This window comes from Bombyx mori, chromosome 5 (assembly GCF_030269925.1).
Source record: "Bombyx mori chromosome 5, ASM3026992v2".
Classification (NCBI taxonomy): domain Eukaryota; kingdom Metazoa; phylum Arthropoda; class Insecta; order Lepidoptera; family Bombycidae; genus Bombyx; species Bombyx mori.
In genome coordinates, this window is record NC_085111.1 from 9,135,970 (window position 1) to 9,196,917 (window position 60,948).

General features: G+C 38.6%; 4 protein-coding genes, 1 long non-coding RNA gene and 3 other non-coding genes across 14 annotated transcripts; 3 read left to right on the plus strand and 5 right to left on the minus strand.

Moving 5' to 3' along the window:
• Positions 1 to 11,500: 11,500 nt before the first annotated feature.
• On the minus strand, positions 11,501 to 11,572 carry TRNAW-CCA (transfer RNA tryptophan (anticodon CCA)). The gene has a single exon. It is a non-coding gene; the product is annotated as a tRNA-Trp (tRNA).
• Positions 11,573 to 14,727: 3,155 nt separating this feature from the next.
• On the minus strand, positions 14,728 to 16,164 carry LOC134198987 (uncharacterized). Its single transcript, XR_009973297.1, has 2 exons — positions 15,941 to 16,164; positions 14,728 to 15,818 (listed from the first exon to the last, which is right to left on the minus strand). It is a non-coding gene; the product is annotated as an uncharacterized LOC134198987 (long non-coding RNA).
• Positions 16,165 to 16,758: 594 nt separating this feature from the next.
• On the plus strand, positions 16,759 to 22,699 carry LOC110386600 (uncharacterized). 3 transcript variants are annotated; one of them, XM_062668676.1, is made up of 5 exons: positions 16,759 to 17,070; positions 17,880 to 19,290; positions 20,405 to 20,511; positions 20,594 to 20,687; positions 20,767 to 22,699. In XM_062668676.1, the coding sequence occupies exons 2-5, from the start codon at positions 18,888 to 18,890 to the stop codon at positions 20,961 to 20,963; spliced, it is 801 nt and encodes a 266-aa protein (XP_062524660.1). In that variant the 5' UTR covers positions 16,759 to 17,070; positions 17,880 to 18,887; the 3' UTR covers positions 20,964 to 22,699. The 3 variants fall into 3 exon arrangements, with proteins under 3 accessions (XP_062524660.1, XP_037867193.1, XP_037867194.2); XM_038011265.2 differs by lacking the exon at positions 17,880 to 19,290 and adding an exon at positions 17,668 to 17,825 and having other exon boundaries at positions 16,775 to 17,070; XM_038011266.2 differs by lacking the exon at positions 16,759 to 17,070 and having other exon boundaries at positions 17,832 to 19,290.
• TRNAR-CCU (transfer RNA arginine (anticodon CCU)) lies at positions 21,871 to 21,943 on the plus strand. Its single transcript has one exon. It is a non-coding gene; the product is annotated as a tRNA-Arg (tRNA).
• LOC101741587 (uncharacterized) lies at positions 22,350 to 32,710 on the minus strand. Of its 4 annotated transcripts, XM_038011258.2 has the most exons (12): positions 32,212 to 32,710; positions 30,438 to 30,612; positions 29,450 to 29,740; positions 29,049 to 29,329; positions 27,543 to 27,728; positions 27,150 to 27,440; positions 26,124 to 26,241; positions 25,464 to 25,603; positions 24,253 to 24,542; positions 23,451 to 23,663; positions 22,905 to 23,094; positions 22,350 to 22,511 (listed from the first exon to the last, which is right to left on the minus strand). In XM_038011258.2, the coding sequence occupies exons 1-12, from the start codon at positions 32,249 to 32,251 to the stop codon at positions 22,366 to 22,368; spliced, it is 2,361 nt and encodes a 786-aa protein (XP_037867186.1). In that variant the 5' UTR covers positions 32,252 to 32,710; the 3' UTR covers positions 22,350 to 22,365. The 4 variants fall into 4 exon arrangements, with proteins under 4 accessions (XP_037867186.1, XP_062524656.1, XP_062524657.1 ...); XM_062668672.1 differs by having other exon boundaries at positions 27,150 to 27,728; positions 32,212 to 32,366; XM_062668673.1 differs by having other exon boundaries at positions 27,150 to 27,728; positions 30,438 to 30,587; positions 32,143 to 32,325.
• Positions 22,773 to 22,846, plus strand: TRNAT-AGU (transfer RNA threonine (anticodon AGU)). Its single transcript has one exon. It is a non-coding gene; the product is annotated as a tRNA-Thr (tRNA).
• Positions 32,711 to 34,164: 1,454 nt separating the features above from the next.
• Positions 34,165 to 37,641, minus strand: LOC101741445 (phosphatidylinositol glycan anchor biosynthesis class U protein). Of its 2 annotated transcripts, none has more exons than XM_038011093.2 (3): positions 36,717 to 37,641; positions 35,883 to 36,154; positions 34,165 to 35,634 (listed from the first exon to the last, which is right to left on the minus strand). In XM_038011093.2, the coding sequence occupies exons 1-3, from the start codon at positions 37,478 to 37,480 to the stop codon at positions 35,381 to 35,383; spliced, it is 1,290 nt and encodes a 429-aa protein (XP_037867021.1). In that variant the 5' UTR covers positions 37,481 to 37,641; the 3' UTR covers positions 34,165 to 35,380. The 2 variants fall into 2 exon arrangements, with proteins under 2 accessions (XP_037867021.1, XP_062524659.1); XM_062668675.1 differs by having other exon boundaries at positions 37,281 to 37,640.
• Positions 37,642 to 38,341: 700 nt separating this feature from the next.
• Positions 38,342 to 54,926, minus strand: an-0147 (juvenile hormone binding protein an-0147). The gene is given in 6 exon segments (NM_001043482.1): positions 38,342 to 39,184; positions 40,252 to 40,401; positions 41,192 to 41,331; positions 43,350 to 43,420; positions 52,631 to 52,800; positions 54,745 to 54,926. Coding segments are annotated over 6 exon segments (750 nt in total). The 5' UTR covers positions 54,806 to 54,926; the 3' UTR covers positions 38,342 to 39,026.
• Between the last annotated feature and the right edge of the window lie 6,022 nt (positions 54,927 to 60,948).

Below are 60,948 nucleotides of genomic sequence, written 5' to 3' on the forward strand. Positions count from 1 at the left end.
ACCGAGTTCCTCGGCGGATCTCCTCAGCGGGTCACGATGCCGATATAGTAGTAATCGCTGTCGCGAAGCAGCTGTCTTGATATACTAGGTCACTTGATATACTAGCAGCTCCCCGATTACTCTCTTTAGACAACCCATACCCTGGGCCAGGAAGGTCAAGTACCTCAGCGTTACCCTGGATGCATCGATGACATTCCGCCCACATATAAAATCAGTCCGTGACCGTGCCGCGTTTATTCTCGGTAGACTCTACCCTATGATCTGTAAGCGGAGTAAAATGTCCCTTCGGAACAAGGTGACACTTTACAAAACTTGCATAAGGCCCGTCATGACTTACGCGAGTGCGGTGTTCGCTCACGCGGCCCGCACACACATAGACACCCTCCAATCTCTACAATCCCGCTTCTGCAGGTTAGCCGTCGGAGCTCCGTGGTTCGTGAGGAACGTTGACCTACACGACGACCTGGGCCTCGAATCTATCCAGAAATACATGAAGTCAGCGTCGGAACGGTACTTCGATAAGGCTATGCGTCATGACAATCGCCTTATCGTTGCCGCCGCTGACTACTCCCCGAATCCTGATCACGCAGGAGCCAGTCACCGTCGACGCCCTAGACACGTCCTTACGGATCCATCAGATCCAATAACTTTTGCATTAGACGCCTTCAGCTCTAATACTAGGAGCAGGCTAAGGGACCTCGGTAACCGTACTCGTCGAACTCGACAAAGAGTTCGCCGTGCAACCTAACCCATGAATCAGCTCGCTGAGTTTCTCGCCGGATCTTCTCAGCGGGTCGCGATTCCGATCCGGTAGTAGATTCATTCGCGAAGCAGCTACTCTTGAGCTGTTAGGTCTCCTTCGGAGGCGCTCGGGTAGCTGTTAGCAAATCCCACCCCTCCTGGCTGAGCCTTTGCTCGCCCACCTGTCCTGGTGAAACTGGAAAGGCCTCCGGGCCACCAGTAATCCTTCAATCATAAAAAAAAAAAAAAAAATACTAGCAGCTGTTAGCAAATCTCACGCCTCCTGGCTGAGGCTGTGCTCGCACACCTGTCTTGGTGAATGTCATACCAAAAAAAAGGGCGTTGTGCGTTATTTAATCTATATCTATCTATATATATATAAATGAATTGCTGTTCGTTAGTCTCGCTAAAACTCTAGAACGGCTGGACCGATTTGGCTAATTTTGGTCTTGAATTATTCGTGGAAGACCAGAGAAGGTTTAAAAGGTGAAAAAATATGAAAATGCTTGGAATTATATAAAAACAAACAATTTTGTTTTTCCTTAGATGTGTCCCCTTGATGTGTATTTATCAATTGAGACACTACGAAGTCTGTCGGGTCAGCTAGTACATTAATAAAATATGGTTTTAAAATTTTGAATCTTGTTAACAATTATTTCCATTGGCCTTAATATAATAAATGAGCAATATTAGTACCCGACTGCTGTAATTCAACACTAATTTAATCGCATCGTACGATGACTTCACTGATGTTCTTCATTTGATCTGTTAGTGAACTTCCAACAGCCCATAAGCTGGTTCAGGATTCTAGCCAATTTGTTCGCAATTTCATTGCTTACAAAATCACTGGTATTGCGGCCCAGTCTGGTTAAAGTAGTCGTGCTCACACGATTTAAAGATGGTTTGAACTGATGGCAGGGCTTTAAGACCCGCTTGACTGCTATAAATCGTTTGGTAATAGAATGCTGGATAGGATGCGTAGCCTAATAAAGTGTACATCTCAGACTGGAAGGCACTGGCAAATCGGCCTAGATAGAAAACTATCGTAGGTTGGGGTGTTTTTTTATAAATTCCTGTTCGTGTAGAAAATACTATGTAGCACCGTCGCCTTAACATACTTCTTCACTTAAATGTGAAGAAGTTCTCGGCTTAAAGAGGACTTCCATGACAGCCAAAAAGAAGCTCTGGTCTACAGACATTCATATTCTGGAGCGAATGGAGAATTTCAAAAAATGCTTTTGAATCCATGCCCCTTTGGATAATGTTTCACAGAAATTTGTTATTGATCATCGAATAGATGAGCCACTTTAATATCACACAAATATTCAACAAATTTTGAAGTAAAAGTGTAACGTTAAATAACGTATGTAATGTATGTGTGTATATTAATATGGTCAAACTGTGTACACGTTGGCACGACGCTACTAACAACAGAAATAATGCAAAATGGTCAAGTCGCTGATTTCACTCAAAAAGATGATAGAGATATCATCTAATATAATCATAATGAATGGATTTCAAGCTTAAATTAGTACAAAATTTTAAACAAACCCATTTTTATAACTTTCCTTATTACAATTTTACACATAAATTTACACAAGCAATTAAATTTAAAACATATTGGATTCCATATTTAGAATGTTATAAGTAGGTACCTTTACTACTTTTAATATGTGTATATGAATTTAAATAAATAGTTCTAATATCCTTTGTGTGTTGATAATATTGTACAAAAATAAATATAATAACTTCCGTAGCGTGTAGGCACAAAGTACTGTGGTTTGAAACTAGCAGATTTCCTGGTTTCATTATTGTAAATGAATCATTTTGCGAAAAAAAAATATTGTTCTGAGAACAGCATATTTTCAAATATTCGTATTATACGTACTGATTTTACAATTATATTTGCTATGGCTACATACCTATTATTATATTTGGTAAATAGCCTATTAAAGTCTTTGAAAATCTTCACAGGGGGAAACTGCATTGAATAAACTAACTTATCTACTTTTAATCGAAATAATTTCATCGACAGGCATCCGATACGTACCTACTGAGTCTCAATTAAATATTAACATAATATTTAATATCTATATTATATTAACATATAGCATATAGCATAATATTTAATTGAAGATCTTCCAAATTATAATATAATATCAGTCACTACTTAAGAATCATAAAGAATGTAAGCCTTATAATTAAAAGTGGCCATGGTGCCGCAATTAAGTGGAAACTAAGGATGTCTACTTGAGTTCAAACAGTACACATTGCCGCATTATGTTGTCAGTACTTAAGATAATAGCTGTAACTCTTCTAAAGTATATAATGAACTCTACGTTAAATTTGTTTCGTACGTTTTTTATTGCATTAGATCGCTGAACGAGCAATTCGAATTTGTTTCGATTAAGAAGCTGTAGGAAGATTCCATCATTGATTGATGAACAGTAATTATTCCAATCTAGATAGTTGCGTGCATGTTTTTGGATTATCAACCGACGCGAAAGTACAATTTCCTTTATAATCACAGATCCTATAAGTTTCTACATCTGAACCATTTACAATTCCAATGTGTTTTATGTTGATTAAATATTCATCCACACTTAAAGGTCAAACAGGTTAATAATAACACATACATCTGCTGGTGAATACCAGTGAACCATGTTCAGTAAATTTTGCTAATAGGTTTTCTTGGAAATGTATGTATTAGATTTTGTTGGTACTCGTTGGAGGTCAGTGACGTCAACACATTAGAAAGTCGTCGATTACTGTGCACGTAGAAGGAGCTAGCGCGGACTCGCGCGGAGGTGTGGCGCTGGCGAGACCGCGAGCTACGGTGCTTTGCACGTGCGTGCATCGCAACACGCAACCGGTCTGCGGAATGTTACGTTCGTGTGCGTGCGCAAGCCCCCTCCAACACACACAAAGCACTAACACAACGTCGACGTCGGATTGCATCAGCAACTCATTGTTTTTTTCGTACCTACCTAAATATAATTTTGTTCTTTCGTCAATCGATGCCAATACAAATAAAAGTTTGCCAAATGTATACAATGTAAATATTATTATTTTACATTCCAGGCTTGTTTGTCGAGCGTATAAACACTAAATCATTATTAAATTTTCAGTTTGCAAACCAAGAATGGATGACATTGAAATTTAAGATACGCAGATGCACAGTTGGTGACGGTATTCACTTGTGGACTTCGGTCTGTCTCATTAAAATTTATTATGTTTGAACTAGTAATGTCATGGGTGTATTCAATTACATAAGACAAAAAATACAATGAACAACGATTAGGTACCGACTATGACGCACACGTCGCTGGCACGTCCCGATTGGCTGGCATAACCAAGCCCCTTGACGTCATTTCAGTTATATCAATTCTTCAATTAAAAGCAATTCAATTCAATTAATATGACCATTTTATAAGGAAAACCCGATCTAAGAAACAGTGTTCCTCAATTATCAGGAATTTAGTTTGATTTAGTCTTAGGTTATTTCCATTAAAATTGTTTGTTCGTGTTACTTTTAAAAATGTACGCCTTTAATTGAGGAGGATATTCATATTCTTTTTTGATATTTGGTGGGTGGACGAACTCACAGCCCACCTGGTGTTAAGTGGTTACTGGAGCCCATAGACATCTACAACGTAAATGCCGCCACCCACCTTGCGATATGGGTTCTAAAGTCTCAGTATAGTTACAACGGCTGCCCCACCCTTCAAACCGAAACGCATTACTGCTTTACGGCAGAAATAAGCAGGGTGGTACCTACCAATGCGGGCTCACAAGAGGCCCTACCACCAGTAATTACGCAAATTATAATTTTGCGGGTTTGATTTTTATTACACGATGTTATTCATTCACCGTGGAAGTCAATCGTGAACATTTGTTAACGTACATATTTCATTAGGAAAAAAGTACCCGCCTGGGATTCGAACACTGATACATCGATCAACACGAATGCACCGGACATCTTATCCTTTACGGTCTGTCTTGTTTGTAATTAATACGTAATATTTTTATTTGTTTTCCGCGTAGTGTAGGCTAGTAGTTTATTTTCATCTTGCTTTGATCCTTTCCTTTTAAACCTTCTATTTAAATATAAATAATAAAAGCCTTACAGTACGTGCTATGACTATCTGTATACATGTGAATGTACGTTAAAAGCAAAGCGGTTATGTCGTCGCTATCGGCTTGCGCGATAGCCGACAAACGATAGCTTTATTATGAGAATTTGATAAAATAACACCATTTCCACGCGTTATCTGTCGTCGGTAATTAGGAAAATGCTAGATTTTGCTGGCGATTAAGCTGTTCACTTAAACAACGTAAATGCCTCTTCCTTTTTATGAAATGGAGTCACAATGGGTTGGTGTTATACCATCTGTCTCACCCTTCAAACAGGAACACATTACTATAAAATGTAGTACGTAATATACGCGGCAGAATGCGGCCACACATGACATTACTATGGCCCCCGTTCGCCACCTAAGATCATCACAGAAAATAGTGGAAATAAAATTGATTGGGACAAGCTCGATAAGTCGATAAGATATGCATGAAAAACATATGATTAAAATTTTCAAAATGGTTTCTATTTGATAATAAAAGTTGAAAGAAAATGCATTGTAACGATGATAGACTTAATATTTGATTTAGACTTACGGAGACAGTAAGTAGGTACATCGCTGTTTGCTTTTTTACGTCATTACCCAAAAGCGATGTCACAAACTCTGTATTTGGTATGTAGATTTCTTAGATTTGTGAATATGTGGCTAATTATGCTATCTAAACAGTTGCCAAGTACATATAATACTAAGAAATATTAATTTTAGGAATGTTTTCACAGCGAATATTACGACATCGTGTCTATGCAATCTTAAGAGTTAGGCTAATAAAAAAATGAGGTTTCGCGTTATTGTTCAAATGCCAGTAATGTCAGTGTCAGTGTATTTGAAAATTCTGAAGAGCTCTTTCGTTTTTAAGCTGTTTTTGAAAATACTATTTTTTTATAATAAGAGTATTTAATTTTTGTGAACAATATTTATACAATTTTATGTATTTCGTTTAAACGATAGTATTTTAATAAATACAGTAGTAACAATTCGTTTACCAGCCTGTATTCAGGCATTATGGATCTTTTAGTAGGCAAAAATTGATATGTTAAAGTAAGGAAAAATTGATGATTTTCCTGATTAGTTAATTGGACCAAATATTGTAGCTTGGTTAGTTATAAAATAATTAAGCTGGGCTTAATAAGTCTTTCTTCTTTAAGCTTTCAAAGGCGAGTAGGTGCTGCGTTAAGTTTATTAGCTCGTTTTATTAAAATTATTAAATGTCTGTCACATTTGGATTGTATGGCAACAGTCACGTACACCAGCTTCTACAAAAAATCTTCAAATGTCTTTGAGCACACGTCATCACTTCTTCGAAATTCATGCGTACATAATAAAGTTCAATAAAACACGTTTTATTGCGGAAATTATTGTCATTCAAAGTCAGATGTATGTTTGTGGTCTTTCTTTGGGCCTATAAATCTGGTTTAGATTATGTAAATTTTAGTCTAAATAAATATGTATCCTGCCTGAACTGTTTCAAATATATTTACGATTGGTTTTATTTCAAAAAAAGTATTATGAAGTCATAGTAATACATTATAGTTAAAATATAAATATAACGTTTCTTATTTCTTTCCTTTTTTATACTTATATTATTCTAAAATAAAACGGTTCGTACCTCAACCTTATTTTTTCCCTACAATATAATAATCTTCTGAAAACAAACGATGTTCATTCAAGAAAAATATACCACAAGGTCAGATGCTATCGAAGTACAAGTCTTGCATGCACGATTAGTGGAAGTCCAAAAACTTCCAAGTAGTCTCAATGGAAAAAATTGTATTGCAAAGGTGGATGATAGCATCGCTGAAAATATGCAATGACAAACAATTACCAGCACCAAACTGAAAATCTAGCTAATGAGTGTTAAATAAAAGAACGTGTATGATTATTGAAAAACTATTTTTTTTGCTCATGTTACAATCACTTCATGACCTCGAGGCTGAACACAAATGAACCTTCAGCAACCCGCACATGCATGGCGGTAGGCGTGTACCTGTACGGATATGTAAATGAATGTTGTTATGCAGGAGCACACATATGTAAGTAACGTTGTGCGTCTGTGTGAATGTACAAGAATGCGATTCATTTGTGTAGGCGCCAGCAAACACGTACACCAGTCACCTGACCGTCTCGACCATCAACCCTTTGGCATCAAAACGTCAGCTGTCATTAAAGTCATTATGTAAAATAATCTTTGTTCCTTTTAGGTAAGTCTCAAAATATGACTTGATCACAGCTTTATAAACGTAATTTTATTGACATCGTACGTAATGAAATTTTCAGATCAGAATTAAAAGGTTTTAAAAAAAGATGACTTGAAGGAATTTGTATTCAGTTCTGATAGTTATTAGGCTGTGTTTGGAATGGTACAGCAGATTGGCAAACTACATCAGTTTGCAGCGATGTGCCTTGATCTCGAAACGCTTGCCGTTTTGTGACGCAGAAGCCTCTCTGCCTATTTTTATTTTCAATCACTGCCCGGCGTACCTACTCCGATTATAAGGGTTCAAATACTAATTTTCACATTAAAATGCGTAGATACCTAATGCGCTTTCACGAACGCTTTCCACGGTTAAGAAATAGGAACATCGTGTAATGAAAGATAAACAGCAAGATTTATCAATTTGCATAATTGTGAGTTTGATTTAACGTTTCAAGATGGCAAACATATTCAGTAGGTAATCATTTATTACCTAACAGGTAACCAATGGATCGTCCAGCGACTTAAAGTTTAAATAAAACAATTGAAATTTTCAAACGAATATTGCTTCGTGCTACCTTGGACTTTATACAAATTCGACCTATAATTGATAAAGTATAATTGTATTTTTTGAGAGTTATTGAAGATTTTTTCTCTTCCATAAATATACACCATGCACTGTACCGACCTGGATTAACTATGCCAAATATCTATCCTCTGCACGTATATCTAATGAGCTAAAAAGTGTGCCAATATTTTTTCTATGTTTAAATATACCTATATTTTTCAATGTTGTTTGCCGAAAAAATAATATTTTTATCGTCTTTGATATTGATATAACGTACATAATAAATTACAGGAAACCTCATTGATGGTAATAAATTAGTTGAATGACGCCATTGAAGTTGTGATCTCTGTCTATTGTTTACATTAATCACGTAGAACGGTACCGCGGTGGGCCGTGAGCTTGTTCACCAGTCTAAGTAATGAAAAATCTATGTTTTTACTTTCCAGCTCAAGCAAGGAAAAACAATGATACGCTAAGCCGTTTCAGAGCCTTCGATTCACCTTGATGGCTCCATCGATGGGCGTCCTTGGAATGAGCTGCGCTGTCTGGTTGTAGTTTTGACCCCGGTAATGACCTCGGAGGAGATCGGACGCTTGGGTGAAGTGTGCAGGGGAGTCGTTTAGTAGGTAGGGCTCTGAAAACATTCTTTGGCCCGTGGTCTCGCAGTCGCGGACTAGTCCCACATACACCGCGCGCCCCCCCGGCCTGAAAAAAAAAGGTAGGCAACGGCTTGGCTTTTCCCCTGGCATTACTGACGTCCATGAGCGACGGTAACCACTCACCACCAGGTGGGTCGTATGTTCGTCTGCCTATAAGAGAAATAAAAAAACACTTCTCTCGTATAAACAAACTTTTTCGAGGTCAAGGCTATCGACTGCGCGTTTTAGCAGCGCATTGCACGAGCATCGTTCTGTTTGGTGCATATTCATTTTAATTTAGTAATTAATAATATTATTTCTCCACAAAAATTGTACGAAGATACAATCTATAGAATAATGATAAAAGGTATTAGATATTAAAACGAAGTCACGAATCATTTACGCATTTTAAAAATTGTATACCTAATTATCCTTAATTACGGTCAATGGAAACCTAAAATAATCAATTATCAGTTCAATCAGAACTATTGTTGTCCGGTAGTTTGAGTCGTTCTCTAAATTTTGACCGCGCCGTTAATCTAGAAAATCTCTGACTTACTGTACCAAGGAGTTCAGGCTGGATGTCTAGTCAGCGTCATACTTTCCGCATTGAAGGGGTGGCATAAGACTACCAAACAATAAACATTTTGATATCAAACTTGAAGCTGGGTGGCGAAATTCAGGTTTAAATATCTAGAAAATACGAAAATCACTCATCTCGTACACCAGTGATGAACCCTCAAATTATCTGCTTACCTAAAGCAATAAAAAGGCCCCATCATCCTTATCCTTTTTCCCCTACATAATGGCTGGTAGCCTCGAGGAGCTTTTTTAGCTACGCACGGTTTTGTAAAGTGACCTCACGAGGTTCACCATGGGAGAACTTGCTAACATTAGCTGTTGCAAGAACAGTGTTAAGCTGAATCTACCATCGGGTCGGAATGAAACGGTAATGCTTTATTTTCAGTTGATTTTTTAATGAGGATAAGTTAATTTAATAAAAGGCACCAATCAGAACCGTAACTAGTAGGTATAGTCTATAAATTTCATTACTTTTCTGTTCTTCCTAAGGAGAGACTTTCTGTTCTTCATAAGGAGAGACTTTCTGTTCTTCCTATTCTCACTAAGTTAGATAAATCGCAGAGTTTGGGTTATAATGGAGGACAGCTCGATTGAAAATTGTCTTTAAATTAAAATGGTTTGGTTTATTTTGAAATGACCTCACTGATGCTTCGGCTCTGGACAATACTTATTAAACAAAGATTGATCATTTTCAAATTGAAAACATGACGAGGCGAGTCTGGTCTTGAAAATATTTGCGGTCAACTCACGCTATTACTTTAGGTCTCCGTGACGTTCTACACTAACTATATTGTACAATAACTGACGCGTAATTATCCTCCTCGAACGATGCCTGTGTAAAATCCCATAGAACATTCCCAATTTCGTCTGTACTATGTGATGAGTCTGCCCTTCATGAATAATGCACTTATTCTTATGAATTATACATTTCACTTTCTGACATAATGTGGTAACTTCTTTCCTCTCCCATAAAGTTACGCGGGCCACTTCTTTCGCCACCCTTTGTGGGTGTTATTTGACAGCGCCAGTCAACCTAATATGAACAGAATTCGAATGACGTTTTTATTTTAACGCTATTCGTTGTCTATGAAATGATTTTTTTTTTATAGCTTAGATGGGTGGATGAGCTCACAGCTCACCTGTTGTAAAGTGGTTACTGGAGCCCATAGACATGTACGGCGTAAATGCATTACTTCAAGCCGAAACGCATTACTGTTTCACGGCAGAAATAGGCAGGGTGGTGGTACCTACTTGTGCGGACTTACAAGAGGTCCTACCACCAGTAATTAAATTAAAACGTGCAAATAACACTTACTTAATATTGCCGCTTTGCAAATTAATGAAATACATTTAAATGACAAAACCGAAAGGACATACAGGTGGGCATCTATAGAGGAGCCATCTAAATTAATGATCACGGAATGTCCAATTTTTTAAACAAATCTCGAACAAATACAAACCGTGATAAAAAGTTAAGTGCGTCAATATTTAAATCACGTCTTCATTTCCGCCAAACCGCTAATATGTAATAATTTAAAAGCGGTTTCACTTGGCAGTTCTTCGTTGTGATAATAATGTAAGAATGCATTCAAGGACAATGCTGTGTACATTACAAGTTAGCTTTTTAATGTGTAAATTATCTAACATTGACGAGAAATTCGTAATCACTAAATCTACATTTAATGGCTAGAAGTATAAACCGCTTTGGCAACACTGTAAAGTAACTAATATTGTAATGATATACTTAAAAACAGAAAGAAAATTTTATGTATGAGAACTGTTCAGAGCAAATTAAGACACACTACTTCTAACTGCAGTGAACGATAATTAATACTAGTGATATTTGATAGCACAAAGGAAAATATTAATAAAATCGCAAATGAAATGTGCTCACAATTTTATATGTTAGATCCAAATGAACATAGCCCTAAAGATTAGCCAGGTGAAGTAGCCAGTACAGCACTAGAATAGTTCTCGAAAAACCTGTTCTTTGACAATAGGCTTCCGAACATCATTTCTGCCACTCACCAGGCTTTGGTATTAACTGCCCTCGTCAATTAATAATAAGCGCCTTCACATATTATGTTTTTTAGGCTCGGTTTTGCTTCTGGCATTGCTAATTTCGACGAGCGACGTTGACCACTTAAGATAGGGTGGCTTCGACCCTCTAGGCCGTAAACATGTTTGCCACTGATGGAAATAAACAAATAAATAAATAAAATATAGTAATTACCTAAGATGAGCAATTGTTTATTAAGTCGATTTTTATTATGATACGTTACAGAAACAAAAAACCTATCGCTGATATCATCCAGACCAATTTATTTCAGACAAGCTTTATCAATCGCGATAGTCACCACAGATATCTGATAAACATTTATTATTGGCAAAGATAAGAAAGGAGTTAGCTAAAAAACTCAGAAAGTACTTTTTTTCAAATTTGGAAACTTTTCGTTAACATTAATTGTGAGATTATAAAACAAGATACGTATGCCAAAAAACAATTAATTTATTTTAGACGTCAAAAATAGATTCCATTTCACAAGGTAGAAAATCTGTATATACTCGTATATGGAAGAAATATTTCCTTTCTTATAATTTGTTTAAATTTTGGCAAATAAATATTTTTCCAAAAACAAACATTTGACCCCGACGTGATTTGAACACGCAACCTTCTGATCTGGAGTCAGACGCGCTACCGTTGCGCCACGGAGTCACCGACGTAATTGTTATAAATTTGGTTTGCTCGTTTTATGCTGAAACAAAAAGTTACAGTAATAATATAACTATCTTATATCTGTAATAATGTAATGGTGTTGTGATCAAATATTTAAGAATGATTTGAACTTTCAATTTTTTTCTTCTGATATATATAATTGTGTTCCTTCTTATAGGTAACTAACTAGTTATATTATGAAATAGCACAATGAATAGAGCAAACATTATTAGGAAAAAAAATATAGTTAAATATTTATTTCCTTTTTTTTTGGAACTTCTATTTATTCTCTATAGTAACGAATTCAAATAGTAACGGAGCTGGAGAAATAATAATAATTATGAATGATTTATTAAGCCGATATATATACCTATTTCATTTTTACATTGAATAAATCACAATAATGTGATTGAAGTGCGTAAAGAAAAAAAAATGAATTCACTGCATTTTAAACTAAAATTAATACTCAATTAATGAAATCCTCGGCTATTAATTACTTCTTTACACTGGCGAAACATTGGCACTATTAATTTTTTACATTTCGGAAGAGAGATATTAATTCCGTTCTTCTAAGAAAACGTTGTACAGCTCTCTTAAATTGTCCAAGATAAAGGTTTTTTTTGATTTCGCACCAAACATGCTCAAAGCATTGGATTAGGTCTGATCTGTCAGGCCAATCTAAGACAGAAACCGATGAAGATCTGAGAAAATCCATAACGGCACGTGCATTATGCTTTAGATCACTTTCGTGCTGCAATGTCCGAATAATCGGAAGGAGGTCCTCAGCATAAGATAACATTGTTTTTTCCAGTATATGTTTATGTTGGAATCCATCCATGTTTCGTTCTATCAGCTTAACATGTCCAATACCATGTCCAGGGAAGCATCCCAAATGTCCATATTTTCCCTACCATACTACTATTTTGTACTTAGCATCGAATGCTTTATTCGGAAGGTGTCGTACATATCGTTTTCCATCAGATCGTAGCCTTTTTTGTTATTTTTACCGCTTATTTTTGTGTTGCCAATATAAAATAAAATGAAATTCCATTGTTTATCTGTCCAGTTTTCAGACCTTGCAAATCCTTGGCACCACCATTTCAACATCCTTCCCTGCCATCCATCCTTCCAAGACCTTCCCTGCTATCCTTCCGAGCAAATTTTCTTCTACGAAAAGCCCTCGAATAGTCCGCGCCGAGATAGTTGAAAGGTGATCTTTATTAAAATATTTTTTTCTCAGCTCATTGGAAGAATTTTCTGTTTTGACAAACACGATATTTCGATTATCTCGACAAGATGACTTTCTCTATTTAAGTACAAGCACAACACTTGAAGTAGTTTGATACGTAGCAAAACGCTTTACAGCGTGGAGAACCATCGTTATTCAGCATTGCAGATGGTCGCCTATATTTTTATATGACCAATTCTTCTCGCGAAGTTCAATTATTACTTCCGTTGTAGATTTGTCACATCTTTTAATTTTGTCGAATTGGTTTCATACGAAGACCATTAAGGTTTATACAGCACTTACTGGCGCTTAATTTATACGAATAACCTACAACTACTACCTACTTTAATTTGTGAAAGCCAGTAAGTAATAAATACTAGATTTAGATTTAATGTATAAAGTTTTTCTATATATTTTTAGCCAATCATGTGTATCAACGAATGTAAACGTTTTGCGAAATCGACAGAAATGCAAATAAATACATTCAAAAAATTATAGTTGATCGTTTGAAAATCTACCCTTTAAATAAATGTTCTGTATACGCTGTCCACATTGTCGCGTCCGTTTAGCAGACTTCCCATTCATATAGGTATATTAAGTGTATTGTTACGCGCTGGGGTTCGGGATAAATCAAATTCTACCGAATTACAACAAGTTAACACTGTATTCAACACTTAAAACACTTCACAACACTTTGAAATTCTAAATTCGCTTCTTCCGCTTCGCTTCAGGTGATCCGTTCGCTGTTTCGCTTCTAGTAGTTCCGATTACTAACTGACTGCGTTTTTTTTCCTACCTAAGCTGATGGTCTAGAGAGGCCATATCAGCGTAACCTTAACTAGTAGGTAAGCTCACGGGGCTTAAACCTGACGACGTTGCTGACACGAACCCTAGCAAGAGCCATGCTTCGCAGAATCTACCACCGGATCGCAAACGTGACCCACTGAGAAGATCCGGCGAGAAACTCAGTAGGCTGTGTCGTTGGGTTAATTTAGTGGGTCTCGTCGAACCCTACGTCGCTAGCGACGGGTTCGACGGGTTCGACGTCGACTGCTTTCTATTCTGTCTGCACGGTCGGGACTGTAGTCACCGGCGGCCACGATGAGAGGGTTCTCGTGTCGTGCCGCTTTCTCGAAATGCCGCATTGATGCAGACTGTAAATACTTACTAATCTAGGTCCTGGGGGTAAGTTGACCAAGTGAACGACATTGATTTTCACAAGCATTAAAAATAGCTTTGTATAATACCTTTGTTATAAATATGAATTTTTTTTATTTCAGATAAAAAAAAAACATGGAGGATTTTTTTATGAATCCTACGTCAATGATACTCGTTAACTTCCGGAGACATTTTTCAAACTATTTTCTTTTATTGAAAACTGAACTAATTACTTGTATAACATACCATACAATTGCTGTATGTAATACTTATCAAATAGTAAAACGCGACAAGGAGAAATATGTACCACAAATGGAATAACCTTAGAAAATAAATTATGTAAATTAAGAGAAATATCAAATAAATAAATAAATAATTATTCGAAACATGTTAAACATGTGAACTGTCGATAAATAAGAACGTCACTGAGTATCGATATCGATAAGCATGTTTTTTCAAAACATCAAACTTGACTGGCAGAAATTAGAAGGTTGAAGCAGAATAAAACATTTAAAAAAAAGATTACACTAGCGCTAAAACGGATTCATTGGAACTAAGTGCGCGCAACTTACATGAAGTTACATGTCTGCGCGCGACTGGTGGGATGTATAATGTTGCCAGCTTGACTAATATTTATTCCTTCGTTTAATGAAGTGATGTCTTATTTTACAAACCAAAAGTAATTGAGATTTATTAGCAAAATACTGTTGATGTACTAGGTTATTTCGATTAGGATATAATATAAAAAAGGATATTCAAATGCAATAAGAACCTTGTGAGTCGTTTATTTAATAGCCTGCAATATTTTTAAAGTTGACATTTGAATGCTCATGCAGTAACTACCCGATGATATGCAGGCGAAATAAAATGTCCCTTAGAAATAAGGTGACACTCTACAAAACTTGCATACGTCCCGTCATGACAGTGTTCGCTCACGCGGCCCGCACTCGCTTAAAATTCTTCCAAGTTATTCAATCCCGTTTTTTGCAGGATAGCCGTCGGAGCCCCGTGGTTCGTCAGGAACGTCGACCTCCATGACGACCTGGACTTAGAGTCCACCACTCGATATGCAGTCAGCGTCGATGCGCCACTTCGATAAAGCGGCACGACACGAAAACCCTCTCATCGTGGCCGCCGGTAACTACATTCCCGATCGTGCGGACAGAATGGAAAGCAGTCGACGTCGCCCAAAACACGTCATCTTGGATCCTCCCGATCCACTAACGGTGCTTCTAGGTACTTCAAGCACCGGTCACCGTTTTCGTCGAACCTGTCGCTTGCGACGAAGGGCTCGACGAGTAAGTTAACTCTCAGACACAGCCCACTGAGTTTCTCGCCGGATCTTCTCATTGGGTCGCGTTTCCGATCCGGTGGTAGATTCTGCGAAGCACGGCTCTTGCTAGGGTTCGTGTTAGCATCGTCGTCAGGTTTGAGCCCCGTGAGCTCACCTACTAGTTACGGTTACGCTGGAATAGCCGCTCCAGGCAACCAGCTTAGGTAGGAAAAAAACATGCAGTAAGTCAATGCCTTTGATTCGGATATTTTCATCAGAAGTCACACTAGACTTGACACTTGTTAAAACTGTAGCTCATAGTCTTTAGGATGCTTCTTAAAGATGTTCTGCCATATTTAAGATCAATATCAGCTTTTAATTCCAACCAAAATTTGTTCATTGTAGGGATTACCCTCCTCACGATATAAAACAAATGTATTTTACGTCTTTTAATGCATTTATCAAAATCATCTAATTCACCAATCTTTGTCTTCCTGTTTCTTGTTTTTCTGGCGTCACAATTCTTGAAGATGAAGCTGCTACATTAGTTTCTCGAGTGATTTCGGTAATGGTCCATTCGAAAATGCCTAAAACAAAATAATACATCACATTATATTAATAAGGAATGAAGAGAACTACAACTGAATAATTAACCAAGAAATCGAGAATAATGCGGGAATTATAATGAATTGGTAGCCCCAAAAATTACCCTACAAGGTGACATAGGCACGTTATTGTCTCGTTCTTCTTCACAAGCACATTTAAGCTGCAAAACAATATCCCTGCCAGCACTTTTAATCACTTTCGGTATAATGCCAGCTGTTATTTACTTAGAAAATTAATAAAAACACGGAGCACAAAAATAGCGACACACGATTAGTTCCGATTTTGGCCGCGCGCAGACTTATCTTGCTCGCACTATATATGAAAAAGAGCTGTCGCATCTATTACGTAGAAAATAATATATTAAACTCTGATGCCGCTCAGCGGACTTCCCACAGTATGGGCTGTTACAGTTTTTTACTACAGTTCTCGTTCTATGGTATATTATAAATCGACTAAGAATGAATAGGTTCTCCCATGGAGTTAATAAGTACCTGGTTCTCCTTATTACATAAAATTTGTTTGGTCTGTGGTACAAACCTTTTTCAAGTTCGTTGAGACTTTTTGGCGGGAACGCGAGGAGTGAAGTTGTGTGATCTGTTTTATTTTGTTTATTTAGTGTTTCTTCAGGCTTAAATGTGTAATAACGGTGGTTTATTCACTGTTTAATATCCGCGAAAGTGCACAAATGTGGGAAAATGAAACAAAGCCCTGGACGTAACTTCTCGGGATCCTCCAAAAAGTCCACTGAAAAAATCTTAGTAAATGACTACCATTTTACTGATATTATTTTTCATCCAATATCATCTCTTTTCATTTAGTTTCATCCCAGTTGATTAATGTCTCAAATTAATCATCTTCATTTCATTTAATTTCACTCCATATTATCATTTTTCATAAAAATAAGAATAAAAACTAAAATAAGACATGACTTAAAGGTTTTAGTTACCAGGTCATAAACTCCCTTAAAAAAATTAAGTTCGTTGATTTAATTTTAATTTTAACGGTGAGGTGACAATTTTAAAACTTAGTGATTAGGTATAATGTACTATGTTCGGTCACTGAAGTACGAAACCTAAGGTCTATGTGTACGGTACGGTACTGATTACTTGCTCAGTGATTATATTAAGTGTATATAGGCTATGATTATAAACAAAGTTTTCCCGCGAACTTAGTGGGTCGTGCAACAACTAATTGTTTAATATGGTTGGTTCATCTGCTGAAAACTATGCAACAGTAAGTATTAATTACTTTAATTTACATGGGTGTATTCTTTAAATTTAAGGTCAAAAACAACCATCGAAGCTACGACCAAGTCATTTTTCGAAGTTTAAGTGTATTTTGTTTTGTGATATTTGATTCTGATCATTGTATAGAGAACATAAATTTAATAAGTACAAACTACGTGTATTTTAGTCGCAAATGTAAAAAATTCGACCTCTAATATACGAAAACAATTTAAAGTCCAAGTGGACTTTACACAGACCCTGAAGGGACATATGACAAAATGGCGCCGGTAGATATGGATTATTATGGATATAAGACTTGAATTTCATATGATTTTTTTTTATTGCTTTCTTTTTTTGTTTTAGTTATTTGATTTTTTTATATACATATTTTATACCAGTCATAGGATTCTTTGCATAAGCCAATCATCTTCTTTGTCATTTTTTTCTTATCGATTAGATTTTTTAAATGTTTCGTTGTAACTTCTTTTAATTTTAATTGGATTGATTGATTTTAGCACTTTTAATGTTCACAATTTTTAAGCCTTGCATGTGCTTATTTTGCACGCTCAGTTTGTTTATGTTGGCTTTATTTTGCGCGCAATAGTACTGAAAACAACCCTGAAGCCAGTTGGCTTGAGCTTGCTAGAGGTGGTCGTAAGTCCGTTCACGTGGCAGTATGGCAGCCCGCGGCGGTGCAAGAGATGTGCAGACACGTGGTGGACGACGTCGTCGTGTCCCTGACAGGCCTTCGATTTCCGAGCCGTAATAACTTTTTCTACATTTTACATATTTTACATTTAAATATTTTAATTTTAGATATACATATATACAGTGGTGGTCGTATAATTAGAAACACCACCAACGGTCCTTACATTATGTAAGATACTTCACCGCAAACGTTTTTATTTTGAAATTAAACAATTAATCATCTATAGAAAAACAATATAAATCCCAGTGCACAAGTGCAGTTTCGATATTACATTACGGACAAACAGTTAAATCAGTTTTAAGGTATGAACAATAATGGTCAACTAATTAGAAACAACAAAACAGTATAAAAACATTTTTTTAAGTGTTAGTAATTAGTATTGCTATTTACGAAATAGCTACTATCCACAGCCTACCAATAGCTATTATTAATATTTAGTGACGTATCCCTTATTTTCAATAACAGCACTGCAACGACGTGGCATTGATTCAATCAATTTCAAATTTCATGCTTCAACAAATGTTTCATATATTTCGTTTTAACTAGTGTTATGTTTGTTTGAGACTTTCTTAATTCTTTTTAACAATATAGGTAGCAGAGATTTTCTATCGGGTTTAAATCCGGACTATTTGCTGGCCAGTCTAAAACGGATATACGCTGTTCGCTAAGGAAATATTGGACATTATTGGCCGTGTGCTTTGGGCCACTGTTTTGGGGGTGGGATTTGCTAAAAACTGCCCGAGCGCCTCCGAAGGAGACCTAACAACTCAAGAGCAATTGCGCGAATGAATCTACCACCGGATTGGAGTCGTGACCCGCTGAGAAGATCCGGCGAGAAACTCAGCGAGCTGCTGCATGGGTTAGGTTGTACGTCGACCTCTTTGTCGAGTTCGACGAGTACGGTTACCGGGGTCCCTAAGCCCGCTCCTAGTGTTAGACCTGAAGGCGTCTAATGCAATGGTTTTGGATCTGATATATCCCTAAGGACGTGTCTAGGGCGTCGACAGTGACTGGCTCCTGCATGATCAGTATTCGGGGAGTAGTCAGCGGCGGCAACGATAAGGCCATTATCATGACGCATAGTCTTATCGAAGTACCGTTCCGACACTGACTTCATGTATTTCCCGATTGATTCGAGGCCCAGCTCGTCGTGTAGGTCAACGTTCCTCACGAACCACGGAGCCCCGACGGCTAACCTGCAAAAGCGGGATTGTAGGGATTGGAGGGTGTCTGTGTGTGCGGGCCGCGAGAGCGAACACCACACTCGCGTAAGTTATGACGGGCCTTATGCAAGTTTTGTAAAGTGTCACCTTGTTCCGAAGGAACATTTTACTCTGCTTACAGATCATGGGATAGAGTCTGCCGAGAATAAATGCGGCATGCTCGCGAACTGTTGTTATATGCGGGCGGAATGTCATGGATGCATCCAGGGTGACTCCCAGGTACTTGACCTTCCTGGCCCAGGGTATAAGTTGGCTGAAGAGGGTGATCGGGACAGTGTCATGCTGAAAGATCCAGGTTAGTGGCAAATGATCGTCCGAGCAGGGAATCATTGTGTGATCTAAGATATTTTTGTATTGCCATTCATCCATTGTACCTTCAATCTTCCGCACGGGTCCAACTCCACATCCAATTTATTTTTGTTTTTGAAAATAACACTTTTCCATTCTCGTATTATAACATCCAATTAACATTTTTTTTTTCGAATAATAATCGCTTCTTTCGGTTTTGCTTGGTAAGAAGCCACGTAAGAAGCGGTACCTTTCGAGAGGTTCGTCCGAACAATTTAGCTTTCATTAATCTTCGGCGTATCAGTTTGACGAGATATTTCTCGGGCCATCGGGCGAAAAAACTTCATTTTTAATCTGGTTGGAGCCTTTAATTGGGTCTTTTTTAGCAACACGAACGGTTTTTCTTGGTCGAGCCTTTCTAAAAAAAATTTCAACAGTTCCATGTGTTTTATAATGGTCAATTGCATTAAAAACTTTCTTAACAGAACAATTTGAATGCGCAGCTATTCTTCAGCTTCTTAAACACACGGCCAATAGCGTCAAATGCTTCCTTAACGAACAGCGTATATTCGTTTCTGGCCAGTAAATAGTCCGGATTTAAACCTGATAGAAAATCTCTGGTATATTGTTAAAAAGATAGTTTCAAACAAACGTAACACTGGTCAAAACGAAATATAATATGAAACATTTGTTGAAGCATGGAATTCAATCCCCTAGAAAAATGTATGAAATTGATTGAAACAATGCCACGTCGTTGCAGTGCTGTTATGGAAAATAAGGGATACGCCACTAAATATTAATTATAACTATTGGAAGGCTGTGGATAGTAGCTATTTCGTAAATAACAAATTTAATTACTTATTAATAACATATTATAAACAAATAACATATTATAAATAACAATACTAATTACTTATTACTTATTAGTAATTAGTATTGTTTTTCATACTAAAAAAATATCGTTTTTCATACTTTTTTGTTGTTGTTTCTAATTAGTTGACCATTATAGTTCATCCCTTAAAACTGATATAAATGTTTGTTTTTCTTTTTATTAATATAAAATTAATTTCTTTATTGATTTATTCCTTAAATTTTTTTTTTAATGCCAATGCGTATTTCAGACTGCTCTGTGATACGCTGGAGAATTTACTCATGGGCCATCCCTTGGAGACGTAACTCCACCCTAAAAGGGTACGAGTTCTCTCTCCTATCGTGGAAAAAACGCAAGGTATTCTGATGTTTTAAATCTTTTTTGGTTTTGTCAGTAAAACAAATATCTATAGTAAACGAATATTTGTTACGGTTTTCAGAGCAGAATCTTTTTGGTCGTCCAAAGGGATGGTCCTCCAACCAATACCATCGACTTCTCGCGGATAAGAAATCCCTTCACCCATGCTTGCATAAGTATTTATCAAACAATTTTTTATACGTTTATTTTTTTTGTTAAGTTTAAATGTTATTAAATAATTGTTTTATTTTTCAGAAGTCCGGGGCTTGCGATTATACTGTAAAAATTTGTCGACAACTGTAAGTTCATCTCTTCATCTTTTTAAGATAAAACCCATTATAGACCAGTTGAATGGCAAATTTTCGGAATTATATAATATTTTACCAGAAAATGTGGCTCTCGATGAAAGCTGTATGTGGAAAGGTTGGCTCAATATCAATCAATTTATATGAAACAAAGCAGCGACAGTTGTAGTCAAGCCGTATGAAGTCTGTGAGTCCAAGACTGGATATTTGTGGCGTTTTGAAGTGCACGCAGGCTAAGAGACCTCGACAATTCAAGACGATGATCCAATCTCTGGAACAGTATCATCTCTCGTGCTCAGACTACTGAATGGTCTTGAGCACAAAGGCTACTTACTACATGGATGGACAATTTTTACAACTCTCCAGCACTAGCGCGGGAACTGAAGGTCCAGGGATTCGACTGTGTGGGGGCGCTCCGTACAAACCGCCAATTTAGTCCATCCGAATTGGCGAATATATCCAAAAAGGACGTGACAGTCGGTCAAGTGGTGGGTTGCGCCTCGGAAGACGTGGATGTCATGGTGTGGAGGGATAAAAGCCGCGTGGCTTTTATTTCTACATACCATGGCGTCTCAATTACCAAGTGTGGCGAGACACTGAAGCCGACCATTGTGCGGGATTAAAACGTTTATATGGGCGGAGTCAACCGCAAATGTGTCCCATGTATCCCATCGAAAGAATGCGGACCCGAGTCTGATATAAAAAAATGTTTAAAAGGCTCTTGAACGCTGGTGTTCCAAACGCACACATTTTACTTGCAAATCAATTATTGACGCAATGGCAATTTCGGAAGGCGTTGATAATGAAATTTATGTTTCATCTGCATAAATTTGCACAAAATTCAAAATACAAAATGAAGGTTTAAAATGACTACACTAGCACCATCTAGTGGAGAATTGAGAATAGTTACCATCAAAACTGTTTTATCAAAAAGTATTGACAGTGTTCAGGGTTATTTTAGGCTATGAAAGAAATTGTATTTGAAAAAAATGTTTTAAATATATTTGTTATGTTTGTAAAAAATGTAATTTAATATTTCCTCGTCGCTTCTTAAGCCCCTGTGGCCTAATGGATAAGGCATCGGCCTCCTAAGCCGGGGATTGTGGGTTCGAGTCCCACCAGGGGTACTTTTTAGGAACATGTTTTTGTTTTTTTTCACCTTAATTGTTTGATTTACAATTTTGATTCGTGAAACAATCTTCCAGACAGTCAAATTTAGATCATTAATTTACATTTTTTAAATAACCAAATTTATTACATTTAATTATAACTTGTAAGTACAATTATGTATTTTTTTGCAAAACTTAGACTGGTCAAATTGATAACCAATGTCGAGTGCAGCTCCCGGAAAAAAATTAAGAGGACACATTGCTGTGGAATCCAATTCACACTTTAACTTAAAGGTACGGTGGCAACATTTAATGTTTTAATTTTCATGGGCTCTGGCAGCCACTTAATTTAATGTTTGCTCGCACACTATACAATATACCATTATATACCAATATACCATCTATACAATAAAAAAATAACTCAGACGTTATATAAAATTTTATTTTAATAAAAATCCTAAAATTATTATATAAATGAACAACATCCTGATCTCGTTCTTATTAGAAGATCCTGTAAGCGGCAAACAGCGAAGCCCAGAATGTCGGACGTAGTAACCGACTTGATGTGGAAGACGACAGTCGTTATCTGATAGAAAAAAGTCTGTTATTTATATTTATAATGTGCTTAAATCAATAATAAATGTAAAACATTATGTACATTTGTGGATAATATATGCATGCTCATCGTTTTAGTATTTGAGGAGTGAGGGTTTTTTTCGTCTTATAAGCAGCATTTCTAATAAAATGTTTTTTTTTTAAATGTATAAAAGTAAATTTTGCTGTTATACATTACATACTACATACTATTTAGATGGATATGTTTACTATTTTCAAGTCTTTGCTTCAAGGCGCCGTGGCTTAGTTGGTTAAAGCGCCTGTCTAGTAAACAGGAGATCGGGGGTTCGAATCCCCCCGGGGCCTGACTTCAGAAATGTTCTGAAGTACGTTTTTGATTATTTTTTTAAAAGTTTAGTCTTACTTGCACATAAATTAGAAGAGTTTATTGCTGTTGATATAAAATGAGCTGGAGGACAAAATTCCGGTGACGGACATGGCGTGGTAAGATTGAACGTGAACAGTTCACGTTCCGATAATGTACGACAGTCGTGAGACGCGTCAGCTCCGCGCCATGTACATATCAATAGTCGACCTTGGCCGTCGTTACGAAACTAAAACAAAAAAAAAAGAATTAGTCCTGTAAATTAAAATTCTGTTACATACTAGCTTAATGTTGCCTTTATAAAATATGCGCATAAAGAAGTGTAGATGGCGCTTTTGCATTGAAATAGTGAATCGGTGAATTCACAGATGGCGTTACAAAACTAGAATATGTTGAATTTACATTCATAGTCGATTTATTCGTACTGAAAAAGAAAGATATAAACTAGCGGTAACAATATATTATATATACGATCTTCACAAGCAACATGTGTATGTATGTTATGAAATTATTATTGTCAACGAAATTTGAAAATGTAAATATCTACTATCAGCAGATGTCGCTTTCATAAAGAATAATTTGTACCTGAACTTGAACCAGGGCTTGTTGTCTCAAATAAAAAGGATGTATTCTGTAATGTGTTTGCCGATTCGGTAAGACGAAGTCTTCATATTCAACTTGTTCAAATATGGTATCGTTAACTTGACACTGAGCCCCCATTAACCTCATCGGTATACTATTTTGCACTACGTACGTGTCCACCCCGTTGATTACGTCACTCACTGAAGTTGATGTCGTCTAAAATCATAATGTTAATATGGATTAATTATTAAATAAAATTCCAACATTTATTGTTTAATTGAATTAATTCACCGTGGACAATTTTATATCCGTCTGGAAGTTTTTTATGTATGAAGCTGGGATTTTTAATATTTCCTGCTAAATTATGAAGTTTTTTTCATTATTTTTTTTTGCTTAGTTGGGTGGACGAGCTCACAGCCCACCTGGTATTAACATCTACAACGTAAAGGCGCCACCCACCTTGAGGTATAAGTTCTAAGGTCTCAGTATTGTTACAACAGCTGCCCCACCCTTCAAGCCGAAACGCATTACTGCTTCACGCACCCGTGCGGATTCACAAGAGGTCCTACCACCAGTGAAGGACCAGCTTACATAAATAGACGGCCCGGTCTTGCAAACCCATGAGGTTTCACGACACTCCTTATGACAGCCTCAACAGTTAAAAGTAGGGATAGGCACAAAGTGATACAAAATAACGATAACACTGATAGTATCTACGACGAAAATGTATTAAGGTACATTTTGGTTTTCATTTTTCTCATTGAAATAAATATAAAATCCCGATTTAAATTGAATACTTCCTTACCGTAACGAACAGCTCAGAATAATCTAAATATTCATTGTTGATGTTCTGAAAATCAGTCACGTCCCGCGCGACGTAAGAAAAGTATACGTCAAAGAAGCTATTTCTCAGTGTACTCATGAGGCTCCGGGCTCTCTCCATCTCCGTACTGGACGGTCGATCACTCGGACTAATAACGAGCACAACAGTACTGACTCCAGCACTAGCCTGACTCTCTATTTCATTTAAAGTCCTATTGAGTGAATACCGAATGGCAGTCGATATTATGTTTGGCAGATTCAAACGATTTGGCCCTGAAAAACGATGAATGATGAAAGATTTTAACGTAAGGAATGCGAGTGGAAATAGTGTTTTGAAAATATAGTTTTTTTTTCTGTAAATTCAGATTCTCCTACTCAGACTCAGAAGGTCAGGAATAACACTTTGCTAATGTTACAATAGAACGGGCTGTCTAAAACCATAACTTAGTTGATTGATGAAAATATTTATATTATTCTCTTCATATTTTCACGAGCTCTAGACAAAACGATTTTAATGGTTCAAAATCCGGTAATAGATTCCGCGAAGCACTTCTATTGCTAGGGCTAGTGATAGCAAATTCTCTCAGGTTGAGTCTATGAGCTCACCTACACGTCCGGGTGTAACTGGAATAACCCCTTAGGCTACCAGCGAATAGGTAGGGAAGAAGAAAACGGTTCAATCACGCGTTAATTATTTCATTCATTTCACGAGTGCTTCACGAAATTCACCATAAAAGTAGTTTTAATAATATTCTATTAATTCTATAGAAATAGGTACCTGTAACTGTATTAGCATTAAATCTTAGTTTGTCGTGTTTAATCTATGATATTATTTATGTCGAATATCTTCTATATTTTTTTTATTTATTGCTTAATGGGTGGACGAGGTCACAGCCCACCTGGTGTTAAGTGGTTACTGGAGCCCATAGACATTTACGACGTAAATGCTCCACCCACCTTGAGATATCAGTTCTAAGGCCTCAAGTATAGTTACAACGGCTGCCCCGCCCTTCAAACCGAAACGCATTACTGCTTCACGGCAGTTTCGCTTTCGCATTCGCTTTATTCGTCTTATTTGACTATAATATTCATTTTTTAGTGTATTATGCTGATTATCACATCCTATTTATGGGTCAAAATATAATTGATACAGTTAAAAAATAATCAAACCATTTAAATAATTGTATTACGTACACGTATCTGTGAAATTTTGTACGTGTGAAAACAGTGCCGTTAAATTACTTGATGGCGGTGCAATCCACGCCCCTGTGTTTCCGTGCAATAATGATATCGTACTCTTCATCAGATTCATCTCTAGAGCTCCACTGACCCACCTGCAAATGTATTAAAATCGAATTATTTAAAAATAATGTTTTTAAGGTATTTTATGACCTGGTAACTAAGACCTTTAAGTCATGTCTTATTTTAATTTATATTCTTAATTTTATGAAAATGTTAATATGGAGTGAAGTGAAATGAAATGAAATAAAGATGATTAATTTGACACACTAATCAACTGGGATGACAAAGAAATGAAATGAGATGAGATGAAATGGGATTAATAAGGTTTTTTATTACTGTAAACGAGCAGACCAGCTGTTGCCTCATTTTCCGGAGACTAATGGCTTTGAAATCCTACAGTTAGTAGGTCTTGTACTACTGTGGGAAGTGTTACCAGAGTGTAAACACTAATAATTACACTCATTCTACAATAGTGTAAGTGCCAATTTTGCATGATACCTAGGTTTACGCATAAGCTACTTTTATCCCGAGAAACTTAATCATTCCATTATTTTTTTTATAAATTCAAAGAAAACGAAGCGACATGGCGCGTCTACTTAAAAAAAAACTCACGACAAAAACTGTTCTACTTCGTAACGTCCCCACGAGCTGTCAGTTGCTACGACCAAGTCCATTACAGGTATAGTACGGCCCATGCGGCACTCTCTTTGATTCTGTCGCAAGATTGACGCTAGAATGAAACGTATCCCTATTAAATATACCAGTAGAGATTCGCAAGTGAAATATTTAAAATATATAACGAGCACATTGAATTTGTGTGTGTGTGTGTGTGTGTGTGTGTGTGTGTGTGTGTGTGTGTGCGTGCGTGCGTGCGTGTGCGTGTGCGTGTGTGCGTGTGTGAAATAGTCTTTTGGCTGTCATGTAGATCACCGGTGCCCTACCTGGCGCACTGAAGTAATTATGTATTTTGTTTTTAATGTATGTTTTAGTCTTTTAGCTCTCTTAGAAGTAGATTTATTCTCAGTATCTTCAGGTTCCTCTTTCCCAGAATCTACTAAGTATTTCGCCGCATAAGTTACCGAAATCAACATAATCACTTGAGTGCGCCATGTAGATAGCCGTTGCCCTACATGGCAGTCAAAGAGTTAATTAAAAAACGATCATGGTTATCAACTCAAATGTCGCTTAAACCAAATAGACTTTCACACCTTGATATAACAACAAATGCGACACCGGTCAGTTGACAAATGTTGGTATATAGTAATGCACCATATTTTCTTTTATTTTTTATTGAACACTTCTCTATGCCAAAGAGTAGGACGGCGCAATTTGAGACTGAGCATGCTCTTTTGTTGTTTTTCCCTGATAGTCACGTGATGCAATAATTATTAACGAGAAAAATAGAGTTCAAAAACAAAATAAAACTACATTTAAATTATAAACCGAAATAAAAATTAAAAATATTTTTTTTATCTACGCGATCCTGGTCATGATATTATTAGGTTATAGTTATGAAGCCATTGTCATTGGCTTTTGATCATATATAAATTTTTCAGTGGAGAAATTACGTTAAAAAATACATAATAAATTTCTAAACAGTCGCTGACAGATTACGTATTTATAGATAATTGAACTTACACAAATAATCTGTGAATGCAGTCACAGCGGCTTCGGTGATTCGTTCCATCTCATCCTGTGGTATATACACAGTTATTTGCCTCAGAGATAACACAGAAGCAAACCTAGCAACCTCCGTCTTTAAATCAGAACTATCAAAGACATCAGTGAATAGGGACAATCTATTACAAGCCTTAACGTTAGGATCAAATGAAACACCTTCGTTGGAGTAGTACATGTCTATTACTTGAGACAATCTTAAAGATCTTCTTTGTTCTACCCATTTCGAAATGTATCTTGACAAAATCAAACCTAAAAGGAAATAAAAACTAGTCATCATCAATGTTAGACAAGAAAATTTCATTAATATGCATAAAATGTGCAAAAAAAATATGATAAGATTTGAAACTTCACCGTCGATTCCAGCTAATATTTCTGCATCAGTGATGTGCCAATCAATGATTGAAGCATTCTGAGGAAAAATGTATAGCGCACGAGGAAGTAGCGTATCGTTCCATCTATTGTTGGTGCCTATGTTCATTCTTTGCGAAGAGGCACCCACTCTAGGACCTTGGTTAACTACTACTTCAGCCAAATCACCTAGAACAACAAAATGCTTCTAAACGTATTTACATCATCAAAATAACATCGTACGTAACTAGGAATTATGTGCCAATGGATTGCAATGAAAGATACGTTTTATATGACACCGAAATTCCACGGATCCCTACAGCTCTCTGGCGGTGTTGGGTCCTTTGGGGTCAATCTTTCAGTTGACGTTCAAGTAATTTGGAGTGTTAAGCTTTAGCACAGTGAAGCAATACTCCACTTCTGAACTAATACATACTTTTGCTTCACGTGCACAATGTTCGCATCAAGTACTGCCCCTCCGTCGTTGTGGCCAAAAGGATATAACGCAGTGTACCGGAATCGGCTGTGAGATGTCCTAGAATAACACTTTGTATATTTTCCTGTGGGTGTCGTTATAGGTTACTAATGGATTCACTCGAGAATCGGCAGCATTCTATGAGTAAAATACCCGTATGTTGTAATCACTAATCAGGTGGTGGTAGGTCTTATTATAAATAATATGACTCATGTCCAAAGAAAGGTGACGGAATTCATATTGTAATGTCCATGCTCCAGTTTTCACGAAAAACCAAGCAAGTCCTGTGAGTTCATTCGCACATCCACATAAGAAAAATTCTTAGCCTCCGAAGTTCCCAGTTTTTCCACGTGACTCTACCCATTTTCACAGAAATGGGTCTAAATGATAGTGGCAGAGACCACCGGTCATTGTAGGTTTCAGCTAAATCCGATTTAGCCTCGACCTTAAAATCACTAAATGCAACGCAGATAATTTGTAATTTGTTAACGTTTACTGGAGCATATTATACGCACATACGTAGTTAACACAATGTGAATACGGTCGTCAACACTAAACAAAGAGAATACAATACCTAGCGAATGAGGTCGAATTCTTAGTTAGAGAGAGAAATAGTGAGAGATTTAGATTGGAGTAAAGGCCACTATTCCTTTCGAGTTAAAGCACATGATTATTTTAGGGCCGAATAAGCTAACAAGAAGGACCTAATTTGTTTGGTCAATTTAGTAACACGTTGTACATTTAAGGAACCGAATTTCACTCTATTGTAACTTTTATATCTTTATGAAATCTTGTTACTGAACGTACGATAACAATGCAAACATTATATTGAACTGAGTTATCGATTTGGAACCTAGCTAATAACGGAACCAAAAAAAATTGTCATTAAGCTATTCGTAAACGCATCTTATAATCCAGACCAGTACAAAAGCTTTGCTTTGTAATTAACTTCTTATACCTAGTGTTTGTTCAAACACTTTAACTCCTATATAGATATATCTCAATGTCTCATGATCAAGTTGAATAATTCTTACCTCCTAGTGTGGCTACCCAAATATTGTTTATATCAACATTCTCGAGCTGTTTTTGATTATTTGTATCAAGAGTTTCTATGTTTTCATACCAGTCTTGTAAAGCTAAATTAATTAGAGGTTCAGCTACGTCTTCCTTAAAAATATTAGCGTTGAAAATGTCGCTCATCGATACTCGTTGATTTTCAAGAGCTGAGGCTACAGCAGCCATGACTGTCCCAGGAGATATAGTTCCCCATTCAGTTTGTATTACTCCATCTTCGATTGGACATCTGCTGATGATACTGAAAACGTTTAAATTTAATAAGTGATCACTCATCGTAATACGTAAACTATAAAGAGCTCTTAAATCTATAAAACATGCAAAAAAGTCATAAAATCAACAAAAAATTAATCTATCATACCTAGTATTACTTTGTGATATCATGTTTTGCGATTGTTCCGATGTCAGAGGACACGCAACGTTCTCATCGCCTCTTTCCCATAGTCGCACCGCTGAACTTAGCATCCGATGTAGTAAACATTTTTCTGGTACGGTTAATATTTCATCAACATCCACTAGGTTCTGACTAGGCAAGAATAAATCCATCAAAAGTTTGTATTTGTGAAATTGGAAAGCAGATGCTCTAAATGGCAGCACGAATTCCGTTTCAACCGCTGTTGCGGAAAGCTGTTCTATACCATCTAAACGAAGACTGAAAAGACAGAGCTCCAGTTACCACACATACGTACCTTCAACTTATTTCCAAATCTGATTATAGCCATTTGATTTGGTGTTAATAAGAAAATGCCGTTAACACCGGCTTCCTAAGACTATATCTATCTACTACACCGTCGTTCGTCTTCAATAATAATTGCAGGTATGCTGACTTATTTTTCAGAGGGCCGAACCTCCTACGAGGTATCCGCGCCTACACGGGCATTTTGGGACATTACCGCACCAAGCGACACCCTTCGCACGCTCTCACCCGACATCCGATCTCCAGCTGGGGTCAGAACCTGGTAAACTTGCCAGGTCGGAACGCCATACACCGCAGATCGGATTGCTCTCCCACTGTACTTTCAGCAATGACAGCAATGGCAACATAGACTGCAACCACTGACGCGTCGTCCTAGGATCCTGGTGCCATCGTGCTAGTGACGTTAGCGTGCGACGCAGCCCCCCCCTCCAGGTCGCCTTGTGACCATCACCAGAAGGAGACTACTTCCTCCCGGGAACCTCATTTTCTATCTTAACTTATTCACTAAGCAATTCTATGATTTGCCGATTCACGGACTACAATTTACAAGGGTCAGAATATAAAGAAAAAAGGACAAAAAAGTCTTACAAGGTATTCATACCGCAAATTCTTGGAAATTTCTATTACTCATAAAATATAATTTGTTTCTCACCTCCTTAGTAAAGCTGGAGTAATCATCCTCATGTCTAGCTGCGTGTGTATCTCGATTTTTCTCAACAAAGACAAAAAAACATCAAGACGCCGGGGTGCAACTAATTCTGGGGCACCATTGCGATAACATGGAAGTAGATGTGTTGGTATACTGGGCAAAATAGCACATTCTGATACTGAAAGTATTTCATACTTTCAATAATCTTGTACATACAAAACTACACTAATTAACGTTAATTTACCCGCATTTATAATACAATCGGAGAGCATAATTTTCTTGAATTTGAAACTTGAGTAGGGGAGACCGGGGCAAGATGAGATAGCTAAGACAAAACTCGCTGTACAAAGACAATTATACTCTTTAATTAAATTCTTTAAGAAAATAAGTAACACTTATACATTTGTTTCTTAAAATTAATACTTTTATCAAGCAAAATCACAGAAGTTTTTTTACAAATAATGATTAACGATAAGGTGGCGAATTTCCCATCTTGCCCCAAGGACGGGGTAAGATGGGAAATGCTACGGGGCAAAAGGAGTACGTATTTCAATCGGGCAGACAGCGTTCACAAATGTGTGCCTCGTCGTCTTCTTCATCTACTTCGGCACAAGAATCGTGTGCCCAACCATGGCAAATACTGCAGATAGCCCAACCCTCGGTTGACTCGTAGTATAAGTAACCACAATAGATGCAGGCCCAGTCACCGTCCTCCAATTAAGATGAACTATATTCCGATTAGATTTTTTTGGCGAGTCTTTTAGCTTGATGCTTGTTTTCAGTTCTTTTTATCTTCTTATTTCCAACTTTGTGTATTCGTTTTTTACGCCAATCTTCTCCTGCCATGTCGGTTTCTTCATTAAGTAGGCTATCTATATGATTTCGCTGACCCAACTGATAAGCTATTACACAAAGTTATTTTCCGGTTAACCGTGCTTCCTGCATACTTAGTAGTTACCGGAATCAGTGTCGTCATCCACACTATCACGAGCTTTTCTTACACGGCGGCGGAATATCATATGTAGCAGAGGCTCGAGGAAGCCCCATCCTGTTATTAAGAACCCATAAGACCCAGAACTTCAGGGTCCCATTTGCCACGATCTGTTTTTCGTTTATTGTTCCAAACCATTGTATCTGAGAAAAAAACTTTGTGAGAAAAGCAACGATATATCTTGCTTATGTAGAAGTTACAACAATATGTACTTATACTTTTTTATACCACTAAGTCAGCAAAGAAGCTTACAGTTCGCCTGATGGAAAGCGGTTACCGTAGCCTATGGACGCTTGCTTAACCAGGTTGCAATACTATCGATAGGTAAGTGGGTACACAGAAGAAATTATTTAAACCACAAGGAAGGGGCAAAACGGGATAGTATTCCGTTATGCCCCGATCATTGTGCCCCGACCCACATGTATTCAAATAAGTTGAAGCAATTCTAATCTTAAATCTTACCGGCGCAAAAATCTAATCTGAATTTAAAGTGTTATAGTACTACAACACGCTGAGGATTAAAACATTATATTAAATCAAGTACTTACATGTCTGCACATCAGTTTCTTAACCAAAAACCAGATAAAAACACTTGCAAAATCAGTTTTTTTCCTATACAACGCAAAAACAAGATCCAATACGTTCGCTTTGCTCGGACGCACTTGCGCAGTCTGAATTTCGTGCAAATGGCGCCGTTACCGGTCCGAACACGATTACCATTCATGGACAAAAGCTTATTTCCCGTCCTGCCCCGAACTTCATCTTGCCCCGGTCTCCCCTACTTACAGACGAATGTCACTGCGTAAAGGAAATACTTCATTTTCATCACTATTACAATAACCTATTCATTTTGAGAAACGAAATAATAAAAAAACAACAACGCGTGCTGTGGCCCAGTAAGGAGTGTTACAATACAGATCACGGTAAGCTGATAAGATAATGAAAATAATGAATCATTGCAAAACTTGTCGTATCTAGTGTTCTAGTCCTGGATTTTTTAATCGTAATTAACAAATTGTCTGTTAAACATTTATAAACCTTTCTGCAATTTTGTAAATTTATGGACTTAATGTTGTAGGTACGATTATACATGATCACTATTACTATAGTCTTAACATTTGAAGTCTTTTTTCTGACCCATAAACTGTGAGGGCGACATACGTCCTTTTCCTAATGCCGTAAATCAAACAAGCTCAAGGTGATATCACAGTGCTGCGGTCACCAAGATTTGTAAATCAAAATTAATATTTTAGTAATGCTCAGTGTGCTTAGTGCGAGTTTTTTAACGTTCCCGATAGCGTAAAAATTAACACAAATTTGTTTAAAGTTGGAACGTTTGCCGCTAGGGGCGCTGTTCCAACTGCATACAAATTGGAGTTAACTTTTACGCTATCGAGAACGTTAAAAAACTCGCACTAAGCACTCAAATCAAATCAAATCAAAAAAATTTTATTCAACATAAATGAAAGTACATACTTGTTCAACGTCAAAAGACCTACCGCCAATTCACAAGAACTAGCCTCCGTCCTGAGAAGAATTGGCAAGAAACTCAGCGGGCATGTCTTTATTTTTTTTAAATTGAAGTTATTATTTATTTATTTTTTAATATTAGATTATTATTTTTTTAAATATGATTTTTTTACAATGAGTATTATAACGTAACAATTACTACGATATTGAAATGCCCGGAGCGAGCAACTCATTCCCACTTTGTGCAATCTTCTAGATAATCATTGACTTTATAGTAAGCTTTATTGCACAGATGTTCTTTAATAGTTTTCTTAAACCTATGTATATGTAGGTTCTGAACATCTTGTGGGATTTTGTTGTACAGGCGCACAGACAAACTGACAGACACTGTGAACTTTACGCATATTTAGTTATCTCAAGTTGAATTGGTGAGCTCGCCCTGAGGTCCGTAAGTACCTGAAATAGCCCCTTAATTTAAAGCAGGGAAAAAAAAGAGTTTTATCACAGTTGAAAATCCGATGAGTTAATGAGGTGATGAAATGAATGGCTCCTAAGCTAGTGCAGTTTGTCAGCTGTTAGGCCTTGTCTTCGCTTGAAATTGGTATCTATTATTTTTTGTTTAAAAAACTGTGTCCTCTCTGTGTAAAATGATTACTGTATAATGTATCCATAATGTATAGTTTATTCAGAAGTAGTGACTTTTTTAAGCATTAGTGAAGTCCATGAGCGATGGTGACTACATACTCATATGTCTACAAAGGCAATAAAAATTACATGATAAAACTGAAACAGAATTGACTTGTTTTTCATATTTCTCTATAGGTCCATTACTTATAAGTAGGTGGCACCTTCAATAATTCGGAGCGTTCCTATAAGTATTAGATAGACTACAATATTGATTTGAACTTGAATCCTAACTTAAGACCCCCCTTTTTTTTAACGCTGGGAATCCATTTACGGATACCCGGTCGAGGGGGGTAACGGACCGGGTTATGTCGGACTCCGGCGGCTCCTGAGGAGAAGGACTACCGACTAAACCCCATCGAGCTCCACCACACCGACTACACGAAACTTACGGTAAACTTAAGACCCTTAAGAAAACCATTTTTACGTTGTTTGTTAGTATTAAGAGCACATTTTTACCAAGATCATCACATGATTTCAATAATTATTGCCAATTTGATTTGGCTGAAGCCGATTGACATTTTCATGAATATTAATGTAAAAGTTTGCTGTTATAAAGTTGCATTGACAAAACAAATCACATGGTTCGTACAAAAAATACTTTAATTTTTACAACACAATTATAATACATGTTATTTTATACTGAATTGTGACATACATACTAAACGTGTTTTGTTATTTATTTAAAAGATTTTAAACAAATATACATTCTCGCACGTATGTTCATATCTATGTTTCTTAATAATTAAAATAAAAAGTATGGAAAACAATGGCAACATTTTTAAATCTCTAGAGAACATTGTCGGCGGTAATAACAAATTGAATTTTAATTTCCATGTTTAACTTTTTTAGCACGTTTCGTTTCCTGGTTACGGTTAAAGTTGAAGTTGAATATAAGGGTTTTTTAGACTCACAGAAAACGCTTATGAGTAAAATCTAGTATTTTTAAAAAACGATTTCATGTTTTGTGTACAATTTTTCTAGTAGGTACAGTATTTTATGTTTTGGGAAATAAAATACACTTTTTCAATTAGGCAAAATCTGTGTGTGCATGTTCTTACCGAAATGTATAGCGTATATGATAAAGATTTAAACTTATGTCACAGTAAGTCTTGCATTCGATAAACTTTTGTAGCTTTTCTTCTTACATTTTCAATCCAATAAGTTGTTAATTTTAATTTTGTTAAAAAATACTGTATGTTTTGACATTTATCTTTGTGCAAACAGTAACTAAAAATTGTAACGACAGTTTGATATGATATAACAGTCAAATACAATATTAATAACTTTAAAGCAATATCAAATATGTCTAAAAAACAAGTTGTAACGAAATGAACACATGAGCTAAAAAATATTTCTTTCTTCGACTAATAAAGTAACTATACATATTAATTATGAATATTGAATAGTACTAAGTGACAGTCAGATATAGAAAATATTTTAGCTGTACTTAAAAGATTGTATGCATTTTATCATTAATTTAGTTACAGTCATTAGTTATACAAGTCTTTGCTTCTTGTCTTATATTATAATACCCTAAAATTACTAATTTAAATGCAGAATTGAATGAATGTATACTGTCTCAACTGATCAACATACTCTATTCAACGAAATGGTGATATGGAGATGTTACTTAAGAATGAAAAAATTTTTTGGTCTTCAATATGTAATATATTACTGCACAAATGTAACATTCAGACATCTGCATAACAGTTTTTTTTTTCTGAATGCTAAAGCTACACATAAGAAGTCATTGTACAAGTTTTATGCATATTTCTGTCATTTCAGTTTACAGTTGTCATTATCGCAGAACTAATTTGGCAGGTTTTCCATCAATGGTCCTCGAAGATCCATTCTTAAGAGTATATTCTCTTTTAATATACGCAAACAATAAGTCAGTTATAAGGAATATTTGTGCTGTTGCAAAAGATAAGGTGACACCAAAGAAAAAGTTGGCATTAGCTGATCCAGAATATATCCACAAATGCCATACTGTCGGTCCCAAAGCTGAAGTAATGATGAATGCACAGGCAACAATAAATTTTTGTTGCATAACTGAAAAATATATATAAAGATTATGAGTAAACTCAGAAATTATAAAAATTCATATTTTTCTATAAATAGCTCTTATGCTTTATCTTTTTTATTAATAGCTGAATGAAGGGCAATAAAGAATAATTTAAATAAAAAATTTATTTTTTAAACTATAAGAATTAGCGATAAGAATTATATGGAAATGAAGAGTGCATCATAAATTTTAAAATATTTTTCTTCATTTTATTATCTTATATAATAGCACTTACATGTAAAAAGGTGTTTCCACATTGGTATGAATGCCATATAGAAGCCAACATCACCCACACAAGGGTAAGATCTGAATACAGTTGACAGTGCTAATAGCACAGTCACCAATAATATTGGTTCCTTCTTAAATCGCAAAGTCAATGGTACTATGTACAGTATCAGGGCGTTTATTTGGAAAGCACATACAAACAGTAATCTAAAGTGCTCAAACATTTCCGTGAAAAAGTACCAAAAAAGTCCAATATTTGGTTTTAGGTCTGGAACAGTCAATCTGGAAACATGTTAAATATGAAATTATGAGTATACATATGTTTATATAATTCGATTGACACTTTCAAAGAAATTCAAAATCAACTACTCTTCTTTTATTTTATTGCTGCACTATGTATTTACTGATTAATAGAAATTGTAGAAATCACATTGATAATGAGACTCAATTGTATAGTTTAACAGTAAGTCTTAAGGGACTGCTGGGTAAAAGCTTTACAGTACATAGCCAAAGATGGTTCTGTCTACTGGTGAAAATTCACACACAGAACTATTAATATTAATAATGTACTTTAAAGTTTCTTACAGGCTATTATTTCTATTTCATTTTGTTGTGTGAACAGTCAAAATTTTGTATTGATGACATTTTAGTTACATATTTAAATGGTAATTGTATTCATGACAACATTGAATCTTAACATAGTTCTAACATTTGATACAAGTACATTGGATGTCTTACCATTACCATACCATTATGTTACAAATACAAAGTTAATTAGTTTCTTATTCTATTATCTAGTTTAAAATAAAATTATGACTGACTAATATTAGAAGAAAGTACTTACATAAAACCATATGTATTGTAAACATAATTATAAGAACCATCCATTATAAATGCAGATATATAAACCACAAAGCTCCAACTCAAAACAAAGGCCAACAATGTTTTAATATATGAACATTTATTACATCCCTTGTTCACTTCAGCCAATATCATAGCCGTTGGTACTATCAGTAAGACAGGGTATAATGCTTGATGAGTAGCAAAGGCTAAGAACGCACAGGATATTATCACATATCCATGAGCCGCACCACAAAGTGCTGCAGCTAACAACATATTCTGCAAAACTGTTGTTGTCATCCCAACACAGTTCAATATAGAGTATGGATTAAATAAATAGACAGACAGAACATATTCAGATGTCTCTTTTAACTGACTTTCTGTCATAACCATATCCTTTGATTCCTGAGACACATCTGATAAATATTTCTCTTGACAGTTAAGGAAGATTCTGACAAAACCTCTCGAGGTTTTGTAGAGAAGATACGCAGTGAGGAGGTCCATTGCACTGAATATAAATGGTAGGCTATACGGGACATGTTTTAAAAGATAATGGAAAATCACTAACACTATCGGTGATTCGTGGAAAGCATCTCCTTCGTACGGATTAATGTTTTGGTCGTATAAATAAACACCTTCAATTAACCTCTTCCATGAATTTAAGGGAGTCGCTATTTCTACCCTATTGGATAGTGTATGCCAAAAGTCTGTATGAATAAGCCAATACCTAACTAAGCCGGCTATTACATATTTTACAACCGCACCCATTTTTTGATTAATTACTTATTAATATTTGCAATGTAAAGGACGTATGTGGTACATAATATTGACTTCGTTATATATACTACTTCAATCGTTTTAATTCGTTTTCATCCCAATTACTATCTTTTCTGACTTTTCGTTCGACATTGGAAAGGAAACAAGCCTAACTGTCATTGTCATTGTCACTGTCTTTTTTTTGAACAGAAATAGCAAAGAGTTTATATATTGTTCGAGTCTATTTTCAACCACGGACGAAAGACAACCATAAAACAAAAGTGAAAATTTATTTATTGCACCAGGGAATATGTAAGATGGTCTTGTAAAAACGTAATCCTTAGATATTTAATGGATAAATATATATTAGATAATAACATGCACTATATTATATTAGTGGACCCCACCATGTAGATTATTGTATCACCGCCATCAGGCCATAAAATCTTTATAAAAAGGAAGTCACATTCTTGTCTAATAAGCTCTGATGAACAATGCTCGCGCTCGTTTTCTTTAGCACATGATCGGTGGAAGACCTTCCCTTGCTATTTGTCACCTTAGCATCTTGATTGTAGAAATGGCGAACCCGAAAAAATTGTAGCGTTCTAAGTATAGAATTAAAGCCCCGACGTTAAGATTTTAGTTGTAACATGTATATTATGTTACGCCCTGGGGTTCGGGATAAACAAAATTTCCACCGAAGTACAAATCAAAACTATACTCAATATCTTATGGCGATGGCAGCTGTGTGTTGCCAGGTCGGTTAGGTCAGATATAATATAATAAGACATTTGGTATTTTCTCTGTATGTAATTTTGTAAGCTGCTTGTAGGTGGATCTTAATGTGTATTATAAATAACAAACAAAACTCTATTTCTCATCATATATTATTTATTTTCTCAAAATTATTAATAATTACAATAATTACTGTGTGCTATAGTGCATACTACACTAGGTAGTTTCAGCTGAAAACCTGACACTACAAAAATAAGCGACGATATAATCAGGCTAACCATAGACTCGTCTGGGCTGCGTCTGGCCATACACGAGTTTCCAGGCTATTTTTCAGAGCCATCCCATACACCAAAATTGTCCAAAAGTTGATTGACAATTTAAAAATATATATTACTAGGTTGAAAATGATTTAAGTATATCTGGCACCGCGAACCGATCAGTATGTTATCGAAACCTGCTTGAAGGATATTTTATGGCTCAAAATGCATTTTCATATCCTATTTTCATATTAACCAACCAGTTATTTCATAATTAAATTTCTAAAAACTTTTTACTATTTAAAATAGGTGTATCTTGAAATTAGGCAGTTTGTTCGACTTAAGCTGTCATATTGTCAGTAAGATGATCCCAAGGTTTAACATACTGGCAACTCAATTTGGAGACAGATTTAATTTGCTTTGAATGTTTATTGCTTCTAATTATGTTCTAATCTCTATGCCTAATAAATCAAATTTTACCCGTCATACCTATATACCTAATAAAGATACATCAACTTACTAAAAAAAACAAAATATCACAGAACTATTAATTATTTAAGGAAAATTTATGTACCGCTAGGAAATATCTGATCATAGGGTACTTTTGAGAAAATCTTATTAGCTACGTTTGTGCCAATTTTGTCCCAGTTAGATTGTGCGTATGGGAGAAGCTCGCGGTACAGCACTCTCCAATTTTGGTTCAAGAAACTCGTTCCTAGATTCGCTGCAACAAAAATTACATGATACAAAGAATAGCTATGTTCAACAATGAAAAATGTTGTTAGTAGTGTTTGATATTTGCTTGAAGCTTATGAGGGAAATTTCGTTAGTGAAGACTCCCATTTCCTTGGGAAGGAAATGAGCAATGTCGAAGTGGGGTAATGTGTCAGCTTAAAACCACCATGCTTTTTTTACCTTTCTTGGAAGATTTTGTCGATTACCACGTAAACATTATACCAACAATAAAGACGCGGGGCCTACCTTCAGATACCCCTCTGAAAGTACGTTGGACACGGCAAACCCAAGCTCTACGAATCCCTCTTGTGGGTGCTTAGAAATTAGTGACAGTAAGTTGTAAAATTAAGACATTAGGGCGGACAAGAGAATTACATAAATAAATTAAATAATAAATAATAATAATTTATTATAAGACGACGACTTATATATATTTATAAGTCGTCGTGGCCTAAAGGATAAGACGTCCGATGCATTCGTATCGAGCGATGCACCGGTGTTCGAATCCCGCAGGCGGGTACCAATTTTTCTAGTGAAATACGTACTTAACAAATGTTCACGATTGACTTCCACGGTGAAGGAATAACATCGTGTAATAAAAATCAAACCCGCAAAATTATAATTTGCGTAATTACTGGTGGTACGACCTCTTGTGAGTCCGCGCGGGTGGGTACCACCGCCCGGCCTATTTCTGCCGTGAAGCAGTAATGCGTTTCGGTTTGAAGGGTGGGCAGCCGTTGTGACAATACTGAGACCTTAGAACTATATGTCAAGGTGTGTGGCGCATTTACGTTGTAGATGTCTATGGGCTCCAGTAACCACTTAACACCAGGTGGGCTGTGAGCTCGTCCACACACCTAAGCAATAAAAATAATAATAATAATAATAAAATGAATTAACACACACTCGTCCACACACCTAAGCAATAAAAATAATAATAATAATAATAAAATGAATTAAAATTAGTATCGACTGTGCTTCTTCGTTAACCCTGCGTTTCATTTCGTACATTCGTTAATCATTTTAAATACTTTAATTGAATAAAATCGGACTTACTCAATTCTCTAGTTTCCGGATTTTCATTGTTCAAGTGAGAGATCATATTTCCCACGTCTGGCCGCATGTAGAACGATTTTATCCGTACGTATGTATCCGTACCGTTTTTCTCGGGAACTCCGTCTAATTTCCACGTAAATATTAAATCAGCTAGAAATAAAAAGGATTTTTTTTTATTAATTAAAGATAATAACAGTAGTTATGAGAGGCTTAATTTATTTTTTACTATTTTAATAAAAATAAATGTATTTTATAACACTTTGTTGCACATTAATAGTTTGATTGGTTTTGTTTAGAAAATATTCGGGTTGTGTATGTCTAGAATATTAAGGTGGCATCTTACCATTCTAAACAGACCCAATTCGCCGTGTTTTTTTGGAAAAAAGGAATTGCGGCGTGTTTTTTTTATTGCTTAGATGGGTGGACGAGCTCACAGCCCACCCGGTGTTAAGTGGTTACTGGAGCCCATAGACATCTACAACATAAATGCGCCACCCACCTTGGGATGTAAGTTCTAGGGTCTCAGTATAGTTACGACGGCTGCCCCACCCTTCAAACCGAAACGCATTACTGCTTCACGGTAGAAATAGGCAGGGCGGATGATTTGGCCGACGAATTTTGGATGAGACTTCACCAAGACAGGTGAGCGAACACGAGCTCAGCCAGGAGGGGTAGTATTTTCTAACAGCTGCCCGAGCGCTTAGAAAGAAAACCTAAAAGTTCAAGGGCGGCTACTTTGAATTATTTTATACTACCTGATCGGAATCGCGTACACCTGAGAAGATCCAGCAAGGCTATCACGTTGAGCCCTTCGCCGAATTTGTCGAATTTTAATATAATAGGTTACATGAGCCGAAAAATATTGAAGCTTCAATGTTTTCACTGCATTCATTATATTACGAATATATCATAAACATCAAATTTTTGTTAAGGTACGTACACATGCTCGTGTTGAAATCTCCGTATGCTTTGACTTTTAACGCGTTGTATTGGCCTTCACCTTTGAAATCCCCACGAATAACTATACTTGGGGCACTTAAGTCTACTTCCATGTAGAAATTATCTTCGTCTGCTCTCACCCTGTAATCATTTTGAAGTATGTTATGATATATATTTTGAATTATTACTTTATATACAGTTGTATAAATTATTTTTTCTATGTTTTACACGTAAATACGTGTAAACTAAAGTTGTAAATTAAAATCATATGTTAAAAATGGCAACTTAACTCGGACATGGACAACAATACTTAATCTACTTGTCTAATTTCATTAACACATTCTAGTTTTAAATTTTTATATTTAAATACGGTAACAGTAACAATATAATAAAACAATACCTGCTCCGTTTAATTTGAAACTTGTTGCATTATTATAATCTAAATATTCATTGTTATTGCTCATTTTTTCGTCTTTGTTAAATATTCTTGTGTTATAAAAACGGCAGAGAATCATGATGGCATCAAACAGAGTTAAGTATGGAGTCCAAAACGTGTTTTGTTTTAATGGTCAATCGCTTTGCATTCATTCTTTTGATTCAAATGTTTATCTACGTATTAATATATTGTACGTACTAAAAAGTCGATTAAAGCAATGAAAGAATTAATCCGAAAAAATCTTGTTTGAAAACAAAGTACGTGGAAATGAATACCGAAGCTATGTGACATATTATTTTAAACGGGGAGAACTTAGGACTTTCAGTCGATAAGAGACGCACTCGAATTGAATAGGATAGTAGAATCAAAATAAGGTTTTAGGTATTAAATGAAGAATTTAAATAATTAATGACAATAAACTATTTTACTACTGAGCAACGTTTTAATATTTAAAGTGACCGTTCTGTAGTCTGTACCATATTGAAGCTTCTAAATTAGTCAGTAGGTGACAACAATAGCATTATTCGGTTTCAGTGAAAATCTTTGGGTAGAGTGTTAGCTATAATTGCTATCAAAGAGTCACTATCCCATATTTTCTGAAAAGAATATCAGAATATCAGTCCAAGACCCAAGTATATCAAGATACGATTCTTGTTAAACCTCTCTAACAACATCTCACTCCTTAACTGAGAATGATCTTATAAGCAAAACTTAGTATGGGTTGTGGATGATCCATAAAATCGCAATTCCTTTGAACATTTTTTAATTCGGCAGAGCTGAGAACCGGCCTTCATCTAGTTCCGATGTATATTAATCTGCTTAACGTATGCATGCAGGCATGTTCTAAACGTCAAGATAATTTAGAGTTCCTAAATATTTGATATGAGTGGCGGTTACGAATTTTTCCATTTAGAAAGGAAATGGAACACATCCATCGATAAGTGGCCTCAACGCTTAAAGGACTGTATTAAGATCCATAGGGATAATTTGGAATAAGCTTTAGCTCTTTGAGCTTAATTGAGCTATTGAACTTAATTTTTCAAAATGCTAATTTATTAACTGGACAATACGGTGAAGTCGTCGTGGTCTAAAAGATAAGACGTCCGGTGCATACGTGTTCAGCGATGCACCGGTGTTCGAATCTCAGGCGGGTACCAATTTTTCTAATTAAATACGTACTCAACAGTTGTTCACGATTGACTTCCACGGTGAAGGAATAACATGGTGTAATAAAAATCAAACCCGCAAAATTATAATTTGCGTAATTACTGGTGGCAGGACCTCCTGAGTCCGCGCGGGTAGGTTCTACCACCCTGCCTATTTCTGTCGTGAAGCAGTATTGCGCTTCGGTTTGAAGGGTGGGGCAGTCGTTGTAACTATACTTGAGACCTTAGAACTTATATCTCAAGGTGGATGGCGCATTTACGTTGTAGATGTCTATGGGCTCCAGTAACCACTTAACATCAGGTGGGATGTGAGCTCATTCACCCATCTAAGCAATAAAAATAAAAAAAAATGTTTGACGTAATAGAAAAAAAACAAGATATTTTCCTTGTCATTTTTACAAAGGAAAGGAAGAGGTTTGTTTTTGCTTTATGTAAAGTGTGTGTTATGTTTGAGTATACATTAAAAAGTCCCATTTATAATTTATAATTAATAATTAACTAAAATACCAAAAAATAGTCACACAATATTGAGTTGTGACAAATAATAAATAACTTACCTCGCGTCGTGTACTGTTGATCCTTTAAGCCCTTCCACGTAAATGTTTTTAATTAACATCTTTACTGCGATCTACAAGGAAAAAAAAACTTTAAAAATACACATTAGCAGTTTTAAATGCCATATATTATATAAATCATGATTTTATACAATAAAACCGAAGCCGTTTTTTTGTTTCCACGAAGACAGGTGAATTGGTGCCCTAATTGGCCATAAATGGGTATCAATCGTTAAACAAAACGTCCGTCATGAGCAAACCAAAATTTTACTTGTCGTTGAATAAGTACCACATCTATGTTTTAATAGAACTATAAAAAACTCAGGGTGCCGCCTGTTGCGTTGCCATTGTCTATATAACATATAGACATAAGAGCTTTTTCAATTCAGTACTCATTTTAAAATTTTTCATTTTAACGGAAACATCAAATATTGAAACAACCTTCATTTGAATACCAATTGCAATAAGGAACTAAGCATGTTATTATTTCAAATGACCTTTGCCTAAAATTAACTTACTGAAGCGACGTTTTGGTATATCGAGTTCTTAAATGCATAGGTACTTCAATTTGTACATAATATTATTCTTTTTCGAAATCAACGTCTAAGTTTTTAGATTTACATTTGTGTTGTCATGCAGTTTTAATTAGTCGCGTACAAGTAATAATAATTACTATATTCACAGCAAAATAGTTTCAAGAGTCATCATGTTATTACATAAATTGACGCAGAACAAAGAAAAAAGAAACAGAAATAATGACTTCCTGTTTTCGACAAACGTGTACTTTTAAATCTTGTTTGACCGAGAAAAATCTGTCTAAAGTAAAGCCTTATAAGACGAAACTAAATAGTAATTGGCTCTAAAATTATTTCCAGCTAAACATTAATAGGCGCTATGCTCTAAGATTACTTTTATTGCTGTAGATCTGTGGTCGTATTTACGGCCCATATGCTTACTTGGACTCATACGGATATCTCAACGTGAATGCCATCGCCCACCTTGAAACATGAGGTTCAAGTCTCACTTGTATTGTATAACGGCTGTTCTATCCTTCGGTGTGCTTAGTGCGAGTTTATTATCGTTTTCGGTAGCGTAAAAGTTAACTCAAATATGTATGCAACCGCGCCCATAGCGGCAAAAGTAAGCAAACGTTCCAACTCCATACAAATTTGAGTACACCATTACGCCATTGAGAACGTTAAAAAGCTCGTATTTTTTTATCCTAGCTACGCTGATAGCCTTGAGAGGCTATTTCAGCTTCGTCCTAACATGTAGGTGAACTCACGGGGCTCAAACCGGATTGTTGCTAACACTGGCCCTAGCAAGAGCAGTGTTTCGCAGAATCTACCACCGGATCGGAAACGCGACCCACTGAGAAGGTCCGGCAAGAAACTCAGTGGGCTGTGTCTATGGGTTAACTCGTACCTACTAAGCACAGAGATTCCAACGCCTAATTGTTTTTTTTTTTTTTATGATTGAAAGTTTACTGGTGGCCCGAAGGCCTTTCCAGTTTCACCAGGACAGGTGGGCGAGCAAAGGCTCAGCCAAGAGGGGTGGGATTTGCTAACAACTGCCCGAGCGCCTCCGAAGGAGACCTAACAACTCAAGAGCAATTGTTTCGCGAATGAATCTACTACCGGATCGGAATCGCGACCCGCTGAGAAGATCCGGCGAGAAACTCAGCGGGCTGATGCATGGGTTAGGTTGCACGTCGACCTCTTTGTCGAGTTCGACGAGTACGGTTACCGGGGTCCCTAAGCCTGCCCCTAGTATTAGAGCTGAAGGCATCTAATGCAAAGGTTATTGGATCTGATGGATCCGTAAGGACGTGTCTAGGGCGTCGACGGTGACTGGCTCCTGCATGATCAGGATTCGGGGAGTAGTCAGCGGCGGCAACGATAAGGCGATTATCATGACGCATAGCCTTATCGAAGTATCGTTCCGACGCTGACTTCATGTATTTCCGAATTGATTCGAGGCCCAGGTCGTCGTGTAGGTCAACGTTCCTCACGAACCACGGAGCCCCGACAGCTAACCTGCAAAAGCGGGATTGTAGGGATTGGAGGGTGTCTATGTGTGTACGGGCCGCGTGAGTGAACACCACACTCGCGTAAGTCATGACGGGCCTTATGCAAGTTTTGTAAAGTGTCACCTTGTTCCGAAGGGACATTTTACTCCGCTTACAGATCATGGGGTAGAGTCTACCGAGAATAAACGCGGCACGGTCACGGACTGATTTTATATGCGGGCGGAATGTCATCGATGCATCCAGGGTAACGCCCAGGTACTTGACCTTCCTGGCCCAGGGTATGGGTTGTCTAAAGAGAGTAATCGGGGGTGTGAGATTCCTCCTCCTAATCCGGGAGGAAATCCGTGTGGAGCTTCCCCTCTGAAATAGCACCGCAGTACTTTTCGCTGGGTTGATGTCTATGCGCCATTTTCGGAACCACTGTCCTAGGGCTAGGGCTGCGCTCTGAAGCTTCTTCGCGATTAGGGACTTATTTCTACTAGAATAGTAAACAGTCGTGTCGTCGGCGAATAAAGCTAAATGGGTCGGCGGCGACCGGGGAATATCGTTGACGAATAAGCTAAATAGGAGGGGTGAGAGGACAGAGCCTTGCGGGACTCCAGCTGTGAGAGGTCGTGGGGAGGAGCGGGTTCCCTCGACTCGATATCGAAAAGAGCGGTTCGACAAGAAGTCCCGTATGATGAGCACGAGACTATCCGGCACGCCCATGTTGAATAGTTTGAAAATCAAACCATTGTGCCAGACTTTGTCGAACGCTTTTGCGACGTCGAAGAAGAGAGCTCCCGTGTATAACGGTTTTGGTCGATTAAGCCCCACAAGAATGTGCTCCGTGAGGCGGTGCACCTGTTGAACGCATGAGTGATTTGTACGGAATCCGAATTGTTCATCGATGAGAATGCCCTTGGATGAGACGAAGTCTCTGAGGCGTTTGTAGAGCAGACGCTCATACAGTTTGCCTAGAGACATGAGGAGGCTAATCGGGCGGTAGCTCGTCGGATGATTTTTTGGTTTACCGGGTTTATGTATGCCGATAACGTCCGCTTCTTTCCACACCGCGGGAAAGATACAGTTCGCCATAGCGGCATTGAAAATAGATGCCAACATCACGATGAGTTGGACGGGTAGAAGTTTAATAACGCGGTTGGATATACCGTCGGAACCGGGAGCCTTGCGAGGACGTAGGTCTTTGATCAAGTCTTTAACTTCCATCGGGGTGACGGGTGGTAACGCATCAGAGGGTGGCAAGGAGGCTCTGCGTTCTACCTCACTGTCTACTAATTCTACATGAACAGGGTCCACGGATTGAGTGCTGGGCGTGCACTGGGTTTGCAATGTATCGGCCAGCAGCTCTGCTTTTTCGTCATCATCGAAAGCCGCGAGTCGGCCTGAGGGGCCTACGAGGGGGGGCATAGTTACTACCGTATCCGATTTGAGAGTACGAGCTAAGCGGTAGTAAGACCTTTGGGAGGGCGCGAGTCCTTCTAAGAAATCAGACCATCTGGCATCTCGGACTTCGGCGATGCGAGACTTTACGTCGCGTTGTAGGGCACGCATTCGAATACGATTTTCCGCGGTAGGATACCTGTCGTAGGCGCGTATCGAGGCGTTCTTAGCTCTAAGGAGTTCCCTAATATCGTCGGACAATTTGAAGCGGTGAAGGAAGTCCTCCGCTACAACTTGTTTCGATGACCTATCTAATGTCGAGGTGATGTGTGACGTTAAGATGTCTATGGCTTCAGCGGTATCCTGAGGAGACGGGATAGAGTCCGGGTTAAACGGGAGCGATGGTGGATCAGATTCAGCCAGGCTGATGCCCAGCGTGTGCCAATCCACCACAGTCCTCGTGACGGGAACGGAATTGGGAGCGCGACCGAGCTTCATAACGACGGGACGGTGGTCTGAATCTAACTCTGAAACTACTTCGATCGAGTGTAAGCGCAGAGTTACGTTTTTTAATAACGCTATGTCGAGTATATCCGGGCGATGCGCGATATTTAGCGGGTAGTGAGTCGGGGTTAGCGGAGCGACGATATCGAAGGCGAGATCATCGACTAACGCGTCAAGCCGCCTGCCATTCGGGGTTGTGGTGTGTGAGTTCCACCTGATGTGTTTACAATTTAGGTCGCCCGCCAGAATGACAGAGCTCCCCATACCGAGCAGCGCCTCGATATCACTGCTTAGAACGATCTTATCCGGTGGAAGATAAACGGACGCGATAACGATCGGCGCGTGTCCCGTCAGTGAGATTCGGCACACTGATGCTTCGATATTAGCGAGCGCGGGAGGATCGAGCGGGACGCAATGCAGGGCTCTTCTATAGTAAATGACGGTACCACCACCACGGGCAGAGAGCCTGTCGTTCCTGACCATGTTATAGTTCGCGATTTTAGGGTCACGGCGCGCGGGCTTAAGTAGGGTCTCCTGCACTAAAAAGATATCAATTTGGTGGTCACGCAAAAAGTCAGAAACCTGATCACGTTGATTTGCGAGACCGTAAGCGTTAAAAAATCCTATCGTTACGGATAGGGGCTTTATTCTACTTATATACGCCATTGATTACCGGCGGAGTGAGGGGAGGACGTACGTATTTAATGACGCGTATACGTCGGCGTATTCCTGCACAACGGCGATAAAGTGTTGTGCAGTGGAGGCAGCGCGAATGGCGTCGCCCAAAGCGTTAACGCGCTCAAAGTTGATCGACTGAAAGAAGTCGATCGCTAAAGCGAGATTGTCGGACGCGGTCGGAGGGCAAGTCGCGGGAGAGGGACGAGTCGCGGGGGCGGGACGAATCGCGGAGGAGGGAGTTGTAGCCGTGTTCGTGTACGGCAGCGGTTTTGCCCAGGCCGAGACACTGGGCACCGCCGCCGGAACGAACGCTGGCTTAGCCTGCGACGCAGAGGGTGCCGAGGCTTTGATGTCTGGGCCGGAAGCTCGGAGGCGGTTTTGGCGGGCGACGCGGCGATTTATTTTAGGGGCTCGGGGGCAACCACGGTAATTCGCGGGGTGACCCTGTGTTCGACACAGGACGCAGCTAGGCGGTTCCGTCGCGGTTTTTTGGTCGCGAGCGCAGAGGGCCGTGGCGTGATCGCCCAAACACTTAACACATCGGGGGCGCGCGTGACAGTTACGGGAAGAGTGCCCGTACAATTGACAGTTATGGCACTGGCTAGGAGTGCCTTTTTTATGGGGGGCTTCGACAGCGATACCAGAGAGCCTACAGACGGTCTGTGTGTTAAAGATTTTCTTACCCTCGGGGGTAGGCTGGAGAGCGACTAGAACCATATTATATGGCTCCCTACCGCGACCGGTGTGCATACGGTGCACAGAATTCACTGGTAGGCCTTGTTCTAACAGGTCGGCTTTTACGAGCTCTACATCTAACTCTTTAGGGATTCCGCGTATTACAACGCGGAGTTCGCGCTCCTCCTGGAGCGTATACGTATGGAAACTTATACGCTCCTTACGGAGGTAAGAAGAGAGGGCCCTATGGTCGTCGGGTGTTTGAACCTTAATTTGAATGCCGTTCGCGAGGTTACGGGCATTCGTGAAATTTATATTTTTGGCCTTAAGGGCCAGGCAAACTCGATCCCAAGCTGCCTTCTCCTGAAGGATAACCGGGGGAGGGGTCTGGGTTTTATTTTGTGCCACCGGACGCGGTGACGAAGTGGCACGGGCTGGGGGCGCAACGGGAGTCTGAGGGCGGGGGCGCGACGCGTTCACGGCTTTGCTAATTTTAGCGGCCGCGGGAGCTCGAGACTCCGCGGCACGCTTCTTACCCTTCTGTACCAGGGTGAATCCATCCGTCGATGAGGCGGGGGCGAGGTCGACCTCCATGTCCGAGTCAGAGTCGGAGCACGAGGAGGCGGGTGCAGGCGACCTACGAGCAAGTGTAGGTGTTTTAGAGGGCGCGACGGAGGCCGCGGATGATCGCTCAGCTGAAACGATGGTCACGGCGGACGACGCAGCAGCTTTTCTCGCCAGTATAGGCGACACGGGAGCGGCAGGCACGACAGAGGCAGCGGTGCTCAATGCAGAAGCTCTGCACGCAGGTACAGGCGACGCAGGAGCAGCGAGCGCGGCGGAGTCCTCGAGAGGGCTCGCAGTGTGATTGGCCTTGAAGGCCAAAAACTCCGAGGCGAGCTGTGGGTGGCGAAGTCGGAGGAATTCTGCGAATACAGCGTCCATGATCGCTGAGTACCCAGGTGGGGCGGCCCCGGGTCTTGAAAACACTCGCCTTGCGGCGAGGCCCCAACTTCTCGGACCTGAGCGGTTCTATTGAACACAGGTGGCAATGCGGCGCGATTACTACAGGACAAAGAAAAAGCACAACAAAACAGAAATTACGAAAAGAAACAAAACAAATAAATACTTGCAGGAAACCACTTTGTCGGCAGATGTACCACGAACACAGAAACAACAAAAGGAAACAAAACAAATAAAAACTTCCAGAAAGAGCACTTAGTCGGCAGATGTACCACAAACACAGGCCGCGCGAACAATGGCCGGGCTAACAAAAGCCGGGCGAACAAAGACCGGGCGATCGAGTGGACGATGAGCACGTCCGCACGTGACGGGTGCCTCTATCGGAATGACGCCTAATTGTGTCGCGTTAATGTAAGCAGGATGGTCGTACCACCCGTACGCGCTCTTATTATGCCCTGCCACTAGTATCAAACATATATTTTTGTGAGTTTATTATTTCCTTTTTGTTTCCATCGTCGGCTTGTTAGAACTTACGTCTTTTTTTTATTTATACTCTATACTAATATTATAAAGAGGAAAGATTTGTTTGTTTGTATTGAATAGGCTCCGAAACTACTGAACCGATTTGAAAAAATCTTTCACTGTTTGGAAGCTGCACTATACCCGAGAGAAAAAGATCTTTTTTGAAAAAAAAAAAAATAGGGATTCTTACTAAAACTGCAATAATGTAACCCAAGGTGTAAAAAAATTATTTAAATTCTTTACATCGCGTGCCCTGCGAAAACGATTGATGATAAATTAAAATAATGTACTACGACTTTGTACAACACATTATTATTTACAAACAGTTTCGCGACAGCATATGTCTAATTATTATAGCTATGCCGCAATACGTGTTCTTTTATTAAAAAAAATAAAACAACGTCAAATATCGTTGAAATTTTTGTTAAAGACCCGAGAGGAGCCGGAGCGGGCTGCTAGTATAAAATAAAATTACCTATACTTGTCGATCATGTAATCATCGCAATATTGAGATTAGTTAAATATATTTTCTGTATTAACAATAATTATGCAGTACGGTGACGAATGGCGACAAGTGGCCCCATAATTGTATAAGGATAAGCCCAGTTAAGTTGACTAAACAAGGAATAATTGGTCCCCAATAAAGGTCAACATGGATCCACGGCAACCACGGCATAGTTATAAATAATATGACATACATATATATACATAAAAACTAGTAAATCCATACAAATCAACAATGTAGTTTATTTTGTTACTTTGTCATGAAAGAACGCTTCTTGTTCAAGTAGTAAGCTAAGACTAAAGTATCACCTAATTTGCGACTCATTTCAGTTATTTGTCAAGGTAAAAAAATCATATGGATAAATATATATGCTAAAAATGATTTCGCCTTTTGCAACAATTGTTATTGTTACAATCAATAAATTCTTATTAATGCGAGATGTTCATTAATTTTAACATTCAAATTAATCTATTACGTATCTGTAGTCGGAGTCACTATCACATCAACAGTAATTGATACAAAGTTACCTAAATTTTTGTTTCTTTTTTGTTCAAAATAGGTTAAAGGTTGATGATGGCTGTATTCTATATTTGTTGATGTCTATGGACTCCGGTAACCGCTTTACATCAGGTAGGCCGTGAGCTCGTTCACGCATCTAATAATAATAATAATAAAACAACATTAATTAATAATAAAATAAATGATGTGTTATAGAATGGATATGAATATTCAAGTTGTTAATTATTTAAATATGGTGTGTTTTTTGTTGCATTTTTATTGCTGTACATGAATCGTCTGCATAGAAACGCATATATGTATATAGGAATATAAATACAATGTACATATATGTATATTATTTTTTCCCTGCCTATTCGCTGGTAGCCTGAGAGGGAATTCCGAATTCCAGCCACGCCCCGATGGGTAGGTGAGGTCACGGATTCAACCTAAGAGAATTTGCTAACACTAGCCCTTGCAAGAGCAGCGCTTCGCAGAATCTACCGCCGGATCGGAATTGCGACCCCCCGAGAAGATCCGGCACGGAACTCAGTGGGCAATATATATACCATTTATACTATATACATATGATTGTTAAGACGATCATAAAAATGTACATTACAAAAATAAATCACAATTACGAAACTATGTTCAAATTTAAATCTAATAAACGTAAATGCTGATTCGTGGGATCCATTAATAATAAAAGGTCGAAGCTCACAGACAAAGTCACCTCTAGGATACATATAATGTTAAGTTCCAGTTTGGAGTTCCCAGGTAGGTTTTTTTTTCATATTAAATATAAAATGTGTTCATTTAGATGTTGAGATTATGGGTTTTTTACGTTCTTCTGAGAATATTCGTTCTCACCTCCAAAAACTTCGTAGTAACTTATTTAATTGTAAATGAAGAATTTTTCGAACATATTATAAGTACAAAAAGCATAATTATTCTATTTTATACACAGAACAGAATAAAAACTCGCCCCATAGAAATCTTAGTTCTCTTGTTGTCTTATAAAAAAATCTTATGATCTTGATTTTATTTAAATAGTTCACTAAAATAGCCTGAAACTGTTGAAATGCAACTTGTTTCTAGCACATCAGTATATTATTATAATTTATCCACAACAAAGTCAGCTTCCATGCTAAAATTGTCCTCAGCAACCGAAAATAACAATATTATTGTTAATATATGCATATATGTACCAATATGATTTCGATTAGTATTGATTCATTCATTTCATGTGTGGCTCATTTGACTACACAAAGACCAGAGTACATTGCTACCAAAAATGTACATTATTCAATTAACATCGAGTACAAAATTAAATATGCACTATTACAATACTTTGTGCAACTTACTTACATGTTTTTAAGTACTGGTAATTTCAATCATTGTATGAGAAATAAACGTTCCTCAGTGTGTTAATGCAATCAGTTCGACTAATTAGATACTGGTTGTAGTAAAGGAAACTCAATAAAAAGTTTTAATTACGTTGTATTAATAGTTGGTCGCAGAAAAACTTGCCTGGTTGTTTTTATATTCGACTTTAAGTTCGTCTTGGAAAAACGGATCCAGGGGTGGTATATCAAGCTCCTCGATGCCTGTCGCCATTTTTTCTATTCCATCACGAACAGCTTCAACTATACAATCATTTAAATCCAACGAATTTCGATTGCATACTTTCAAATGTTTACCTGAAAAAGCCGTAAAATTACATGTTGGGTACTGTCGCTGTGTGTCCTAAGTGGGCGCTATGTTATATGAAGATAAATTATTAACATTAAACACGTAATTTGGAGTCTCTAAAACACTATATGATTAGTAGTGGCGACTTATCATAATATAAAGGGCGAGCTTCAATCGATAATAAGGCACAACGTTTTGAATCTAGACATTTTTAGAATGCTCTTCAATTAATGGACAAATACGCGTGAAAAAAATCAATATTTCAGGTAATAAAAAACAATGTTTTCCTTTTAACTATATTTATGGCGAGTCTAAGTTTTTGTTTTTCTAGAGGAAGAGCACTTACTCGAACCGTGGGAAGTAGTAGCATAGGAGATATTTAAAATAAAATAAAAAACTAGTAATTTCGTGTTTCCCATCAATTAATTTGTTGATGAGAAATACAAATCTGTGATAGAACAAGTTATTAAATGTTATAAACAAATATAGCAATACTGTAATCTTATAATTCGAACATACTACGTTACAAGATCTGTTGCATAAATAAATTTTCGTTATCACTGCACGTGTATTACTAAATGTTTTTATATATTTTCCTACAAGAAATTTCACCACCCAATGGATAACAGAATAGAAGCAAAATAACAAAAATGATATGTATCAACTGTGTTAATTGATAAAACCTTTATGCAATGTCATCGGCGTGAAATATTTCCAGGGATCAATGTATTAAATAATTAGGGTACTTAGATATTATAAATGTATTTAAAAAAAAACAGATTTTCATTGCAATTTCGATTATTTTTTTGCGTACATCCACCTACAGTTCATTTAGCTTAGGTACTTCGATGTTAAAATTTTTCACAGTATTTTCAAGTACCTAAATATTATAAAGCTAGCTCAGGTTTGTTACAAACTTGCAACATTTTCCAAATAATAAATTAATTGATTAATCAAAGAGACGAATTTAATATTGTTTTTGAAACTTTTAACTTAGAAGGTTCAACCAATTATAATAGAATTTCACTGGATGATGGATTTTCAGATAGATTTCTAATCCGTCAAAATCATTAATTAAATAAAACACGACATTACTCAAGTCGAAGTGAGACTTTTACTTAAGAAATGAATGGTGCCGGAAATATCCTAGACAAAAACACCCAAACCACGAATGTTGGCAATTGACCCCGATATAGTTTAATGGTATAGTAATTATGCTAACTAATCACTAGACGAACGATACCATAAAATTTCAAGTAAATTATTATATTTACACAGTTAACATTTTTTTCTCTACTTTTTTTCCCCTGCCTATTCGTCGGTAGCATAAGCTCACGGGCTCAACCTGAAAGAATTTGCTAACATTATCTTAGCAAAAGCAGTGTTTCGCAGAATCTACCACCGGATTGGGGCACACACAACATTTATCATAGTAAACCGTACTCCTACGAAAAGTCGGTTTAGATTATACAGATAGATACCTACGTAGAGAACACAAAAAAGGTTTTTCTCGTGATGAAGAAAGGAGTTCTGTGGGTGCACATTAATGTAAAACAAACTTACATTTTTCTTGTAATAAATAAATTCCAACAACAAGATATATATTGGGAAGTAGATATTGAGAATATATTGAATAGATTATTAGTCTTTAATTATATTATATGTTGGATACAACATTCAATTTTCTGACCTTCTGTGCGGTAAGGACCTTACAATACAGCTCGGTTAATTCCCAAATAGAATCGTGTCCGTCACCTACATTAGACGATAATAACGGAATAATTTTATGAAAAATATGCAATATAATAAAACGTGTGTGGAAAAAATACCTATTAATAAAAAAATTGGCATTTGAAAAAGAAACAGAAAAAACAGCACACTTAGATAAAAACGATATTAGATCCATTAGATATTAAATAAAAAAGTGATTTAAATAAAAATAAAAAACTCACTTATTTCAATAGCCCCATTGCTAGGATAAATTACACAGAATAATAATAGAATTCGGTACATCTTCGTGGCTTTGAGTGAACTTGCGGAATAACTACTGTTTCTTAAATTTACTATTTTATACCAAATGAATATCAAGCTAATACTGCTTGCTACCTTAGAGCATTGTACCACACGGTCGACTAACTTCTGAATCGCAGCTACGATCAGACCAAAGTACCGATTGCACAAAACGTTCATGCTTCAATGTCACCCACCAGTTTTCTTGAATTCATAATAATATTAAGTCATAACATATAATGGAAATTAGTTGTTATGGCAAGGCTACTTCCGAAATAAAAATAAATCTACGCGTTCTTAATATTGAATACAATGCCTTTAGTATTTATTATTGATTGAATTGCGAGGATTTGCAAGCAAGTCCACGCATTTTTAATGTAGCTAATGAAAAGTAACTCGGCATAATATTATATTTACCATAACTTACCCTGCATTTATACGAGGGTCGTTAAATAAGATTATGCTTTTCTCGGAATTGTAAAAATAATACGAAATTTATAAAAAAAACTAGCTTGTAGGAAGGATAGTAAACACGTATGGATAATTAGAACTATTTCAGTTTGCATATTTAGTTGTGCCTTGACTTTTTCCATGGAATTGCTGATGTCCATTGGTAACGGTGACTACTTACCATCAAGTGGACCGTATGCTCACACGCCTACAATAGCATAAAAATAATTTAAAGGAAGAATAAAAACTGTGATGTCAAACAATATTAAGATTGACCTTGACTCTAGTCTGGACCAGGTTATATCGCACCTCAAGGTAAACCACAAACCTATGCATATCATGCCGTATTATATAATAAATATTTGGGTTCTTTCTAATACCAACCTTATTGCCATGAGGTTACGGCTAAGGTTGGAAGCTTAAAAATAAACAAAGGCCTACTAAATTTTTCATTAAGATTACAATATTCTAATTTATTTCGTGTTATGCCGTAATAACGTTTTTTGTGTACTTTGAATATATTTTCAGGTAATTAATACAATTAATTGCTCAAAAAACTATAGGAGCAGGTCCGCTAAGCAGGAATAAAGAGAATGAAACGGTTATGTACTGATCGTTTTTATATCAAAATCAAAATACGTAGTGAGGTATGTTATGAAGCACTTTGAGAAGGCGGCACTACATGAGAACCCTCTTGTCGTGGCCGCTGGAAATTACATAACCGATTCTGTAGAACGAATGATTAATAGTCGACTTCGCCCAAAACACGTCATTACGGATCTTCCCGATCCATTAACGGTGCTTTTAAGTACCACACGCACCGGTCACCGTCCTCGTCGAACCCGTCGCCACGAAGGGCTCGACGAGCGAATTAATCAATAGACACAGCCCACTGAGTTTCTCGCCGGATCTTCTCAGTGGGTCGCGTTTCCGATCCGGTTGTAGATTCTACGAAGCACTGCTCTTGCTAGGGCCCAGTGTTAGCAACAGTCCTGTTTGAGCCCCGTGAGCTCACCTACATGTTAGGGCGTAGCTGAAATTGCCTCTCAAGGCTATCAGCATAGGTAGAAAAAAAAATTAATACTAGTTGTAAGACGAAATCCTTTTTTTTTTTTTTTTTTTTTATGATTGAAAGTTTACTGGTGGCCCGAAGGCCTTTCCAGTTTCACCAGGACAGGTGGGCGAGCAAAGGCTCAGCCAAGAGGGGTGGGATTTGCTAACAACTGCCCGAGCGCCTCCGAAGGAGACCTAACAACTCAAGAGCAATTGTTTCGCGAATGAATCTACTACCGGATCGGAATCGCGACCCGCTGAGAAGATCCGGCGAGAAACTCAGCGGGCTGATGCATGGGTTAGGTTGCACGTCGACCTCTTTGTCGAGTTCGACGAGTACGGTTACCGGGGTCCCTAAGCCTGCCCCTAGTATTAGAGCTGAAGGCATCTAATGCAAAGGTTATTGGATCTGATAGATCCGTAAGGACGTGTCTAGGGCGTCGACGGTGACTGGCTCCTGCATGATCAGGATTCGGGGAGTAGTCAGCGGCGGCAACGATAAGGCGATTATCATGACGCATAGCCTTATCGAAGTATCGTTCCGACGCTGACTTCATGTATTTCCGAATTGATTCGAGGCCCAGGTCGTCGCGTAGGTCAACGTTCCTCACGAACCACGGAGCCCCGACAGCTAACCTGCAAAAGCGGGATTGTAGGGATTGGAGGGTGTCTATGTGTGTGCGGGCCGCGTGAGCGAACACCACACTCGCGTAAGTCATGACGGGCCTTATGCAAGTTTTGTAAAGTGTCACCTTGTTCCGAAGGGACATTTTACTCCGCTTACAGATCATGGGGTAGAGTCTACCGAGAATAAACGCGGCACGGTCACGGACTGATTTTATATGCGGGCGGAATGTCATCGATGCATCCAGGGTAACGCCCAGGTACTTGACTTTCCTGGCCCAGGGTATGGGTTGTCTAAAGAGAGTAATCGGGGGTGTGAGATTCCTCCTCCTAATCCGGGAGGAAATCCGTGTGGAGCTTCCCCTCTGAAATAGCACCGCAGTACTTTTCGCTGGGTTGATGTCTATGCGCCATTTTCGGAACCACTGTCCTAGGGCTAGGGCTGCGCTCTGAAGCTTCTTCGCGATTAGGGACTTATTTCTACTAGAATAGTAAACAGTCGTGTCGTCGGCGAATAAAGCTAAATGGGTCGGCGGCGACCGGGGAATATCGTTGACGAATAAGCTAAATAGGAGGGGTGAGAGGACAGAGCCTTGCGGGACTCCAGCTGTGAGAGGTCGTGGGGAGGAGCGGGTTCCCTCGACTCGATATCGAAAAGAGCGGTTCGACAAGAAGTCCCGTATGATGAGCACGAGACTATCCGGCACGCCCATGTTGAATAGTTTGAAAATCAAACCATTGTGCCAGACTTTGTCGAACGCTTTTGCGACGTCGAAGAAGAGAGCTCCCGTGTATAACGGTTTTGGTCGATTAAGCCCCACAAGAATGTGCTCCGTGAGGCGGTGCACCTGTTGAACGCATGAGTGATTTGTACGGAATCCGAATTGTTCATCGATAAGAATGCCCTTGGATGAGACGAAGTCTCTGAGGCGTTTGTAGAGCAGACGCTCATACAGTTTGCCTAGAGACATGAGGAGGCTAATCGGGCGGTAGCTCGTCGGATGATTTTTTGGTTTACCGGGTTTATGTATGCCGATAACGTCCGCTTCTTTCCACACCGCGGGAAAGATACAGTTCGCCATAGCGGCATTGAAAATAGATGCCAACATCACGATGAGTTGGACGGGTAGAAGTTTAATAACGCGGTTGGATATACCGTCGGAACCGGGAGCCTTGCGAGGACGTAGGTCTTTGATCAAGTCTTTAACTTCCACCGGGGTGACGGGTGGTAACGCATCAGAGGGTGGCAAGGAGGCTCTGCGTTCTACCTCACTGTCTACTAATTCTACATGAATAGGGTCCACGGATTGAGTGCTGGGCGTGCACTGGGTTTGCAATGTATCGGCCAGCAGCTCTGCTTTTTCGTCATCATCGAACGCCGCGAGTCGGCCTGAGGGGCCTACGAGGGGGGGCATAGTTACTACCGTATCCGATTTGAGAGTACGAGCTAAGCGGTAGTAAGACCTTTGGGAGGGCGCGAGTCCTTCTAAGAAATCAGACCATCTGGCATCTCGGACTTCGGCGATGCGAGACTTTACGTCGCGTTGTAGGGCACGCATTCGAATACGATTTTCCGCGGTAGGATACCTGTCGTAGGCGCGTATCGAGGCGTTCTTAGCTCTAAGGAGTTCCCTAATATCGTCGGACAATTTGAAGCGGTGAAGGAAGTCCTCCGCTACAACTTGTTTCGATGACCTATCTAATGTCGAGGTGATGTGTGACGTTAAGATGTCTATGGCTTCAGCGGTATCCTGAGGAGACGGGATAGAGTCCGGGTTAAACGGGAGCGATGGTGGATCAAATTCAGCCAGGCTGATGCCCAGCGTGTGCCAATCCACCACAGTCCTCGTGACGGGAACGGAATCGGGAGCGCGACCGAGCTTCATAACGACGGGACGGTGGTCTGAATCTAACTCTGAAACTACTTCGATCGAGTGTAAGCGCAGAGTTACGTTTTTTAATAACGCTATGTCGAGTATATCCGGGCGATGCGCGATATTTAGCGGGTAGTGAGTCGGGGTTAGCGGAGCGACGATATCGAAGGCGAGATCATCGACTAACGCGTCAAGCCGCCTGCCATTCGGGGTTGTGGTGTGTGAGTTCCACCTGATGTGTTTACAATTTAGGTCGCCCGCCAGAATGACAGAGCTCCCCATACCGAGCAGCGCCTCGATATCACTGCTTAGAACGATCTTATCCGGTGGAAGATAAACGGACGCGATAACGATCGGCGCGTGTCCCGTCAGTGAGATTCGGCACACTGATGCTTCGATATTAGCGAGCGCGGGAGGATCGAGCGGGACGCAATGCAGGGCTCTTCTATAGTAAATGACGGTACCACCACCACGGGCAGAGAGCCTGTCGTTCCTGACCATGTTATAGTTCGCGATTTTAGGGTCACGGCGCGCGGGCTTAAGTAGGGTCTCCTGCACTAAAAAGATATCAATTTGGTGGTCACGCAAAAAGTCAGAAACCTGATCACGTTGATTTGCGAGACCGTAAGCGTTAAAAAATCCTATCGTTACGGATAGGGGCTTTATTCTACTTATATACGCCATTGATTACCGGCGGAGTGAGGGGAGGACGTACGTATTTAATGACGCGTATACGTCGGCGTATTCCTGCACAACGGCGATAAAGTGTTGTGCAGTGGAGGCAGCGCGAATGGCGTCGCCCAAAGCGTTAACGCGCTCAAAGTTGATCGACTGAAAGAAGTCGATCGCTAAAGCGAGATTGTCGGACGCGGTCGGAGGGCAAGTCGCGGGAGAGGGACGAGTCGCGGGGGCGGGACGAATCGCGGAGGAGGGAGTTGTAGCCGTGTTCGTGTACGGCAGCGGTTTTGCCCAGGCCGAGACACTGGGCACCGCCGCCGGAACGAACGCTGGCTTAGCCTGCGACGCAGAGGGTGCCGAGGCTTTGATGTCTGGGCCGGAAGCTCGGAGGCGGTTTTGGCGGGCGACGCGGCGATTTATTTTAGGGGCTCGGGGGCAACCACGGTAATTCGCGGGGTGACCCTGTGTTCGACACAGGACGCAGCTAGGCGGTTCCGTCGCGGTTTTTTGGTCGCGAGCGCAGAGGGCCGTGGCGTGATCGCCCAAACACTTAACACATCGGGGGCGCGCGTGACAGTTACGGGAAGAGTGCCCGTACAATTGACAGTTATGGCACTGGCTAGGAGTGCCTTTTTTATGGGGGCTTCGACAGCGATACCAGAGAGCCTACAGACGGTCTGTGTGTTAAAGATTTTCTTACCCTCGGGGGTAGGCTGGAGAGCGACTAGAACCATATTATATGGCTCCCTACCGCGACCGGTGTGCATACGGTGCACAGAATTCACTGGTAGGCCTTGTTCTAACAGGTCGGCTTTTACGAGCTCTACATCTAACTCTTTAGGGATTCCGCGTATTACAACGCGGAGTTCGCGCTCCTCCTGGAGCGTATACGTATGGAAACTTATACGCTCCTTACGGAGGTAAGAAGAGAGGGCCCTATGGTCGTCGGGTGTTTGAACCTTAATTTGAATGCCGTTCGCGAGATTACGGGCATTCGTGAAATTTATATTTTTGGCCTTAAGGGCCAGGCAAACTCGATCCCAAGCTGCCTTCTCCTGAAGGATAACCGGGGGAGGGGTCTGGGTTTTATTTTGTGCCACCGGACGCGGCGACGGAGTGGCACGGGCTGGGGGCGCAACGGGAGTCTGAGGGCGGGGGCGCGATGCGTTCACGGCTTTGCTAATTTTAGCGGCCGCGGGAGCTCGAGACTCCGCGGCACGCTTCTTACCCTTCTGTACCAGGGTGAATCCATCCGTCGATGAGGCGGGGGCGAGGTCGACCTCCATGTCCGAGTCAGAGTCGGAGCACGAGGAGGCGGGTGCAGGCGACCTACGAGCAAGTGTAGGTGTTTTAGAGGGCGCGACGGAGGCCGCGGATGATCGCTCAGCTGAAACGATGGTCACGGCGGACGACGCAGCAGCTTTTCTCGCCAGTATAGGCGACACGGGAGCGGCAGGCACGACAGAG

Excerpts from the sequence above, each read along its gene's own strand:
- LOC101741587 (XM_062668672.1), bottom strand. The coding sequence starts at position 32,251 with ATGAAAATGAAGTATTTCCTTTACGCAGTGACATTCGTCT. Across the intron at positions 27,729-29,048 it reads TTGGGTAGCCACACTAGGAG|GTGATTTGGCTGAAGTAGTA; the intron begins GTAAGAATTATT and ends TTGTTGTTCTAG. Across the intron at positions 24,543-25,463 it reads ACAAAATTTCACAGATACGT|GGCCAAATCGTTTGAATCTG; the intron begins GTACGTAATACA and ends ATCGTTTTTCAG.
- LOC110386600 (XM_062668676.1), top strand. The coding sequence starts at position 18,888 with ATGTATTTCCCGATTGATTCGAGGCCCAGCTCGTCGTGTAGGTCAACG. Across the intron at positions 19,291-20,404 it reads TGTCATGCTGAAAGATCCAG|ACTGCTCTGTGATACGCTGG; the intron begins GTTAGTGGCAAA and ends TGCGTATTTCAG. Across the intron at positions 20,688-20,766 it reads CTTCACCCATGCTTGCATAA|AAGTCCGGGGCTTGCGATTA; the intron begins GTATTTATCAAA and ends TTTATTTTTCAG.
- LOC101741445 (XM_038011093.2), bottom strand. The coding sequence starts at position 37,480 with ATGGGTGCGGTTGTAAAATATGTAATAGCCGGCTTAGTTAGGTATTGG. Across the intron at positions 36,155-36,716 it reads TACAATACATATGGTTTTAT|ATTGACTGTTCCAGACCTAA; the intron begins GTAAGTACTTTC and ends ACATGTTTCCAG. Across the intron at positions 35,635-35,882 it reads GTGGAAACACCTTTTTACAT|TTATGCAACAAAAATTTATT; the intron begins GTAAGTGCTATT and ends TATATTTTTCAG.